Genomic DNA, 70,600 nt, shown 5'->3' on the forward strand with positions numbered 1-70,600 from the left:
TAAACTGCCAGCCACGGAGCTGGGGTCCGGGTCCCAGTGCATGGGACTCTAGGCCTCCTGCCGTCACCACGGGCTCTGGCTCAACCAACAGACCTTTACCACTTGGGACACCACCCACCAGGGCATTGCTTGGTCCTGGGAGTAGAGAGAAGCCAGATGCCCTTCCTTTCTCCTCCCTGACCCCAAGCAGGGATCATCTGGCTCAGGACCCGGATAAGACATTTGCCCAAATGGCCAGAACCCCAGGTTTCCATGCACAGGGGACCGTGAGAGGTGAACACACAGCTGTGGCTCCCACCTGGCCATGACCCCCTTGAGGCCCAAGGCCTCTCCCATGGGGCTCAGTGTCCCTAACGGGAGCACATGATATCTAGTCAATAAATCAGAAGGCTGGGTGGAACACAAAGCCAGCTGAAGCAGGAAGGGCTGCCTGACACCTCAGGGGGGCTTAAAGACACAATTTCAGGGCACGTCGACAGGAGGGGGCAAGCGGGACACTGCAGTCTGAGGCAACAGTGGCTGGGGCGGAGGGTAATTAGGGAAGGGGGGGATGGTTGGATCCGGCTCACCTGCCCCGCCACCTGGAAGTTAGTATCTGGGCCTCGGAGTGTCCCAGGGGACGCTTGCTTCTGATGGGCAATACTACCATAATTGCCCCCTCACCCCCCCCCCCCCGTGTCCCTTCCTTCACAGACTCATTCATATCCTCAACTCGGCCAGCAGGTTCACCTTTCAACAGGAAGCCCCCACCCCCACCCCAGTCTGGCTGGAACCCTCCTTATTACATCAGACTCTGATCCAATGGAAGGCAGGATCATAGAAGGTCCCCTGGGATCTGTCAGGTGCCCTTACCCCAGGCCCTCCACTCACCACCCTAAACACACCAACCCAGTCTCCTCCCCTTGCCCTCAAGCCCTTTTAGAATTGGCCTAGGAGCCACCTTGCTCTCCCTGGAAAGCCTCATTATGTAAGCTATAGATCTTTTTCATAGCCTCGTGGTTGGTGGGGGGGCCTCAGTCTGCACCTCTAAAACAAATTTGGACAACGAGTTTGGGGAAGGAAGCAGGGCAAGGTGGCTCCATCTCAAAGGCTCTCAACAGATTCTGGGGTATGGGTCCAAAGGCCTCCCGACCGGACTGGGTGGTCTCCTGCATCAAGACCGGGGAATCCCTCATTTCCTCATCGGTAATGAGTTTCCTGAGTGCCTAGGGTGTGCCGAACACAAAGCCAGTCCCGGGACTGTGGGGTAGGGACCTGTGCCTGGAGCCCGTCCAACACTGTCATGGTCACAGGGAATGCCTGGTTCAGAAGCTGACTCAGGGGCATCTTCCCAGATGCTCCCAGGAGTGCTTCCAGCCCATGGCCTTGGAGGTCCACCAGCCTCCGCCCCGGCCCCAGAGACTGGAATTCCATTGCCCTATAGCGGTCCTGGGGCATGCGTCTGATTGAAACGAGAAACCCCAGAGATTCTGGGGGACCGCCAGAATGGATAAACAGCGGCCACAGATCTGGAAGAACAAATTTTCCTTCCCTCCCGGGGAAGCCCTTTGTACCCACAACCTCAGTGGCCTGTTCTTTGTTCCGGAAGGTTAAGGGGGCGCGCAGAGCCAGTGGAGAGCTTCCTGAAGGAGCCAGATTGGAGTCCTCTAGATTGGAGGTCAGGTCACACGTGCAAGGACGTTACCTAGGTCTACCAAAAACTGCTCCTCCGAACCCTTGGCCCGAGCCCACCTCAAGGGCAGAAGGGGCCCAGGAGGACCTCGTGGTGCAACGGAAGCGGGTCCGAGTCCAGAAGGGGACCAGGAGAAAGCAGGGAAAGCACTTGGAGAAGAGGCAGCAAACACGTGGAGAAACCGATCCTGATGGCCACCAGCACACAGATCAACCAAGGGCGGTACCACAGGGCAGGAAGGTCAGGCTCTGCACACTCGGGCCACAGTAGCTACACGTCGCTGCCCCAAATCTGTGCTACAGAAAACACCCCCGCGCCAGGACCCTAGGTGGGAAATGAAACGTCACTGAGATGAACAAACTCAAAAAACTCAAAAAGAGGGGTGCCTGGGTGGCTCAGTGGGTTAAGCCGCTGCCTTCGGCTCAGGTCCTGATCCCAGGATCCTGGGATGGAGTCCCGCATCGGGCTCTCTGCTCCGGGACGGAGCCTGCTTCCCCCATCCCTCTCTGCCTGCCTCTCTGCCTACTTGTGCTCTCTATCACTAAAAAAAAAAAAAAATAATAATAATTAAAAAAATAAACTGATAAGAACAGATACCACACTTAGCCAAGAGGTCCAGAAGTGATGCCGGCCGCCCTGTCCTCGCCGCCACCGTGGCGCCGCCATCCGTACTGCACTCCCCGGGAGCCGAGTCACCCTCTGTCGGCACTCCTGGCTCACTCTCCCCGGGCGGGACGCTCCACACGCGGTTTCGGTTGCAGTGATCCCCCGCATCCCTGGTGAGTTTTCACATCCCCTGCCGCTCCCTCGCCCTCTTCCCTAGACGCTGACCTGCTGTTTGCAGGCCCCGCCCCACCCCCGACCCAAGCGAAAGGGCGGGGAACCTGTGCCGGTGCCTGTGCCCGGGAGCCGGACTCCGCCCTAAGCACCTCCTCTCCAGCCTTCCGTGACCGAGACACCTACCCCGCCTACCGCTCCCCGGCCCCCGTCTGGTTTTGTGCTCGGTGGGTGCCCCGCAAAGCCTGCACTTAGCCGGAAGGACCGTGAGACCAGCACCGCAACCTCATGGACTCCTCAGGGGCCGTAGCCCTGCGGGGAAAGAACCCTGATGGCACCACCCTCGCGCGCGCTGGACGCACCTGCCCTGCACGCTTCGCTCTCCGCGCTGGGCCCTGGGTACCCCGGAGCGAGCTGAAGTTCTTCTCACCCTCACTTCCCAGCTGGGATCCCCGAGACCCGAGAGGTTAAGAAACGGGTCCGGTGACCCGCTGCCCTCCGCCTGTCCCCAGAAACGGGCCGCGTCTGGAGCGCAGGCCCCGCCCGCTGCAGGAGTCTGTGGGAGGGAACCCTGAGAACCCGACCTGCACCTGGGAGGGCAACGAGGGCGGCAGGTTCCGACGCATCTGCGTGGGCAGAGGGGACGCGGGTAACACGATGGCGATATCTGTGCTCACGGCCCAGCGCGGCCCTAGCTCTGGGTTCTGTGACTCTCACCCGGCCTGGGGTTGCCCCCCTCTCCCTTGGCGGAGAGGACGATCTCTCTTGCACTCGTCCTCAGGAAGTGCTCTGGTGAGCCTCGGACGCCCTCTGTGGAAATGCCCAGCAGGAGTAGCCAACCCTCCGGGAGAGACAGTAATTGGGCCAGTCACTTTTCCCAACCCGCATCTCCTCTCTGAATGCCTGGTCCTAATAACACCTAATGTGGGGCCTGTTTCGTGCTTCCTGTTTTCCCGCGCCCACCAGAGAGGGGCCCCTCTCTGCCCCCAGCCTGGTTTTAACTTTCTCCTGGTTTTAACCAGCACGAAGAAGATAGGTCCCCCAGGCACTTGGTCCCCGGATGGCCTCCTATCCCACACCTGCCCCTGGCCCTCCACCCCAGCACTCTCCAGGCCCTGGAAATCCAACCTGGACTGCGTTTTATGCCTTTCTGGAGCTAGAGCCATGCCCAGCTCCTAAGCATCCCTAGAAGGGACGAGTGAAGGGATGAGGCTCAAACCAGGTCAGCCATCAACCCCGCTTACCCAGCCCCTGGTGCAGGCTTCTGGTGAGGGCTCTTGCCGCCTCACCCACACAAGACCCCTCTGCTTGGTTCCGGGGTCTTCAGGACTCACCGGATGGGTTCCCATGTATTTTGACCTGAAGGCGCTTGCACTGCCTCTCCTGGGAAAGACGCTTTCTTCCCCTTCTAGTGCACGCGTTGGCCTCTTGCGCGTTCACGGACTCCAGGGCATCCGGAGAACCCAGAGCCGTGGGCCGTGCCCCAGAGCCCATACAGGTCCACACCCACAGAACGGGGTGTCACCCTCACCAAGAGCCATGTGCCTCCGCCAAGGTGTCGCACCCTCGTGGTGGTCCCTGCTATCCTCACCGGAGCCAAAGATCTGCGGCGGGGACTGAGCGGTCTCCAGCAACATGTTTTTGGAGCCTGGCGTACCTAGTAGCTCAGCAGACTCTTGGATTTTTGCCGAACTCACAGGTGATCAATTCTATCTCGGGACTGTTGTCCTACACATTTCTCTCTTTGTCCGTCTTCGCTCATGTGTATGTGTATGTGAAAAGCCACACTGATGATCCTTCCCCTGAACTGCATGACCTTTACTCATGTTTTATCCAGTCGGTTTTCCTCTTTCCTTTTTCTTTCTGATCCCATTCCGGGATCTCCTGTGTAATTCGGAGATGAACCCCGCCTCTGGTGGACTGGCAAATATTTGTTCCCAGTTTTGTTCGTCCTTTTCTTCCTCCCTTCTTCCCGCCCTCCCTTCCTTTCCTTCTGTTTCTCTCCTTTTCTCTTCCTTCCTTCTTTCCATTGGACAGACACGAGCATTACATAGTCCAATGTTTGGTAAAGTTGCCCACTGGGGTGTGAGTCCTAGGTGGCAGTTGGGTCCTCTGGGAAGACGTGGCTGGACAGAGTGAGGAGCACAGGAGGTTCTTTGCGGGGGAGGGATGCGGGGGTGGCTAATGCTTTGAAAGACAGAGGGAGGAGGCAGGTGTGGGCTGGGAGAGCCTCAAGCCCCATAGCTACTGACAAAGGCAGAGCCCTTAAGGACAGGTTTCTGGAAACAAAGCCGGCCGACTAGAAGAGCCCCACATCCCCTCGGTAGAAATGGCCCGGCTCCAGTACCTCCACTGAGCTCAGGACCGAGGGCCCCCGAAGGATGCTGGCCGGTATGGGACCTCCACGGCCACCCTTATGGGCTTCCCCCATTCCCACGCCCACCGTGCCGGGTCTGCGGTAGCCAACAAAGGCGGGTGGGGTCATTGGGTCTGTCGGCTGCCCAGTGTCTCCTCCATCCTGATACCCCACGTTTATCTCAGGATGGCCTGCCGCTGCTGGGAGCCTGCCCTGCCCAGTATCCGTGGTCCCCAGGGAAACAGCCGTCTCCCCAAATGCCCAGCAGTGTTCCAGGAGCTGCTTTTCAGAAGGCAAGGTCTCTGGCATCGGTGGCCTGGCGGCCTGCTCCAGAACCCGCAGGTAGAGCCCGCAGGTAGAGCCCGCGCTGTGATCCTTCCCTGCCGGGGCTCCCATCAACTCCAACAACATGTCTTTCCTTCAAGGACATGTCACTGTCATCAGCACAATGGGGTCTGCCAGATCCCGTGGCCCAAACCACAGAGCTGCCCCCAGTCTCCTGCTCCCCTCTGAGAGCCTCTTCGGCTACAGGCCAGCCTGAGCTGAGGGTCTTCCCAGTCACCCAGTGTGTGAGCCCAGATGGGGTGTCTAGCTGTGTGGAATGTGTCCCTTCCAGAACGCGAGCTGGGCCCTGGGCTTCCTTCTCTCTCAGTAGACGCCGGTATAAAGAGGAAGCAGTTTTCTGGGCTTTGGAGGGGATGTCCCTGCGCTGGACGACAACAGGAACTCCTGAACATGGTGCTGTTTTACTGTAGGGTTTACCTCCCTCTGTAGTCAGGGGTGGGGTGGGGTGGGGTGGCCAGGGGAGTGTGCGGGTCTCTTGATGGCCTCTGAGACACCTGCCCCCTCCACCCCCCCAGCTTATCCTGCCTGATCAGGTGGATGCAGCAGGGGAATGGATCCACCCTAGGGCCCGTGCCAGGACCAGGTAGCCCAGGCCACGGGTGGTGGTGGGGTTGGATGTGCCCCGGGGGCCAGATGTCTGCCTATATCTGTGTTTCTCTCTCCCCACTCCCCCGACCCGGAGACTATCCTTTGTCCATTTTCTGTTGCCTGTTCAACTGTTTGGTATCAGCTCCTAGGATATCTCATTAAATCAGTGGATAGGAGAGTCAAAGCAGATGCCTTGCATCAGTCAGTTGAGGGAACCCTCTGGTGGCAAAGGAGTGTGCACAACTCATGAGAAGAAATCCATTGCAAGGTTTGTAGAAATCTCAGGTCAGGAAACCATCCCGGACCCACGCCCGTTTCTTGCTTCATTTTCTCTACTGGAGACTGTAAGTTTTCTCGGGGCTGGAGGCCTTTCTGTCTGGGGGTAGGAGACACTCCTGTCATCGGGTCTTGGCACATAGAAGGCATTCAATAAATATGTCTTTTCCTTCTTTCTTTCTTTCTTTCTTTCTTTTTTTAAGATTTCATTTATTTATCTGAGAGACATACACATAGCTAGAAAGGGAATACAAGTGAGTAGAGTGGGAGAGGGAGATAAGATTCGCACCTAGCAGGGAGCCTGATGCAGGGCTTGATCCCAGGGCCCCAGGATCATGACCTGAGTGGAATGCAGACGCTTAAGGACTGTGCCACCCAAGTGCCCCTCATCAAGTATTTCTTGAACTGTGGACAAACCTTAAGCTGTAACACTGGTGCCACCCTCGTCATTGTCATCACCCCCCCCACCGGTGGTACCTAATTTAGTGTTCCAATCCCAAACTAGCTCAAACCAGTCAGCACCTGGGGAGAAGGAAAAGAAATGAGTAGGATCTCCAGAAGAAACTTTTTGCCTCGTACAAAAGAAAGTAAGGACACTTAAGACAAGGACAGATAACTCCCCAAGGACAGATCACTCCCCGCCACTCTTGTTTATACATCACACTCAGAAAAGAAGATCGACTTACCAAAGTCACCCCGATGAACAATTAACAGGAGAAGAAATTCCTGTAAGAAAACCCTTTTCTGTAAAGCCTTTTCTCGGGGAAAATAAAATCTTCATAGAAATGAGAAGAAAAACAGTTAAATCTGCCATTAGTTACCAGAATATTTACCCCGAAGGGGGTGCACCGTTCCTGGAAGTACTGCAATACCAGGTCGATGCGTGGAGTGGACGGAGCAAGCTCCTATTCCAACTCCCTGCTCCAAAAATCCATTTAATATATTGTCCTCGGATAGAGGACGTATCAGATATTAAACTGATAAGAACAGATACTACACTTGATCTTAGCCAAAAGGCCGAGAAGCGATACCAAGCACCCGTCCCTCGCTGTCACCGCCAAGTCGCCATCCATATTGCACTCACGGCGAGCCGCGGCGCGCACGGCCCACGCCTCGCTTCCCTCCCCTCGCCGACAGGCGCTATGGAGGCCATCGCTCAGGACGCCGGGCCGCACACATGTCCATTCTCTACACCTGAACACAGAAATGGTGCTTCTGTCGTCGCTTTGTCGCTCGCGCCGTTCGCCATTTCTAATTTGAATGCCCCGCCCCTTCCGCGCACGGAGGCGTGGCCCCGCCGGAGAGGAACCCGGGTGGAAGCAGAGCTCCTGTTTGCTGGGAAGCGCTTGCTGGCCTGAGGGGAAGACCCAGAGAAATGGGGATGTCCCCGGGGAGGACGGGGACTGGCGCAGAGTGGTCCGAGTTTCCGGGAAACTCGTCGGGGCATTACCTTAGGACCCTGCTGCGGGCTGGCTGGGTCCCCGTGGCTGGGGACCAGCAGAGAAGCGCGGGGCTGTGGCCACCTGGGAAGGGCTCCAGAGACAAGGCGGGGCCCCGAGACTGGGCCCTGATACGGTGGCCACCCTGCCCCATCCGCAGAGCCCTTGGGCACACTCCCTAACTTCCTGAGCCTCAGTTTCCCCAGTGGAGAAGTGGTCGCCTGCAGACCTCCTTGATGGGATTTAGGGAAAGCAGATGTGGTTAATGAGGTGACCTTGGTGTCAGTCGCTGAGAATACGCGTTCTGGGTTAGGGTTAGAGTTAGATTGAGCAAGGGACACGATAAAAGACAAACGTTCCTTGATAGGGCTCACACCTGGGCTCAGTGCTTTCTTCATCTCAGACTTGGCAAGTTTGCCTACGCATGGGGCAGTTGAGGCAGACAGGTGAAGCAACGTGCCCGAGACCATGGGCTTCGTGGAAGAGGCTGGCTGGGCCTGGGAAGCCGAGAGTGCAGGGCCTAGAAAGGGCACCAAAGAGACGTGACGCTTGTGTGTCCAGCCCATGAGGAGATGGAAGTGTTGCCCAGAGTGACACAGGAGTCCTTCCCGCAAACAGGCTGGAAGCCGCCACCCGTGCAGGCCCTGAGAGCGTTGGCTCCGAAACCCAGTGGGACCTACTGTATACCTTGGCCTCCTCGATTCACCCTCCCCCTTCCGTCCCTTATCTCTAAACGGGGAGCTGGCGAGATGAGAAATTACTGCACATCATTACTGGGGATAAGGAGACAGGTTTGCTGTAGACTGTATCCGGGAGAACCAAAGGCAGGGAAACTAGCTCCGGCGAGTCACTTCTCTGTAGCCTCCTCATCTCCAAAGGGAGACTATGATCCTGGCCTATAATCCTGACCTTCACCTTCCCTCCTCCACCCAGTGCCCTGGGTTCTCCCTTACCTCCCCTCCTTTCTTTCTTTCTTTCTTTTTTTTTTTTTAAAGATTTTATTTATTTATTTGACAGACAGAGATCACAAGTAGGCAGAGAGAGAGAGGAGGAAGCAGGCTCCCCGCTGAGCAGAGAACCCGATGCGGGGCTTGATCCCAGGACCCTGGGATCATGACCTGAGCCGAAGGCAGAGGCTTTAACCCACTGAGCCACCCAGGCAACCCCCTGCCTTTCTTTTTATTCAGTAGTAGCATATCCCTGGACACCTAAACGTGAGTTTATAATAGTCTTTTAACTCAACAGCGCAGAAACCCTAGAGAGGGGATCTGGGTGTGTTTTGTTTCCATTTATATCTCCAGTGCTTGAACAGCACCTGGCATATACCGGACGCCCGGCGTACTTAGTTGAGTAAATGAATGAGTCAATATTATATCATGGGATACCTGCCTACAGAAAGAGATTAGCAAAGCTCTTGGGCCTTGTGGTCCTTAGGACCCTCCGTGTGTTCTACTACAGCTCTGAGCGCTTCCACGCTTAGGAACCCCTCGTGTGCTCACTACATTTGCTTTGTGGGCTTTCTGATATTTAGAAGGAGAAGTTTTATGTTGCAGAATGACACATTCCCTCATGGGGAAGGTGCATTTCCCATTGGAAATTAGTGATTTCCCTTTCTAGGTGGCGCCTGGTTGGCTCAGTGGGTGGACCACGGGATTGTTGCTGTTAGGGTCTGAGTTCAGGCCCCTGTTGGGTGTAGTACCTACTTAAAGATGAAGAAACAAAGTATCTTTAAAAATGATTTCCTGGTGGGGTGCTTGGGTGGCTCAGTAGTTAAAGCCTCTGCCTTCGGCTCAGGTCATGATCTCAGGGTTCTGGATCAAGCCCCACATTGGACTCTCTGCTTGTTCGGCTCAGGTCATGATCTCAGGGTTCTGGATCAAGCCCCACATTGGACTCTCTGCTTGGTGGGGAGCCTGCCCCCCCCCCCCCCGCCGCCCACCCCGTCTCTCAGCCTACTTGTGATCTCTGTCAAATGAAAAATAAAAAAACCTTAAAAAAAATGATTTCCTGGGACACCTGAGTGACTCAGTAGGTTAAGCCATTGCCCTCGGTCAGGCCATGATCCCAGGGTCCTGGGATCCAGTCCGGTACTGGGCTCCTTGCTCCGCAGGGACCCTGCTTCTCTCTAGGCCTCTGCCTGCCACTCTGCCTGCTCGTGTGTGCTCGCTCTCTGACAAATAAATAAAATCTTTAAAAAAAATTTTTTTTAAAGATTTATTTATTTCTTTGACAGACAGAGTTCACAAGTGGGCAGAGAAGCAGAGAGAGAGAGAGGAGGAAGCAGGCCTCCCGTGAAGCCGACAGCCCGATGTGGGGCTCAATCCCAGGACCCCGGGATCATGACCTGAGCCGAAGGCAGAGGCTTTAACCCACTGAGCCACCCAGGCGCCCCATCTTTTTTAAAATAAAAATAAATGACTAAAAATGATTTTCGGGGCGCCTGGGTGGCTCAGTGGGTTAAGTCTCTCCCTCGGCTCAGATCATGATCTCAGGGTTCTGGGAAGGAGCCCCTCATCAGACTCTCTGCTCAGCGGGGAGCCTGCTTCCCCCACCACTGCCGGCCTCTCTGCCCACTTGTGATCTGTCAAATAAATAAAATCTTTAAAAAGAAATACAGAGTTTAAAAAAAATGATTTCCGGGCGCCTGGGTGGCTCAGTGGGTTAGGCCGCTGCCTTCGGCTCAGGTCATGATCTCAGGGTCCTGGGATCGAGTCCCGCATCCGGCTCTCTGCTCAGCAGGGAGCCTGCTTCCTCCTCTCTCTGTCTCTGCCTGCCTCTCTGCCTACTTGTGATGTCTCTCTGTCAAATAAATAAAAAAAAAGTTTAAAATAAAATGATTTCCTGGGACGCCTGGGTGGCTCAGTTGGTTAAGCAGCTGCCTTCAGCTCAGGTCATGATCCCAGCGTCCTGGGATCGAGTCCCGCATCGGGCTCCTTGCTTGGCAGGGAGCCTGCTTCTCCCTCTGCCTCTGTCTGCCTGTGCTCGCTCTCTCTCTCTCTCTGATAAGTAAATAAAATCTTTAAAAAAAAAAATGATTTCCTGTTCTAGTTCACGCACCAGCTTCTTAGGAGTTTGGGTAATATGGGTCTCCTTTAGCCAGCTCGCATCGATGGGCACAGACCGAAGTGCCTCCACAGTGCAGGCCAGAGAGGGGACGGTCACGCCCTGTCAAAGCATCCTCCAATCTCACCCCGGTTCCCTTGACTGTCGCTTCAGAGGAGGTGGGAATGATAAGCTGGGGACAGAGACTCTTTTCCCACAGCCTTGCCCAACTGTCTTGCTATCAGACTCTTGCGTAACAGAGTAGCCAGTGGTATCTTTAGGAGCAAGGATGGTCATGTGTCCTCGTGCTTAAGATCCACTATCATTTTCTCTTCATAGTCTCTGCCTACTGTCCTTTGAGTTACCTTTTTGCATTTCCATCTCTAGCATGCTTTGTATGTATCCTAGCGTGTGAGTAGTATTTTTTTTCCCTAAGATTTTATTTGACAGAGATCCCAAGTAGGGAGAGCGGCAGGCAGAGAGAGAGGGGGAAGCAGACTCCCTGCTGAGCAGAGAGCTCGATGTTGGGGCCTCCATCCCAGGACCCTGAGATCATGACCTGAGCCAAAGGCAGAAGCTTAACCCACTGAACCACCCAGGCGCCCCCTAGTGAGTCCTGGTATAAATCTGACTTTATTTCTTCTGGATGGCTACCCACTTGTCCCAGCATCATATAACGGCCCATCTAGTATCGGTTTCAGATGCCACCTGTATCATATAAGAAAGTCCTCATATATATTTGGATCTGCTTCTGGATCTTTTTTTTTTTTTTTTTTAAGATTTTTGAAGTGGGACACAGGGGGAGAAGAAAATCATTAAAATTCCTCACCTACTGACAAGCCCTTGAAGCAGACAGAGTGGCTCTCCCCCGGGGACTCAACCACCCTCACCTCGAGGTTTTGCCAAGGACAATCCTAGCCTGACCAACGCCCTACCCCGCCAGGTCCGACCAGGATCCTGTAAGTCTACTTTAACAATTCCTTTAGGAAACTATCTCTAAACCTCCAAGATAGTGTCTAGTGTCGAGATAATTCCCAAGTGTAGGGTCCGCTGATATACATCTAAAGGGTCTCACAAGAAGATTTTTACTACTAGTAATAAATAACCTTTCTCCCAACAAGAGCTAGCCCCTCAAGGTCCTGGAGACCTTGCTTTCCAAATTCCAGTGAGACTAACATCATCCCCTTTGTCCTCACCCACCGCCAAGTTCACCCCTACTCTGCCTTTAAAAACTCTAACTGTAATCTGGTTCGGGGTCCAAGTCCCTACTCGGCTGTGTTGAGTATACTTGGGCCCAAGCTTAAGCTTGTCAAATAAACCCTTGTGTGATTACATCGGTGTTGGCTCCCTGATGGTCTCTTGAATGCGAAAAAGTTATTTGACACATCAAGAGAGGGAACACAAGAAGGGGGAGTAGGGGAGGAAGCAGCAGATTCCTGCTGAGCAGAGAGCTGGAAGCAGAGCTCCATCTGAGGAAAAGGCACCCAGGCATCCCCCCCCCCTTTTTTAGAGGATCTTTTTGTTTTGTTTTGTTTTGAAAGATCTTGTGCTTAAGTAACCTCTATATCCTCCAACTCAGATCCAAAGTTGCATGCTCTACTGACTGAGCCAGCCAGGCGCCCCTGGATTTTTGTTTTGAAAAAATCTTCTGATAACCTGTTTTTAAAAAATTGTGATTCAGGGAGCGCTTGGGTGGCTCAGTGGGTTAATGCCCCTACCCTCGGCTCAGGTCATGATCTCGGGGTCCTGGAATCGAGCCCCGAGCCCCAAAGCGGGCTCTCTGCTCAGCAAGGAGCCTGCTTCCTCCTCCCTCTCTGCCTGTCTCTCTATTTGTGATCTCTGCCTGTCGAATAAATAAAGAATTTTAAAAAATTGTGATTCAGGGGTGCCTGGGTGGCTCAGTCGTTAAGCATCTGCCTTCGGCTCAGATCCTGATCCCAGAATCCTGGGATTGAGCCCAAATTGGGCTCTCTGCTCAGCAGGAAGCCTGCTTCTCCCTCTCCCACTCCCTCTGGTATTGTTGCCTTTCCCGCTGTGTCTCTGTCAAATCAATCAATAAAATCTTAAAAAAAAGTAATTGTGATTCAGGGGCTCCTGGTGGGTGCAGTCCTGAAGTATCTTTCTCTTGGTTTCAGCTCAGTTCAGGATCTCAGGGTCCTGGGATCCGATCCGTGCTCGGCTCGGAGTCGGAGATGCTCTCCCTCTGTCCCTCTCAGTTGTGCGCTCTCTTCTCAAATAAATCAATTTTTAAATAAAATCATAAAATGAAGTAACATTTAAAAAATTTTTTTCTTTTAAAGATTTTATTTATTTATTTGACAGAGAGAGATCACAAGTAGGCAGGGAGGCAGACAGAGAGGGAGGGGGAAGCAGGCTCCCCGCTGAGCAAAGAGCCCGATATGGGACTGGATCCCAGGACCCTGAGATCATGACCTGAGCCGAAGGTAGAGGCTTAACCCACTGAGCCACCCAGGCGCCCTGAAATAGCATTTTTGAGTCAACTGATTCTTCGGTGTCACACCTGCTCTGGATCACACAGGTGAACACGACCTTGTCCCTGTGGTCAGGGCCATCTGCCAGGTTCTTCCCTTCCTCTTCGGCTCCCATTCAACCCCAGCCACTCCTCACAGAGCCATTGGGGACGTCAAGCGCAACCAGAGAACGTCTTCCCCGGGCCAAGGCTGCCAACTGCAGGGCCTCCCAAGTGTTCTGTCCCCGGGGCTCCAGAGGACTGTTGGGTCCCTGCCGGCGTCCTCAAGTCTGGGCCTCACCGTATCCCTTCTGCCTGGTCCTGCAGTGACCCTGCCTTCACCTCAAGGTCTACACTGTACTCTTCCACGGCTCTGTGAGGTCCTTTCCAGCACCTCAGCTCTCATAACAAGTTGAAGAGACCCGGTTGGAGAGACTGACCGGTTTTGTTTCCTCGGACTTCCTCTCCCTTCTGACCCCTCCCTCTCCCTCTCAAGCCTTCTCCCCTTTTCCTTTTCCCAGTTACGAACACAAGCTTTTACTTCTAGGACGAGCATCAGAACTGGGTCAGTCGGTCTGACTTGTCAGTGGGGAAAGGAGGTTGCTTTTTTCTAGCAACAGCCAGCTAAGCTGGGGTCACACATACCCCGTTTTAAAAGTGACTCAAGGGGGGACAGTTTGCCACAGTCTTGCCGCTCAAAGTGTGGTCCCCAGACCAGCAGCGTTGGAGTCCTGCGAGCATATTGGAAATGCAGAACCATAGGCTTTTTAACAAGACTCTCATGTGTACACAGCAGCCTGAAAGAAAAGTGTTCTGCAACGGGACTTGATGGCTGAGGGAGAGAGGCAGAGAGAAGCAGCGAACACAGTTTTGAGGATCTCAACTTTCACTACCAACACAGGCAACCCAATTCCTCACCATTCTTCTCACACTCTCACCTTCTACAACCCTGAGGAGAGTTTCAAGTTTCTAGATCTTCTGGCGGTAAGACAGAAAAGGAGAGCGCCCCTTGGTGGGATTTTGGAATTACCTGGGATGTTTGACGGGGTGGAATCCGCGGCGGACCTGACGACCAAGAAAGATTTCTTGAGACGTCTTGGGTGCAAAATGGTGGTTTATCCACAGCAGTGAGGGGCTGTGACGTGGCCCATTATATACCTACAAGTTGGGAGGTGGCGGTAAGGAAAAATGGAAGTTTCAAAAGAACTTTCATATGCTAAAGAGGACCTACAAGATCAGCTGAGGCCTGGCCATTTTTACGTTAAGGTTGTTTTTCCGCTCAAGCAAGGCATTAACATTAAGAGCGTTGGGAGCTTCCTGGAAGGAGGTCGCGCCTGTCACACCCAGGAGTGGGGGTGGGGGGAGGGTGCCCGGTGTCCCCTTCTGCTTTGTCTGCAGCCAGCCTTCTGCTCCCTCCTCACCCATAATGTAGGAGCTCTATGTTTGTTTTTTTTCTTTTCAGGTCGTTAGTGACTGAGGAGCTTGCGAGAACTGGGGATGAGATGGGGAAAAGCATAGAAGAATCTGATTAATTAGGTGCCCTTGAACGTTCCCTGAGAGACGTGAACAAAGAAGTGGGGAGCTGTTACGCTGTCTTTCTCTGACATAGCCGGGTGTTACTCCAAGCCTGAAAACCTTGGACGTAGGAGTTACAGATGATCGAGGCAGTGAGAGGGCCAGCAGAGTGCCTTCCCCCAACCTCCCGCCTCAAACGTGTTCTCAGGATCCTGGGGCTAAAACACAAGTGTTCGTGTGTTGGAGAGCAAGTTGTGTGCCCAGCTCCGTAAAACTAGATCCGTAAAACTAGGTTGTCTCAACCAAGAATGGGGCTTCAAAACTTGCCTGCCATTATTTAGCACCCACTGTGTGCTTGCTAATCCCCACATTTTCCCCTTGCTTTTTATTTTTTTATTTTTTAAAGATTTTGTTTATTTATTTGACAGAGATCACAAGTAGGCAGAGAGAGAGGAGGAAACAGGCTCCCCGCCCAGCCGAGCAGAGAGTCCGATGCGGGGCTCGATCCCAGGACCCCGGGATCATGACCTGAGCCAAAGGCAGAAGCTTTAACCCACCGAGGCACCCAGGCGCCCCCCACCTTGCTTTTTAAGCATTTAAATTCAATTAACGACTACAGAATGTATTACTCCTCTCAGAGGTAGAGGTCAGTGATTCAACAGTATTTTATAATACCTAGTGCCTTTATTTTATTTTATTTTATTTATTTATTTGACAGAGAATACAAGCTGGGGTAGTGGGAGAGAGAGAAGCAGGCTTCCCGCTGAGCAGGGAGCCCGATGTGGGTCTTGATCCCAGGACCTGGGACCATGACCCGAGCCAAAGGCAGATGCTCAACGACTGAGCCACCAGGCACCACCCCCCCCAGTGCCTTTTTTAAAAAAAAGGTTTCATTTATTTGACAGAGAGAGACACAGTAAGAGAGGCAACACAAGTAGGGGGAGTGTGAGGGAAAAGCAGGGGGAGTGGGAGAGGGAAAAGCAGGTTTCCCCACTGAGCAGGGAGCCCAGTGTGGGGATACATCCAAGGACCCTGGAATCATGACCTGAGCCAAGGGCAGATGCTAAAGGACTGAGCCACCTAGGCGCCCCCCTCAGTGCTCATTCTGAAGCCGGAGAGCTAGGTTCTTGTCTCATGGAGCCAAAGAATGAATCTTGAGGACACGCGAGAGTAAAGGGATAGAGGTTTATTAAGTGAAGATACAGAAGAAGCCCTCAAGAGTGAGAAGGGTCAGGGTGCCTGGGTGGCTCAGTGGGTTAAGCCTCTGCTTTCAGCTCAGGTCAGGATCTCAGGGTCCTGGGATCAGGCCCCACATCAGCAGGGAGCCTACCCCCCCCCCCACGCCTGCCTCTCTCTACCTGTGATCTGTCAAATAAATAAGTAAAATCTTTAAAAAAAAAAAAAAAAAAAAAAGACGTGCTAAGTGTCCCAACAGGATTGCCAACAGGGGCTGTTAGGTTTAGTCTAGTATAGAAAAGGGAACCCAAATCCTTTTAACATCTGATTAGTAATAACATGTTCAATGGCTTACTTCCTTTTTATGGTCGGGTTAATGTTCGTTGGTTGTAGGTGATTAGTGTAAAAAAGACTACCCAACCCGCACACACTGGACAGGCCGGGTGGGGTCTGTTCCCTTATCTCTGGTTTCCCCGGGCCTCCACATTTTTGAGATTTCTGTGAGCCAATCACACGGCCCCTATCCCTGTCTCCCTGCCTAGTCCCACTTTTCCTTAATTAATTCCATTATGTGTCCTCTTTAATGTCCATCACCCAGTTTCCCCATCCTCCCAACCCCCCAGCCCCTATTCTTTTCCTCATTTCAAGGATCCCAAAGTGAAAGTGTTCTTTTTTGATATTTTACATCTTTGGAAACTGAGGCTGCCAAGGCCCAGCTCCCAACTTCTTCAGCTTCCTTCCTCTTCCCCTTCCCACAGAATTAAAGGGACCTTTAGTCTGGGCTAGTGGTTTTACATCATGGTGGTTGGTGGCTCCTTACTCCCATCCACAGTGATAAAAGTAGGTCAAACAAATCCTTGTTCAACAGATGAAAAGAGGGAGCTTCAGAGAGCCCAACACACTTGACTTAGAGATATACTCACATTTAGCAGAGAGTAAGAAAGGGGATCCTGCCAGCTTCCCAGCTTCCCCCCACCGTCAGTCACTAGGAAAGGGTAACTAGAAAAGAATAGAACTTCCTCCAGGTTTAATAACCTGGGAACAGAAGAGAGTTACTGAAATAAAGGGACGACCCCTCAGGAAGTATCCCAAAAAGCTAGGGATATGAGCAACAAAAGCTGTAACAAACGTCAGCAACTATAGGAAAGGCAAAACCCCAAAATACTTCAGATCAGTGCATTCTAAAACAAGTTCTGTCATTTGTAACTCTGTTTGTTAACCCCGGAGGGGGTGCACCGTTCCTGGAAGTACTGCAATACCAGGTCGATGCGTGGAGTGGACGAAGCAAGCTCCTATTCCAACTCCCTGCTCCAAAAATCCATTTAATATATTGTCCTCGGATAGAGGACGTATCAGATATTAAACTGATAAGAACAGATACTACACTTGATCTTAGCCAAAAGGCCGAGAAGCGATACCAAGCACCCCTCCCTCGCTGTCACCGCCAAGTCGCCATCCATATTGCACTCACGGCGAGCCGCGGCGCGCCCAGCCCACGCCTCGCTTCCCTCCCCTCGCCGACAGCGCTATGGCGGCCATCGCTCAGGATGCCGGGCCGCACACATGTCCATTCTCTACACCTGAACACAGAAATGGTGCTTCTGTCGTTGCTTCGTCTCCTCTCTCTGTAGAGCCACATCTAATTTGAATGCCCCTCCTCTTCCCGCCCAGGAGGCGTGGTCACACACAGCGGGCCGACAGTCACCCGGCAACGCACCTGCGTTGAATCCCGGACCGGGCGGGCGTGGGGGGGTTGGTCTCCACTTTTGTACAGACGGAGAGAAAAGACAGGATCCAAGAGGGCTCTGGGTGACGGCAATCGGGGCCTCTGGAAGGGAGCCGTTGGCGGAGTTGGTCCTGAAGAAGACAATGTCGCAAGACATCCTCACTAGAAATGCTTGGACCGTGTGGTGTATTACGTCGGCGGAAAGACGATCTTTTCGTACTTGGCCAGCTGAGGGGCTCATTCTGAGTTAGGGGAGCGGAAGGTCTGGAGCAGGGGCTTCCCGAAGCGAGGAGGGTTGCCTTCCTGCGAGACGCAAGGCAAATCTTAAGAAAGTGCGGAGGAGAGAGGAGGCGTGTCAGATCGGGAAGCGGGGGGGTGGGGGGTGGGGGTGGGCCGCTGGATGGATTTTCTCCAACTCCAGTACCTGGGTCTGTCCGTGCTTCTGAGAGTGAATCATGTCTTGGGTTTCATACGTAAAGCTCCCTGCGCCTGGGACATCGTTTCCTTCACGTCTTCCTAACTTGGCTGTTTATGCAGATACTCTGGATTCCCCTTGGGTGTCACCTTCTCCTGAAGCCTTCTTTAAAGGCCCTTCTATACCCTACCTAAATTCTGATTAGCGGCTGTCATATGCATTTTGTCCCACCTGCTAATTCGTTTCAGGTACACCACTCTCCACCTTTTCTGGCAACCATTGACCGCCCCCGCTTGGAATCCGAGATCTTTGAGGGGTGACCCTCATCAGTATTTATCTGTGTACCCCATCACTAGCTTAGTGTTTGGCAGGTAGTAGGTGGTCAGTAAACGTTTGTTAAGTGAAGAAGCGATCCCCAGATTGGACTGAATCAGAGAAGCAATTAGGAGGCTACTGGCCTGGTCCAGGGGTGATGGGGGTGGAAGATCTGGTCAGGGGTGGTGGCACACGACAGAGGAGAGATGACTGTCAGGGATGTTCTGGGTATCAAGGCCAATCAATTCCTAAACTCCCTCCCCTGACCTTTCCTTGTGGCAAAGACTGCTGCTGGCTGGCTGCTTAGTCAGCATTTACCTTTCATATTCTCCTTCCTAGAGAACTTCAGTTTACTTGGGGGGTTAATATTTCTTTCATTTGATCTCAGAAAAACTAGAAGGTATTGCGGTTATAAGACTGAAACGCAGTCACTTCACCCCGTGGGATGGAGAGCCTGTACTCAGGTGTTGCCTCAACCCTTTCCAACGCCAGCCCCTGGGCTGAGTGCTATTGTATTACCTAACTTAATTACCTAACTTAATTCACTCAACAGTCCCGCAAGGTGGATATTATATTTATCCAGGGCCAGGACTATGGTGAGGCCAATGAGGACCCCTCCTTGGGGGGGAATTTGGGAGACTGCCCCCCCCAACTCTTCAGTGATCAAAATTAATAATATTTTAAGACAGGGGATGCCCAGGTGTGTCAGTGGGTTGAGCATCTGCCTTCTGCTCAGGTCATGATCTCAGGGTCCTAGGTCTGAGCCCTGCATGGGGCTCCTAAAATATTTTATTTATTTATTTGACAGAGAGAGACACCAAGAGAGGGAACACAAGCAGGGGGAGTGGGAGAGGGAAAAGCAGGCTTCCCACTGAGCAGGGAGCCCGACACGGGGCTCGATCCTAGGACCCTGGGATCAGGACCTGAGCTGAAGGCAGCTGCTGAACGACTGAGCCACCCAGGCACCCCTAAATAAAATCTTTAAAAAATATTTTAAGACACTTAATTTAGATATATTCATAAATATACACATATATTGGTTTATGTGCTTCTCACCTTGATAGGGGTTTTGTGGCTGTTCTATCCCCAGCACTTGAGGCAGTGCTCAGTATGTATTCGGCGCTTGATAAATATTTGTTGAACGAATGCACGAGAGTCACATGAAATAATACATAAGGTGCTTAGCTTGCACCCAACGTGACTCTTTGGGCCTTCTAATCCCATGATCTCTGTTCAGATCTGTGTGTCTCAGACCATCTAATTTACTCACTAATTTGGTTTGGCTGAGAGGGGGTTGCTGTGGTTTGAACACCCCAAGCATTTATTTATCTCTCATTGGCCTTCTTGTCCTGTCTGGTGTTCTGGCCATTTGGGCAGGTATCTTAGTCCCTATCCCAAGTTGGATAAGGCCCAACAGCAGGAGAAGGGTCTGTCCCCTCTCTATTTCCAGCACCTGCCCAGGTAGTCCATCTCTCGACCCCCTCTCCCTCTGTCCTCTCTTCCCCATGCTGGGCTTGCTGCAGACCCTACTGGCTACCTGGAATCTTCAGGTGCAGGAGGCCAACATGAGCTTTGGAGCAAAGAGTTCCAATTCAGAGGCCAAGAAACTTGTTTCATGGGGCTCAACTCTAATTATTATTATTTTTTTTAGTGTCCTTGTGTGTGAGCCAGGTGCAGTTTATGGCACATGCATGGTCACAATCTTATTTAATCTTCAAACAAACAAACAAACCACCTTTTTTAAAAAAAGTAAGCTCTACCCCCAAGGTAGGGCTCAAACATGGGCCAACCGGGTACCCCTCATTTAACCTCTACAACACCTTTGAGAAGTGTTAACGTCCCCAGTTTGCAAATTCAGCTTGCAGAAGCTGCCTGACTCACCCTGGGTACTTCCAAAAGTCTTCCAAGTCCAAAGGTCTTCACAGTAGGCAAGGTGACCAGCTGTCAGACAAAACTCTTAGCTCATTCATTCTTTTATCTAATAATGATTGCTGAGGCTCGGGATAATAAGCCTCTAGACTCATCAGAGGCTTGGGATTATAGCAGATCTCTGTTGTAGATCTGCAGGAGAACATTTAAAGTACTCATCGTCAGGGGGCCCCTGGGTGACTCAGTGGGTTAAGCCTCTGTCTTCTGCTCAGGGTCCTGGGATAGAGCCCCGCTGGGCTCTCTGCTCAGCGGGGAGCCTGCTTCCCCCCTCTCTGTCTCTGCCTACTTTTGATCTCTGACTGTCAAGTAAATAAATAAAATTAAAAAAAAAAAAGAAAGAAAATAAAAAATTTTTTAAAAAGACACCAAAAAAGTACTTACCGTCAGGGAAAATGCACAGCCTTTAGGGTAACTTTCTATTAATCTGTTCTAGATCCTTGCTGCTCAAAGCGCTGTCTGTGAACATATGCATCTGTATCACCTGGGAGCCGGTTAGAAATGCAGAAAGTTGGGCACCGCATCAGACCTACTGTCTTAGTTTGCTCTGGTTGCCATAACAAAATACTGTAGACCGGGGCGCCTGGGTGGCTCAGTGGATTAAGCTGCTGCCTTCGGCTCAGGTCATGATCTTAGGGTCCTGGGATGGAGTCCCGCATCGGGCTCTCTGCTCGGCAGGGAGCCTGCTTCCCTCTCTCTCTCTCTCTCTCTGGCTGCCTCTCTGTCTACTTGTGATTTCTCTCTGTCAAATAAATAAATAAATAAATCTTTAAAAAAAAAAAATACTGTAGACCAGGAGCTTAAAGAACAGAAATTTCTTTTCTCACTGTGGAGGACACTGGAAGTCCCAGTTCAGCGTACCAGCTGAAGCAGGTAGCGCTCTGGTGAGGTCCCTCCTTGCTCACAGATGGCCACCTTCTCCGTCTGGTAGAGGATGGCTCTCTGGCAGCTCTTTTAAGGGAACGAATCCTATCCTGAGGGCCCCACTCTCATAATCTCCTCTTTCCAAATTACCTTCCAAAAGGCCTCCCCTCTAAATACCATCACGCTGGGGGGTGGGGCATCAATATATAAATATTGAATTTTTACTTGAATAAAATATTGAATATTCAATATATCACCTGAGGGGGTGGGGCACAATTCAGTCTGTAACACTTACTGAAACACAATCTGCATTTTATTTTATTTTTTAAAGATTTTATTTATTTGACAGAGAGAGATAAGGAGAGAGAGGGAGCACAACCGCGGAGGAGCTGGAGAGGGAAAAGCAGACTCCCCATGGAGCAGGGAGCCCGACATGGGACTAGATCCCAGGGCTCTGGAATCATGACCTGAAGTGAAGGTAGATGCTTCATGACTGAGCCACCCAGGAGCCCATGATCTGCATTTTAATAGGGTCCACAGGAGGTTAATATGAAATTCTGAAAAGCAATGCTTTTAGTCATATACATTGGAAAAGAAATGGCAGCCAAGGATCAATTTGTATATGTCACTTTGTGTGTTATCTGAGGAAGATATTCCATATTAAACTGGTTTCCTGGGTCCTTTTTTCTGTAGTTGTTATTGGTTGAGATAAACTCATTTGTTGTTTTTTTTTTAATTTTTAAAAGATTTTATTTATTTATTTGACAGAGAGAGACACAGCAAGAGGGAACATAGGCAAGGGGAGCAGGAGAGGGAGAAGCAGGCTTCCCGCCGAGCAGAACCTTGGATTGATGACCTGTGCAGAAGGGCGACTCAGCCACCTAGGAGCCCTGAGATAAACTAATTTAATATCATTATCATAACAGCTACCAGGCATAGAGGACTTTATATAGGCCAACTCCTTTGTGGACCGCTTCACACATTGAACTTTATTCAGTTCTCATGACAACCATGTGAGGTAAGTATTATCCCATTTTACAGATGAAGAGGTTGAGGCTGGGAAGATAAATAATGTGCCCAAGGGCTCACTGGAAACGTGAAAGTCAGGACTGAAACTCCTCTTTTAAGCCAATAGTCCTCGTAGCGTGGCCCCCAGACCAGCATCATCAGTATTACCTGAGAAATTGCTGTAAATGCACATTTTTGGGTCTGTGAGCCCGAGACTGACCGAATCAAAAACTCTAGAGGTGGGGCTCAGCAATCTGTGTTTTTAGTAAGTCCTCTAGATGATTCTGACGTACACTCAAATTTGAGATCGATGGGTTGAAGCCTACACTAACCTCTCAGTGTGTGCCAGACCACATGGAGGGCTGGACTGAGAAGCCTCCCCACCCCAATCTGAGGAGAAAGACTGAATCGAACGGATGAGGTCACTGGGGACCGGCCCTGTTGTGAATGCTCCAAGGAGCCCACCCAGCTTGGATACCTGGGCGGTCAACCTGTTCCCTCCAGAGCATGGGCCTGCCTTTCTCCCTTCTCTGCCTCTCAGTTCAGCTGTTCCTTGTTTCTGAGGTATTCTCTTTCTCCTGGGGGCTCTCGTGCCTGGTTCTTGCTGACTACCCAAATCCCTTCCTCCGGCCCTCCCCTGAGTGCTAGGCATGGACGCTGGACATCCCTCCTCACAGACACCCAAACATGGCTGCCACCGAGCTCTTCATAACCGTCCCTGCCCTGGAGCTTCCTCCTGCCTTAGCCTTCTCTGCCCCTGTCATTAGGCCCTCAGTAACAGTATGGGAAATGTCACCGAAATGAAATTTTCTGCTCAAATCATGGTTTTCTGTTTTGGTTTTGTTTTTGAAGTAGCCTCCATGCCGAGCACGGAGCCCACAGTGGGGCTCGACCTCACGACCCTGAGGTCATGCCCGGAGCTGAGATCAAAGAGTTGGATTCATAACTGACTGGACCACCCAAGTACCCCACAAATAATGTTTATTTAAATCTGATCTCAGTTCCACAGAAAAACTTGAAGAGGGTATATTTTTCATTTCCAACCTCAAACTGTAAAAAAGGCCCTGAATGGAAGACTCCAGAAGGAGGCAAAGGAACCTGCATATAACTTATATACATAACTTAAAACTTAACCTCCCTCCACTTTTCTTTGGGGATCAGTCAGTGACAAACATATCCACCAGGGGGCAGTATCTGCTCCTTTCTAGACCTAAGCCCCAGGCCCTGGGACTGGGTCTTGGGATCTTTGCTTCTGAAAGGGCGGCCTGCAGGGGAGAAGGGTGCCTATGGGGTCCTTCCATACATGGTTTTTTCCTCTTCACACTCATTCTAAGAGGTAGCTTGTAATTTCTCCATTTTGTTCCTGAGGAAATAAAGCTGGGATTTGAAAAATGGGTCTTCGTGGGGGTGCCTGAGTGGCTCCATCAGTGGAGTGGCTGACTTTTGGTTTACGCTCAAGTTGTGGACTCCTGGTGGTGGTCTCAGGGTCGTGGGATGGAGCCCCGTGCCAGTTCTGCGTTGTTCAGGGAGTCTGCTTGAGGATGCACTCTCCTCTCCCTCTGTTCCTACCCCTGCTCTCTCTCTCAAAGAAATAAATAAACCTTAAAAAAAAAAAAAAAAAAGAAAAGAAAAAGAAAGGAAAAAAGAGTCTTTGTGATTCCCAAGCTGCCAGCTGCTTCTTTGGCTTCCCTCCTTCACGGCTCACTCCTCCCTTGGAGACAAGGATGTTCTCAGCCCCTTCCTTGGTGAGCTCCTTCATCTCTTATCCTCAGCTATTTCTGCGTATGGACTATTGGTAGCTGAAGGGACCTGGAATGGCCTAAACCCGGAGGGCAGGGGGGAGAGTGACTTTTCCAAGCTAGTCTATTGGTGAGGGACAGGACTCACCCTGACTCTCAGCCCAGGGTTTCAGCCTGCCAGGCTTTGAGGGGGGGCTTCTCTCTCCAGCGTCATCTCCACCCCTGGCCTCTGTTTTTCCTCCTCTAAGAAAGTCCCTTGTCCTCAATAAAGTCCCCAGAGTCCAATACTACCTAGAACTTGCCCAGAAACACAGGGTTTTATAGGCATCCCTGGCTAACCCAGTATCAGCAGAACCCTCAAAGGCTGAGGAACCCCAGACCAGGAATCTCCCAGGCTAAGCGTAGATGTTTGGTTCTCCTAGTCAGGGACATGAATTCATGCAAGATTTCCTGACTGTCCACTGGCACAGTGCTGGGCAGCTTGGAGCTGTAGATGACAGGAACCAGCCCTGGGTTAAGGGCTTCATCGGGCAGGGAGACAGCTCTGAGGATGAAGAAGGATGGAATCCCATCCATGTGGGGGAGCCCTTGGAAGGAAGTGGGTAGGTCCCAGCTAGTCTGTCATTCTGTCTTGAATGCTGACCTGATTCCTTGTGGCTTTATCCTTGGCTCTAATGTCACCTATGGGAGAGGACTTCCTGAGAAGCCTCCTCTCTCCCCAGTTTGAAATAGTTCCCTTCCTCAGTCTCTCTCTGGCACATCTCCCTTTCTTATTTCCCTCGATTGCAAGTATCACCATCTGAAACCATCTTCTTTATTTCACTGCCTGCCTCTCCCCTCTAGAATGTACATTCCAAGAGGGCAGGTCCTTCACTATCTCACTCAGGGCTGTGTGCTCAGAACCTAGCAGGCACCCCATATATGATTGTTCAATGTACGGATGTTCAAATGTTCTCTGCCATGAATCCCCCAATACAGAAGGTCCTGGGCTGTGATCTTGTGGAGAGAAAGGGCTGCAGACATGAGGCTGCCAGGAAGGAAAATGGTCATTAATGGAGGAAGGCTCCCTGGGGACAGGGTGTGTATGTGGGGGAGGGGGGCAGGGAACCGGAGTTCCCGGAGTTCCCTGCTAGACAGGGACAAATTTCGGTAAGCCCACAGTATAAAGGGGACAAATTTCGGTAAGCCCACAGTCTAGCGCTGCCCTGACAAGCTGGGCCCCTTCCTTTACCTCTCCCTGCCCCTCCCCCTCCTACCCATTTGTTCATCAACACCTCTGGCAAACCAGAAAGATGAAGGGTGGAGTAGGATTGTCAGTTTTATCACTTTCATCAGATAATCAAGTGACAATTTCCCTCTCAGTTGTGAAGCCCAGGAAGTTTCAGAGGTTGCAGAAGAAAAACGAGACAATCTGTGTTTCTCATTACTGTGTGTTTTCAGTTTCACAGCTATTGTAACATTTGCCATTTGCTCAATGCCAAGTTTGGCCAATTTCTAGCAGCCTGACCTTGGACAAATTACCTAACTTTTCAGTGCTTCTTTCTTCTTTTTGGAATAACCATACTGACTTCTTGGGTTGAGCTGTATATTAAAAAGGAAAAGTATGGGGTACCTGGCTGGCTCGGTGGGTGAGACACATGGCTCATGATCTCAGAGTCGTGAGTTCAGGCCCCACGTTGGGTGTAGAGCTTACTTTATTTTATTTTTTTATTTTTATTTATTTTTTTTTTTTTTGAGAGAATCTTTTTTTTTTTTTTTTTTTTAAGATTTTATTTATTTATTTGACAGAGAGAAATCACAAGTAGATGGAGAGGCAGGCAGAGAGAGAGAGAGAGGGAAGCAGGCTCCCTGCTGAGCAGAGAGCCCGATGCGGGACTCGATCCCAGGACCCTGAGATCATGACCTGAGCCGAAGGCAGCGGCTTAACCCACTGAGCCACCCAGGCGCCCAGAGCTTACTTTATTTTAATAAAAGATTTTATTTAGGGGCGACTAGGTGGCTAAGTGGGTTAAAACCTCTGCCTTCAGCTCAGGTCATGATCTTAGGGACCTGGGCTCAGGTCGTGATCCCAGGATCCTGGGATCGAGTCCGGCATCAGGCTCTCTGCTCAGCAGGGAGCCTGCTCCCCTCTCCTCTCTCTGCCTGCCTCTCTGCCTACTTGTGATCTCGGTCTGTCAAATAAACAAACAAACAAATAAAATAAAAAGATTTTATTTATTTATTTGACAGAGAGAGACAGCAAGAGAGGGAACATGAGCAGGGGGAGTGAAAGAGGGAGAAGCAGGCTTTCTGCTGAGCAAGGAGCCCAACATGGGGCTTGATCCCAGAACCCTGAGATCATGACCCGAGCTGAAGGCAGATGCCTAACAACTGAGCCACCCAGGTACCCCTAGAGCTTATTTTTAAAAAAACAAGTTAAAAAAAAATAAAAAAATAAAAAGGAAAAGTATACAAAGTTCTCAGAAGAAGAGCCTGGCATGCAGTGGCCACTCAGCATGGTAGTGGTTTCCGACTTCCTGGCCTGCCGTCTTCCTCTCTCCTAACACAGGCCATTTCTGTGTCTTAGCTCTTGTGGTAATCTGCTACCCCCCAACATGGACTATAACACTAATTTCCTAAGGTCTTGATGTCTCCAGGGATTCAAGGAGGCTCCCTGCATTGCTGGGGAAACCGGGTGGCTGGTTTTATAGGAGGGAGGGAAAGAGGGAGGTGGCAAGGCGGGCTGGTGCTAAACGGATGGGAGGCCAGTGGACGGGAAAGGGCTAGGCCCTCCCTGTCTAGCAGTGACTTCCCCTACTCTTTTTCCGATCCCCCTCAAATATAACCTTTAAAAAGGGTTAATACTGAATTACACGGGAAATGTAAAAATCCAGCCTCCTTTTAAATTGGAAATAATAGGGGTGCCTGGGTGGCTCAGTGGGTTAAAGCCTCTGCCTTCGTCTCAGGTCCTGATCCCAGGATCCTGGGATCAAGCCCCGCCTTGAGCCCCGTATCAAGCCCCATATCGAGCCCTGCATCGAGCTCCGCATCAGGCTCTCTGCTCCACAGGGAGCCTGCTTCCCCCCACCCCCGTCCACTCTCTCTCTGCCTGCCTCTCTGCCTACTTGTGATTTCTGTCAGATAAATAAAATCTTTAAAAAAAATGGAAATAATAGGGTTATGATCTTATTCTTTGATCTGCCTCCCCTCCTTCAATTTCACTTACCTCCCCCGCAGGTAATCACTGATATCCTTTTGCTCATTTGTCCTTTTGTGACGTCTCCTCCCCTTCTGGGCTGCCCAAACTGTATCAGGGTGCAATGGCTGGGGAGATGCCATTCCGTCCTATCCCCCTCCTAACCAATCCTACACAGTACTCATTAACTTACAGAAACCTTTCCAGAAGCTTCCAGTTCACACCTCTCCTTTCTCTGAAGCCCTATGCGGACTTTTTTTTTTTTTTTTTTTTAAGATTTTATTTATTTGACAGAGAGATCATAAGTAGGCAGAAGCAGCTGGGGGTTGGGGGGAGAGAGGGCTCCTGCTGAGCAGAGAACCTTGATTCCAGGACCCTGAGATCATGACCTGAGCTGAAGGCAGAGGCTTAACCCACTGAGCCACCCAGGCGCCCTGTCCTACAAGGTCCTACTTACCTGAGATTTACAAAGGTCTAGTGTTCCCTGTCAATGGTGGGTCTTGGAGTTTAAGCCCTCTGAGGTCCGGCCCTGTGACCTAGGCCTCCTCTCTATCTGAGGTCTCTCCGGCAGAGCACACAGTACGAATGAGGACAATCAAAGTCCTGTGCAGTGAAGAAGTCTCTCTATCTCTTTGAACAAGGGAGGCCCTTGGGGTGTCTGCTTCCGGTCAGCACTAGAACCAGCAACTGAGGGATTTCTGCTGAGGATGCCTAACCCTATGTCCTCTCGGATGAGAGAGGAGGGACAGCTAGGACGTCAGGTCTCACACTTGGGATTCAGACAGATCCCTTGCTCAGCCGCGTCCTGCCTAGGTGACCTTATTCAAGTCATTGAACCCTTCGGAGTTTTCCTCCCCTGTAGAATGCAGACTGCACCAGTCTGTGCCTCAGGCTGTTTCATGAGGTTCCAGGGTTTACACAGGTTTGAACACTGACTTAGTAGAGATGAAGGAGTAAGATTTGTGAGCATCACTCCGGGAGACCCTGGCGGAGACGGTGTACGCGTGGGGTGGCTCTCTGTGTGGGCGGGGAGGATGCCACGGCGTAGAGTACGAAGCTGCTCAGCTCTCCTTCCTAGTCAAACGCCGCCACGTCTGTCCCTCCCACTTTCCATCCCGAGTTACCTCCAAATATTAGACTATGGGAGAAAAGAGCAAATAAAACGTTCACGTGTTGAGCAGAGACGTCCACCTCGGGGTTGTCGGGGTCGCAGGTCACGCATCTCCAGGCCCCGCCCCGCCTCGCCCCGCCCCGCCTCGCCGCTGAGGGACTGCTGATTGGCTCGCGCTGCGTGACGTTTCGCGCGGCTTTTTAAGGCGGAGACCCCGGGACTGTTCCGCAGTGGCAGCGGTGGCGGCGGTGGTGGCGCCTCGCCGGAGGTGGGAGTGGAGTTCGTGTGGCGGCTCGGGTGGCTGGTCCGGGGAGAGTGCGGCTGCCGGAAGGTAAAGGGGCTGTTTCAGGGGGAGCTGAGGTGGCCCCGGTGCGGGGACCTGGGGAGCAGGACAAGGCGATCCGTGCAAGGCGAAGTGTCGCGGGACCGTGGGAAGGGGGTTACGGTGTTAAGGAGGGGCGTGCCAACCGCTTGGAGATGCGGTGGGCAGGCGGGAGCGGGCTTTACTGCCCCGACTCAGCGCCCGTACCCTAACCCTTAACTGGGGGGCGCTGCCCGACCTGCCTTTTCCTGTAAGGATTCTCGCGTGGGGAATAAGGGTCTCTGCGTCTGCTACCGCGCCACGAGCTCGGAGAAGGGGCGCGGGAAGCCGACCATATCCATATCAAGGCTTCACCCCGCAACCTGTGTCCAGGACCGGGGGTCTCTGTATATCATGTCGCCCCTGACAGCGGGGAGTGCCTCTTTTACACATGGAGCTGTTTAAAAAACGAAACAAAAGCCGGAATTTTAAAAAGGAAGGATGGGCGACTGATTGAGGAAAGGATCTAGAAGTTGCACATTTCATGTTTATTGTTAAAGCGTCTCCTTTTTTTTCTCTCGTGACTTTTCCCTGTCCAGATAACCCAGCACCTGTCCCAAGAGCCTGCCATTCACGGCCACCTCCCTGCCTCTACTGTGTGCCTCAAGACCTGCACCTTAGCTGGAGCTCACCATGGGGAACCACTTGACTGAGATGGCGCCCACTGCCGCCTCTTTCTTGCCCCACTTCCAGGCCTTGCATGTTGTGGTCATTGGACTGGACTCTGCTGGAAAGACCTCACTCCTCTACCGGCTCAAGTTCAAGGAGTTTGTCCAGAGCGTCCCCACCAAAGGCTTCAACACAGAGAAGATCCGGGTGCCCCTGGGAGGGTCCCGTGGCATCACCTTCCAAGTGTGGGATGTGGGGGGCCAAGAGAAGCTGCGACCCCTGTGGCGCTCCTACACACGGCGGACAGACGGATTGGTGTTTGTGGTGGATGCTGCCGAGGCTGAGCGCCTGGAGGAGGCCAAGGTGGAGCTCCACCGAATCAGTCGGTCTTCGGACAACCAGGGTGTGCCTGTGCTGGTGCTGGCCAATAAGCAGGATCAGCCTGGGGCACTGAGCGCCGCAGAGGTTGAGAAGAGGCTGGCCGTCAGAGAGCTTGCAGCGGCCACACTCACCCATGTGCAGGGCTGCAGTGCTGTGGATGGGCTGGGCTTGCAGCCAGGCCTGGAGCGCCTGTACGAGATGATCCTCAAGAGGAAGAAGGCAGCCCGGGTAGGCAAGAAGAGACGGTGACCCGAGGCTGTCCCCTCCTCACCAGTAGGGGTCTGCACACCTGGAGAGCCATCTGGAGCCTCTGGCCCCTCACTCAGCTCTGGGGTGCAGGACCCGTCCGCCTCAATGAAGGACTGAGGAGCACACTGGGGGTCCTGTTCTGGTGCAGCACTGGGGACCGCACGGGAGGGGAGATGGGATGACTTCTCCTCTCCCTCCCTTATCCTCCTCTCTGGAGAAATGGAGGCTGCAGGACTGGGGAGGCTTAAATGTAAGCTGTGACTCTACCTCGACCCTGTTTCTTCTTTTTCTTCTCTGGCTTGTTGATGAGATGTGTTTTGGGGGCAAAAGAAGGTTGTTTGGAGAATGCATTTCGAATGAACGAGAACTGTCTCCCCACCTCCACCCCACCAAATGGGGTGTCCCCTAAGGCTGCTTTTCTAAGGATGCTAGTCACAATAGTCTTTATTTTTGTGTCTGTGTGAAAGTGCCAAGAACCCTACCCCACGTTTGTAGATCCACAACTGTTTTTATAAGCCATGTGTGCCCTCTGTATTATTATTAACTATTTTTTAGCATTTGCCTATAAGTTATTAAAGACTGATGATACTGTAGCTCTGACCTTGGTCTGGTATTTTCTTACCCAGCCCCAGGAGTAGCCCCAGATTTTTATACGGGTGGCAGGAATGAGGAGGAGGGTGTTTATCTCAAAGCTGAATTTGCAAGGGAAACACTCTTTTTAGGATGGCTGGTGGAAATTACAGATGGAGTTGAAATTGCCCTCTCCCAAGCTATTCCCTGATTTCTGCCATTTTTTGGGGTGTCCCTTTCCCCTGCTGCCCGCCCCTCCCCTCATCTCCTGGCTCTTACGTTGCCCCTCATAGGGCTGGTCCTTGAGAGGACTTTCCTAAGTCTCTATACATAAGTCCTCAAGGAGCCATTCTGTTTTCATCCTCCCCCACTCCTCAGCACTCAGGCTGATCCTTTTTTTTTTTTTTTTTCCACCTTGGGGGATCCTGTGAGAATGGAAAGTAATTCCTTCCTGGCTTTCAGCCAGCTCCGTGTGCTCAATCCTGCTGACTGCAGCTCCCCGGCGGCAGCAGGGGCTCTTGCTGGGGAGGTCTGGGCTGGATTGAGCCAGCCCGGCCCTGGTGACTAAGCTGTGAGTTGCCCCGCTCTAGGAATGGTGGCTGTTCCCAGGAGAGGGGCTATTGTGGTAGTCTGGGTTTGTGCCTGGTGGGAGTGTGGACTGCTGGACATCTACTCCTCCTCTAGGGGAGGAGGGGGAAGGTATAGGTCACCCATAGCGAGGATAAGAATAAAATGATACGTCGCCTGGGTGGGTCAGTGGGTTAAAGCCTCTGCCTTCTGCTCAGGTCATGATCTCAGGGTCCTAGGATAGAGCCCCATAGGCTGTCTGCTCAGCCGGGAGCCTACTTCCCGTGCCCCCCTTTTCTCTCTGTCTGCTCCTCTGCCTACTTGTGATCTCTGTCAAATAAATAAGTAAAATCTTAACAAAAAGAAAAGGAAAAGAAAATGCTAGGGGTGCCTGGGTGGCTCAGTTGGTGAAGGTCTACCTTTAGCTGGTTCAGACCTTTAGCTCAGGTCACGATCTCAGGGTCCTGGGATCCAGCTCTGTGGGGGCTCCCCGATCAGCAGGGAGTCTGCCTCTTCCTCTGCCCCTCCCCCTGCTCATGCTCTCTCTAAAATAAATAAAATCTTAAAAAGCGAATAAAGGCTATTGTTGTTAGGTCCAGAGGGCCTCTGCCCAGATTTTCAAGTCTGCCCCCTCCACCAACACCCAGGGCCCACTGAGTCAGAGATGACCAACAATCAGATCCTCCTAGCCTGGGTGGGAGTAGAGGGTTAAAGACGCACAATTCTTTCCAGCCCTCAGCCCCCTGGTCCCACCCCTACCCTTCGTGCAAAAGTGGGATCCAGAGCAGGTTCAGAGTCCCCACTCCAGAATCAAATAAAGGAGCTGGGGAGGGAGAGAAGGTGCTGACTGGCCTGTCCGGGGGGACTTCCTAAGGAACTTGCTCCTTCCTAGCCTGGACCAGCAGAAGCTGAGTTTTGCTGTGGAGTCTGGGCTGGTTCAGATTTGTTCCCCTTCCTGGCTGGCAGGGTACGAGTGGGTATGCATGGATCCAGAAGGGTGCCCAGGTGTGCGTCAGCGAGGGGCCTGCTTAACAGAGCTGCTGGGCTGGTTCTGCTGGAGACACGTGCTACCTGGCTCCCCTCTACACACGCCTGTGACTCATCTCACTCAGTCCTCAGGGCAGAGTCCTCTTCTGCCCAGGAACAGGCTGGGGAAGACTTGGCTAGAAGGTCCTCTGTCCTGCTGGGAGCTCTTTCCTCCTCATTCCACCACAATAATGTCCTTTTGTCTCAGAATCTCCAAGGACATGTTTTCTCCATTTCTGGTCACCTGGGGGACTGGGGTCTCCAGATCTGGAAGAAGAGCACCCTCCCACACCCCTGCAGAGGGGCCTCCAGGGGCCCAGTTCCTGGTTCTGGCCCTGCCAAACACCTGGCCTCCCTCTCTGGTTAGAAGCATCTTCTGCTCCCCCGGACTCCAGCCCTGGGCAGGGACCATGTCTGCAGGAGATTGCCAGGGTCCCAGCTCTTCCCCACATCCTTCTGGCCTGGTGAGGGTGGAGGAAGCTGTATTGGCAGCAAGAGAGTGAGATGGAGAAGCCAGCTGCATTGAAGGGGTTGTGGGGAGAGGGGAGCGGTGGAAGATTTTGGTAAGAAAGCTCCCTTCTGGTTGGGTGGGGATCAGGAGCTTTGGAATAATCCTCCTGTCTCAGGGATTCTTTTTTTTTTTTTTTAAATATTTTATTTATTTATTTGACAGACAGAGATCACAAGTAGGCAGAGAGGCAGGCAGAGAGAGAGAGAGAGGGGGGAAGAAGCAGGCTCCCCGACAAGCAGAGAGCCCAATGTGGGGCTTGATCCCAGGACCCCGGGATCATGACCCGAGCCGAGGGCAGAGGCTTTAACCCACCAAGCCACCCAGGCGCCCCTTTTTTCTTTCTTTCTTTCTTTCTTTCTTTCTTTCTTTCTTTCTTTCTTTCTTTCTTTCTTTCTTTCTTTTTTTTTTTTAAGAGATTTATTTATTTATTTGGGTGGGGAGGGGCAGAGGGAGAGGATCTTTCAAGCCAACTTCCCCCTGAGCATGGAGCCCCAGGCAGGGCTCGATCCCACGACCCTAAGATCATGACCTGAGCCAAAACCAAGATTCTGACACTTAACCACCTGAGTCCCTGGGCGCCCCTGCCCCAGGGATTCTGCATGCTGAGCTCTGGACCACAGGCTTGGAATGGGGGTGGGATCAGGGTTGGAGATGGGCTGTCGTTTTCTTGTCCCAGCTTCTTCATGAAGTAGAACGTCTTCTTTTTTTTTTAAATAAAGATTTTTATTCATTTATTTGACGGAGATCACAAGTAGGAAGAGAGGCAGGGAGAGAGAGGGGGGAAGGAGGCTCCCGGCTGGGCAGAGAGCCCGATGCGATGTGGGGCTTGATCTCAGGACCCTGAGATCATGACCTGAGCCCAAGGCAGAGGCTTTAACCCACTGAGCCACCCAGGCGCCCTGCAAGTAGAACTTCTTTGAGGTCCTGAGATGGATCTTGAGGAGATCCTGAGAGCAGAGGGTCTCGGGGTGCCAGGAGTGGTAGATAGGGGCTGTGGTAGAGTGGAAGGATACCAATGGGCCCAGAATTTGGGCTCCCCCTGAGCCGCCCTTCCCCCACCAGTCACCTCCTCTCCTTGCACAAGCTGGATGGTAAAATCCAGGTGGACTGCACTTGCCCCAGGTGCCTTGCCCAACCCCCAGCAAGGATGGCAGTGGAGCCTCACCTCCTCTGCCCTCTCCAGTCCTGTGCTGCATGTGTTCCAGGAAGAGAGAGAACAAAGAGGAAGGAAAAAAGTCTCAAGGCCCAGAGGAGGCAGCAACTTGCTCAAGAGCTCATAGCTACTTAGTGGCACATACAGATCCTTCCTCCCAGGCTGGCTTTTTGTACTCCCAGGGTCAGAGAGATAGGAGATGGGCAGCAAGTCTAGGAACTCAGAGCTCCCCCCTCCCCTTCCCTCCCTCCCACCCTCCCTGCATCCCCTCCCTGATTACTTCAAAGGCCAGCTTTCCACTCCCCTTCTCCCCTTCCTGAGGAGTCAGGACTTTATCTCTGAAGTCCAGAACTCTGGCCTCAAATCTGGCCAGAAGTCCCCACCCTCCTTCCCCACTGACCACATGTCATCCCAAGTCTTGCTTGAGATGGATTCCTCCACGGGGGCCTGGGAAGCACAGACTTCCACTGAGGCGCCGGGGGTGCAAGGGACAGTGTGTTCTCCAAAACAGGCCTTTTGTGAATCGAGCCAGTGGGAGCGGAGTGAGTGAAGGCAGTAACGGAGGCCCAAGCCAGCACTAGGATGTAAAGGGAGGGCGGACTGTAGCCACACGTCACTTCCAAGGCCATCGGCTGGGGAGTCTGTGGGTGGGTGTCATGGGACCTCCTCCCCTGGCTAAACCAGAGGAAAGGATTTGTTCTTCCTTCCTTAAAAAAAAAAAAAAATATATATATATATATATATATATATATATAAATTTTTATATATAAATTTTTATATAAAAAATATAATATTGTTTTTTTCACTGTCTCCCCCACCCCACTTGCTTACAAAAGTAACAGATCTTTCTGTAAAGGAACTTAGAAAATGGAGAACCCCATAATCTAAATTTCAGAGCTAGCTAAATATTAGGGGCAGGTTTTTATATATAATCTTTCTGATTTTTTTTTTCCTCTTTCCTTCATATCCAACATACAGGGAATTACAGGAGGTTTTTGCTTTTCTCATTTATATTTTGGGCATTACTCAACGTTGGGACATTGGGGTTTTCCCCATTCTTTTTGATGACCATGTGAGATTTCACTGTTCACTGTCTGAATATGCCATTATTTCTTTTCCTTTTTTTTTTTTTTTTAAAGATTTTATTTATTTATTTGACAGAGAGAAATCACAAGTAGATGAAGAGGCAGGCAGATAGAGAGGAAGGGAAGCAGGCTCCCTGCTGAGCAGAGAGCCCGATGCGGGACTCGATTCCAGGACCCTGAGATCATGACCTGAGCCGAAGGCAGCGGCTTAACCCACTGAGCCACCCAGGCGCCCCTCCTTTTTTTTTTTTTTTAAAGATTTTATTTACTTATTTGACAGAGAGACAGCGAGAGAAGGAACACAAGCAGGGGGAGTAAGAGAGGGAGAAGCATGAGAGAGGGAGAAGCAGGCTCTCCTATGAGTGTCTTGATCCCAGGACCCTGGGGATCATGACCTGAGCCTAAGGAAGACGCTTAATGACCGAGCCACCCAGGTGCTCCTATGCCATCATTTCTTATTTAAATCCCCTATTAAATCCATAGCGTGTCCACAGAGATGGACCTCCTTGCATATATGTCATGTAATCGTTGTGTCAAAGGGTATATGTATTTCAAATTTTTATAGACATTGCGAAAATGTATGTGCAGAGAGCGTTTGCAGGGAAAGAACTCTAATCCAGCCTCTTCTTCCTCCATCCCCAGATTTCAAGTCCTCAGCAAGATGAGAAGTGTGTGTGGGGGCAACAGACATTATATAGTGCCCTTGCTTTGGGGGAGGTAAGAAAATCTCCAGCCACTTGGCAGAGGATTTGCGAGCATGGGAAGGAGCTTGGGCTGACTTTCCTGGTCTGGGAATTGAACTGCTTGGGGGCTGCCTGGCTGACGGTGGACGTGGGCAGATGGTGAGGACTCCCTAAGCACCCAGCTTCTCACAGACGTCAGGCAGAGTGGGCGAAACATCTCCGGAAATAAATCCCAGCAACTCAGGGAGGGAGCCAGGCTGAGACACGGAATGCATGTTCCAAAAGGAACATGGAGAGGACCTCTTCAGTCTGAGGAAGGGCAACTGAGACTCTGGACTTCCTCCAGGGTGCCCCCCACTCTTCTAGCGAGGTCCCCCTCCCCCTCCAGCTGTTCTGGAGCATGGACTCCTGGAACAGGAGATGGGGAGCAAGTCCTGAAGTCTTAGATACCTCGGCCACTCTGGGCTGTGTGAGGTAACATGCCTCTCTGTTCATTCAGGCCCCTGTGCTAATCTTGGGTCCCTGCCCCTGCAGAATGGGGTGGGGAAGGCAGGAGGGCTTATCTCTCCAACCTCCTACCCCCTCCTTATGAAATCTGGTGAGTAGTTTGGTGGAGTTGTGCTGGGATGACAGCTGGGTTTTAAAGATTGCTGAGAGTGAGGTTTTATGCTTTCAACTGTGTTTGTTTTTGCAAGATTATCCATTGCCTTCCATTCCAGATGCTGACTCTTATCCTTAGGGAGTGAGAAGGCAGAACTGCTTACTCACTTTCTGGAACTCTCCCAGGCTAACAGGGGAGGGACAGAGCCACCGGTCTGACCAGGCAGCACCTCAGAAACAACCCCACAATCAGCCTCAGTTTACCCATCTGTAAAGTGAGGGGGGTGAGTAGACAATATTGGATCTTCTCTGGTTCACTTTCTATGGTCCTCAGTACAAGGTGGGCCTGGGGAACTCCTTCATGATCTTTCTGCCTTCATTTTATCGCCCTCTGAGATTGCCTTGTTTGTTTTGCTTTTAAGTTTGTTTGCTGTCCGCCTTCATCCCCAGGTTATCTGTTCTGGGAGGACAGCCCTCATTCTTTTTGTTCAACACTGTATCCCTAGGACAGTGGTGGGTGCCAAGTAGGAGCTCATCTTGGATCTGTGGAATGTGGGGTATCCACACAAGGGTTGGAGGGCTGGGGTATTACCTCAGTGAAGAAGTGTTTTTGGTCTGAATAGCGACAGCAACCAGAAAAGAAGCTATCAGGCAAGGTTGGAGAGTTTATCTGGGAAGGCCTCCTGGAGGAGGTGAGGCAGATTTGGAACCCAAGTTAAATATTCTGATTAACAAAGAACTTGGGAAAAACAAACAAACAAACAAACAAACAAGGGACTTGGAGGACCACAGGCTTCAGAGCATTTTCTTGGCTCTCTCTACTCCTCAGGAAAAAAGAACTGAGCGTGAGGTTTAATAGACATAGTTTCGTTTCCTCCCTTCCCAGTAATTAATTACCTGACTTAGGACTCTCCCTAGAGTCTGTTTACCACTCCCCTACCCCAGCTCCTCCCAAGGTCACCCCAGGATAGTCAATCTAGATAACCATTTTCTGCCCCCCAGAAGAGCTGAATGTGGGGCTGGTGTCAGGGAAGGGACCCTCAGGGAACTCTAGACCCATGCTGTCCAATATGACAGCCACCAGCCACACGCGGTGAGAACAGAACTCAGGTATGTTGTAAGTGTGGCTGAACAGAACTCAGGTATGTTGTAAGTGTGAAATACAGCAGATGTTGAAGACTTAGAAAGAGAAAAGAATGTAAACTATCTCATTAATATATTTTTAATTATTTATTTTATTTTTAAAAAGTTGTTATTTAAAAAAAAAAAAAGTTGTTATTTATTTGAGAGAGTGAGTAAACACGAGCAAGGGAAGGGGCAGAGGGAGAGGAAGAAGTAGACTTCCTGCTAAGCGCAGAGCCCAAACTACATGGGGACTTGATCCCCGCACCCTGAGATCACGACCTGAGCTAAAGGCAGATGCTTAACTGACTGAGCCACCCAGGCGCCCCTAGTTTTTATTTTTATTTTTTAAGTAGGCTCCATGCTCAGTATAGAGCCCTATGAGGGACTTGAACTCACAACCCCAAGATCAAGACTGAAGCTGAGATCAAGAGTCAGATGCTCAACCACCTGGGCCTCCCAGGCACCCCTCATTAAGAGGGGTGAGAGCCACAGCTCTCACCCTGCTTGGAGAGAAGACTGCTTCTCCCTCTCCCACTCCCCCTGCTTGTGTTCCCTTTCTCTCTGTCAAATAAATAAAATAAAAAAAAATGGCTACCAGAAATTCTATAATTAGAGATGTGGTTCACATTCTACTTCTTCTTCTCCTTCTTTTTTTTTTTTTTTTTTTTTTTAAGATTTTATTCAATGTATTTGACACAAAGAGAGAGTACAAGCAGGGAGGGCAGCAGGCAGAGGGAGAGGGAGAAGCAGGGAGCCTAATGTGGGGCTCTATCTCAGGACCCTGGGATCATGACCTGAGCTGAAGGCAGATGATTAACCGACTGATCCACCCAGGTGCCCCCACATTCTGCTTCTACTGACAAGGCAGGTCCAGATCTTTGGGAGAAGGAGCATCATGGGGAAACAAATGGGAGACCCATAGTTCTTCCTTTCTTCTGAAATCAGAAGAGAAACAGACCAAATTGCAGCAGTCTGGCAGGAGGGTAGACTCTAGGAAGTCCTTCTTGATGGGGAGAACTGAAAAATCTGCTTACTCTCCTTCCTGGAAAGCTTTCAGAATAGGTAAAGTCTTGGTGTATCTTGAATTATCTTAAAACATCTTATCAGGGGCGCCTGGGTGGCTCAGTGGGTTAAGCCGCTGCCTTCGGCTTGGGTCATGATCTCAGGGTCCTGGGATCGAGTCCCGCATCGGGCACATCTTCAGAAGAAAGAAAGGGAGTGGGCAGGGAAGGAGCTAAACAAGGATGCGCTCTCACATTTGGAGTCTAATGTTGGTTTGGTCCTGTGGGGAAGATCTGGTTGGAGAATTGCTCCTGGAAAATATCCCCCAGAGGCAGAGAGCCTGGCCTTTCATACCCCTCAGTCAGCAAACTGACTGCTAGTCACTCAAGTCTCCAGAGAAGGAGCAGTCAAGAGTCATTGGAGCCAACACTCCCAGCCAGTGGAGAGGGTCTGGATGGGGTGTCAGGGGCATCCGTTCAGGGCGGAGCCCCAGAAGAGAAGAGCAAGTGGCCCTGTCGCCCTGGGCAGGGCCAGAGTCCTGACAGCTGTCTTTGTTTGGCAATCCAGTCCTCCTTCTACTCTCACTCTCTGCCTCAGCCTCAGCCTTTATCTGCCCTCGTCCCGCCTTGTCCCCAGCTCCTACTACCCGCCCTTGGTCCCCCCCCCCCCCCCCCGATGCTGCCCTCTCTCTTCTGGAGATTTATCTGAAACTCAAAATGGAATGCTGAGTTTCTTCAAGAGCCTTCAGGAAGCTGGGGCTCCTGAGTCATCCCTGTGGACTTCTTCCCTTGCCAGTGGGTCAGGGGAGCCCTGCCGCTCTCCCCTAGGCAGAAAGCTTTGGTGTGCCGGGGAAATCTGAAACACACCCCTTCTCCTGGGTCCTCCCTTTCCTGGGTGTGCCCCTCCTCACCTTTCCCACAGAAAGGACAGTTCAGGAGAATTCTTCTCCAGGCTTGACTCCTCCTTAGACAGCACAGGATACGTTCTCTGGAAGGGAAGGGTGGGGTCTGGGTTGGCTTCCTTAGAAACTTCAGGCAGAAAAGAAGCCTCCTTTCTCTGTTCCCTCCCAAAGTCAAACAGGGGCTGTTAGAGAGGAAGAGTGATTGTGTCTGCCTAAGTGTTGGGAGATGGATAGTCTGATCTCTGAAACTTATTTTTTCTCCTGGTTTGTAGAGGTGCCAGAATTCTGAGGCAAAAAGCAAGAGAGAGAAAAAGAACATTCTTTCGGGACATTTGGTTGCAATTTTACACCCAAAAGGACAAAGAGAGGGTCTAGTGTTAGGTCCTTCCATCCTCCTGTGGTATGTCACACACACAGACACACACACACGCACGCACCCTCACACTGTTGAAACCAGAGCTGCTGGCTCCAGGGAGGGGAGTGAGGAAGCAGCTGTGGACAGGTGTGGGTGGCCACATACTTCTCCTTTGGGAGGTGACACTTCCACTACACCTCCACAGGTTTCATCTGAACCTCACCCTAGCCTTGGCCCTGTGTGGTCAGGGTGGGCACGAGGAATGGAGGAACAGAGCTGGCTCAAATGCCAAGCAGGAGGTCATCGTTAACACGCCCCTGAAATGCCAGTAGATCCGTTCTCCCAAGAATCAAATCTGGAGGGAACTCAGCTTAAAGATCAGCAACAGGAACGAGGCCTAGATCGCTGAGTGGACTTCAGTGATCCTGGAGAAGTTTGGGGGAGCCCCTATCCTCCAGCATATTGTCTGAAGGTGGGGTGTGGGAACAGGACAAAGGTCAGGGTCTGGACTGGGGAACTTGACCTTGGCAGCCCCAAAGCATTTGGGATCTCAGAATCAGGGCAAGGGATTGCCTGGCTGGACGTGTCACCCCCATTAGGAAGGGGTTGGGGCTATAATTGCTGTAATTCGTTGATGAATGCAATTTGCAGCTGGCTTCTCTCCCTGTGACAGGCCTCAATTAGAGGTGCCAGAAGGATCTGGGATGGGAGGGGGAGCTGGGTGGTTTCCAGTGGCTTCTTCTGGTCCCCTCTCAGCTCTCTGCTTCACCCTGAAACAAAAGAGGGTTCTTTAGGGTGATATATTGTTACTCTCCCCTCACTCCTGAATTTGCCCCCTGAAAATCTGAAATTTGATAATTTCAGAATGAGTGGCATAGAAGTTGAGAGGGAGAAAGGTATAAAGGCAAGGATGCCTTCTTGCAGGTTGGTCTGGGAAGCTTTGGGTTTAAAAACCCAACCATGTTTAATTAAGTTTAGTATTTTCTCATTTATTTTAGAGCTTCTAAAAGTCCTAAAGGAAGGAAGGCTTTTGAGCCATAATACTTATTTCTGTCTCGTGGTCCCTGCTCCATCTCACGAGACAAAGGGAAAAAGTCCAAGTCAGAATGATGGTAAGGAGAGAGAGTTAAACAACAACAACACCACAACCAGGTCCACGCAAATATATAATTTTAATTTTAAAAGACTGCAGAGACATTAGAGATCATTTAGTTCCGTGGTTTTCAGACTTTTTAAAAGATTTTTAAAGCTGTGAGCAAAGAAAATCTAACATAGAAGCTCAGTATGTAGAACACATCATGACTGATCCAGTTAAAGTGTAAATGGGGCTCTGAGCCCCCCCGACTGTCCTTCTTCCTGAGACCTGCCCCCTATTTCTCACTGCCTCTATGACCTCCTTATGATATCTGACTTTAGAAAGTCCTGTGTCCTGAGAAATCCCTCAAACATTGGCACACTGGGGCAGTTGGTTGCCCATTTTTGGGTTGGAACACAGTCAAAAAACCACTGATACAATCTTTTTCATCTTTTTTTAAATTTTATTTTTATTTTTTTTTTAAGATTTTATTTATTTATTTGACAGACAGAGATCACAAGTAGGCAGAGAGGCAGGCAGATAGAGAGGAGGAAGCAGGCTCCCTGCTGAACAGAGATGCCGATGTGGAGCTCGATCCCAGGTCCCTGGAATCATGACCTGAGCCGAAGGCAGAGGTTTTAACCCTTTGAGCCACCCAGGCGCCCCCAATCTTTTTCATCTATTGAAGACACAGGCCAGGAGAGGTGAGGTGGTTTGAAGTCTGGGTCATGGATAGATTCCCCATGCCTAGGAGTAGTCTATAACCTTGGTGGGGGTGGGGGGTATAAATCCTGCTTCTCTGCCCTGTGTTTCTGTGGGAGTTAAGATTGCCCACCTTCGGGGCGCCTGGGTGGCTCAGTGGGTTAAGCCGCTGCCTTCGGCTCAGGTCATGATCTCAGGGTCCTGGGATCGAGTCCCACATCGGGCTCTCTGCTCAGCAGGGAGCCTGCTTCCTCCTCTCTCTCTGCCTGCCTCTCTGCCTACTTGTGATCTCTGTCTGTCAAATAAATAAATAAAATCTTTAAAAAAAAAAAAAAAAGATTGCCCACCTTCAAATTTCTCTTCTCTTCCAAGACCCTTCCTTATGAAACCTTCCCTGATTCCCCTGGAAATAGTTATGTCCACTCTTCTAAGTTTTCTTCTTCTTCTTCTTTTTTTAAGATTTTATTTATTTACTTGACAGACAGAGATCACAAGTAGGCAGAGAGGCAGGCAGAGAGAGAGGGGGAAGTAGGCTCCCCACTGAGCAGAGAGCCCGATGTGGGGCTCGATCCCAGGACCTTGGGACCATGACCTGAGCCAAAGGCAGAGGCTTTAACCCACTGAGCTACCCAGGCACCCCTCTTCTAAGTCTTCTTATAAAGCACTTACAGGGTAGTCATTTTTACTTTGGCTCTGTCTTCTCATTTAGACTTGAAGATTCTTGATTCCACATCTTATTTATTTCATATCCCTCAGTGTCTAGTGTAGTAGCAGGCATTCAAAAGATGTTTTTAGGGGCGCCTGAGTGGCTCAGTGGGTTAAAGCCTCTGCCTTCGGCTCAGGTCATGGTCTCAGGGTCTTGGGATCGAGCCCCGCATTAGGCTCTCTGCTCGGCAGGGAGTCTACTTCCCTTCCTCTCTCTCTGCCTACTTGTGATCTCTGTCTGTCAAATAAATAAACAAAATCTTTAAAAAAAAGATGTTTTTAGATAGTAAGAAAGAAAGAAAGATAGGTGTTGAGGGATAGATAGATGAATGGGTGGGTGAATGGAGTAATTGGGAGATGGATAGTTGAAACAAATGAGTGGATAGAAAGATGGATGCATAGAAGGCTGTGCGCTTTGTTGAAGTCCTAAGATTGGAAAAATGAGACAATTTTCAGGCAAGTTCCTCTTGCATCAGTTCCCCTAAGACAGTCATTTTTGCTTGAATTTGATTTTCGGGTTATCTAACACACCTATATTCAGACGCAAGGACCAAAGCTGTTTCCCAATTGGAAGTCACTTAAATTGATCATTTTTGGATTATTTTTTTTGTGCCATTGCTTTCCTCTACAGAAAGTTATGGTTTAACTACACAAATACAATATTTGATGAAAATACCTCAAATAGGCAGCTGATGGCAGTGACGAATACCATCTGAAAATAAAACAGTTTAAAAATATCAGACAAGGGAGAGTGTAGGAGGCAGGGAGAGAGGAAGAGCAGTTGGTGAGTACAGTGAACAAGGCAATCAGGACTCAGGACTGCAAAGGCTGGAAGGTTGGTAGGAGGGATTCGACGCAGGGCTTCGAAGGTCTTCCCAAGGAGCAGGAACAAGAGACAATAGGACAGAAAGTTTTGAAAGAAAGAGGGGAATGTTGCTGATCATGTTTGGGAGCAAAACATTAGGCTAAACAATTATCCGTGACTCTTTTTGGATCTACTGTTCATTCAACTACAATTTATCGAGCATCCGTGCTGACCCAAGCGTCAGACTTGCGGTATCTCAACCCATTATACCTGTGAGTAGGAAGATGGCGTCTATGTATTCTCGGACATGCGTGTTGTCTGTGAGCCTCATCCACACCCATGGTTTTAATCACAGCAGCTTCGCTGGCTCCCAAGTGTTTAACTGTAGTCCAGACCCCTTCTTGAGTCCCATCCCTTACCTCTACTGCTCTGCAGAATATCTCTCCCCAGATGTTGGCGGCTGCCTTCCACTTGAGAGCCCCCATGCTGAACTCATCTACCTCCTCTCTAAACTTGCTCTGTGTCCCAGATTCCTCATCCCCATTCATCTGACCCACTCAACACCCAAGTCAGAACCTGGGTGTCATCCTCTTCTCCCTGTTCCCCACTTTGTCCCTCCACGCAGGTCACACTGTCCAATAACTCTACTTCCACATGCTTCCGGATCTGCGTCTTCCTCTACTTCTCACGGGAATGGCCCTAAGATCAGATCACCATTTGTCCCCGGGTTACCACCGTACCCTCCTCAGTGATCTCCCACTCTCCCATCTTGTACCCTCAGGAATCCCCACTTGGTTGCCAGACTCATTTTCCCAAAATTCCAATCTGATCAGTCACCACTTCCTAAAGCCTTATGATGAAAGCCCAACTGCCTCTATTTTTTTAAAAAAATTTTAATTATTAAAAAAAATTTTAAATCAAGTAATCTCTACCCCCAATGTGGGGCTAGAACTCATGACCCTGAGATGAAGAGTCTCATGTTCTTCTCACTGAGCCACCCACGTGCCCCTAAAGCCCAGCTGTCTTTAAAATAACATCCCAACTCCTTCGCATGTGTGACCAGAGCTCTCATCCTCTGACCACTCCTCTTCCTCGCCCTTCACCAAATCATGGTGCCTATTCCTGCTGCCTCGGAATGCCTCTCTTCCCGTTTTCACTGATCTCATTCCTCCTCCTCTTCACGACTCAGCGTGTTGAATGTCACCTTCTCCAGGCAGACTCTCTGCCTCCCCTTCACTCTGGAATCTGGGTGAGGTGTCCCTCCTCCAACCTCTTCATGCGTCCAGGGCTCCTCTCTCCCTGACCACTGCTTACACTACGGCCACCGGCTGACTCGCCTGTGGCTCCCACTCCAACGTGAGGTCTCCCAGGAGCAGGTATGCTGTCTGTCACATCTGCCTTCCTTGTGCTGCATGTGTTGCTCAGCACGTAGTGTGCCCAGGAGATGTTCGTGGCATGAACCTGTGACCTCCTGTAGTTCTCGGTCATCTCTAGGCTTTTGATCTCGTCCTCCCTCTTGCAAAGGCCAATTCAGTCCATTTGGAGATAAGACTTGAAGATACGACTCAGGATGTGCCGTGGTGATCAGGACATTTTCTTTCTCTCCCTGCCATCTCTCTCAGATTTTGCTGGTGACCACGCCCTTGGCACAGACACAGGCAGCCAGTCTGCAGAATGTCAGCTGGCAGCAAACAGCCCTTCCCTTCCTCCCCGGCTCTGTCTTCACTCAGCACAATCGTTTTTCCTTTTTGGGTGTTCAGAGCTCTGATAGCAGAGGGCTGGGTGGGAGGGTGGCGGCATCGGCTGTCTGCAGGGAGGCGGAAAAGGGGGTGTGGGAGAGCCAAGACGTGGGTGGAAGCCTGCTATTGGACCCTTTTGAGGGAGAAAGAAAATCTAGCTCTTTGGGGCTGTCCTGGTTGGAACAGCTGGGATGCGCTTGTCCCCTTTTGCTCCCTGGGAGGTGAAATTGCCCTGTGGATATTTAGCTTTCTAAATATTAGAGGGTTTTCTAAGGGAGGGGGAGAGGGAGTAGGAGAGAGAGAGAGAAAGAGAGAGAGAGAGAAATTATGAATTTTCAGAACTAGCCCTGCACATTCCCTTGCTGCCAAAGCACTGGTAAGAGTCTTGGGGGGTCAGCCTATGGCTGTTTCCTTGTTTTGAAGAACATAGGGAAAGAAGATCTGCCGCACATCTCATCCATTTTTTCACTCATCTCCTGGTTGATGCCTGGTGCCAGTCCACAGGGGTGAATAAAGCTCTGTGCTCCCAGGTGAAGGGGAATGGGCCAGTAAGGAGGTATGTTACAACCCAGCAGCCTGGTGTGGTCTGGGAGGGCTGTGAGAGCAAGGACTTGGTGGGATTGGAGGACAGGCCACTGTCCACAGAAACCCATCAGCCGAGAAGGTGACATCAGCCCTCTAGGAGACATTTCTGTACAGTCTTGTTCTCACAACGCTTTCAACTTCAACTCCTCAGAGGAGAATGTTGAACTCTGGCTGAGGACAATAGTATGACATATGGTAGAAACAGTGCCGGATTCAGGGAAGACCTGATTCAGGGAAGACCTTCAGGTCCTGACTCAATCATTCATTCATTCATTCATTCCCTCCCTTCCTCCTTCACTCATTCATTCAGTAAATGCCCTTGATCAGCTGTGAGACCTTGAAAATTGACAGTAATTCTCTGAGCTTCAGTCTTCTCATTAATATAATTAGGATACTCTGACACCCACCTTGTCATTCGCCCTGATGTAAGTGACAACGCTTTGTCAGCTGTAATGTGCTTTGCAAATGTGATCTGTTATTTATCCTTCCACTTAGGCACATTCAGTCAGCCAAGAAGTATGGCGTGCCCTCTTGTAAGGTCTGACAAGCCCCTCTCTGAGGCAGGAGCCTGTTCTGCGCACGTGGGGGTGTGTGTGTGAGGGTCGGTGGGGGACAGTGGCGTGCCTTCATCAAGCAGCGAACGTCTGTGCCCTGTGCCGTCTACAGGGAAGTCCTAGCTCCCCCAGCCCCCAGCCCTCACCCCCAGGGGCAGCCGGGGAGGGACACGTTCTCCCGCCTCTCCCTGGGCTATGGATGCTGGTGCCTGGAGGAGGCTGGCCCGGCGTGTGATTCATCAGCTTTAGTCAGGTTGCCAATGGGACTTCCCTTCCTACAAGATGAGGATCCCAAATACAATACTCCCAAACACGAGGTAGTGTTCCGGGCTGTGTCTTTGCGGGGGCATCTGAGGCACCGGAAAGGGAACAGAATTCATCATTTTGCTTGTCCCCCAGCTTCCCCACCACTCACATCAGAGACATCCAGGGGAACCCCAGGGCAAAGGGTGACCGAGGAAAAGGCACTGGCCTCGTGACACCTGGTGGGAGACTGGAGGGCACTCTCCCACCGCCTGTTGTGGTCTCCGCAGACCTTGGCCAACCAACATCATCAGCTCCAATGTTTATAAAGCAGTTTCACACACTTTCTCTCATTGGATTCCTGCAAGAGGCTGTTATTGGAGAAACTAGAATAGCATAGAGGTACAGTGTGGGGCCTCTGGAGCCTTACTCTGCTGCGTTCAGTCGTTAAGCATCTGCCTTCGGCTCAGGTCATAATCCCGGGGTCCTGGGATCCAGCCCCTCATCGGGCTCCCTGCCCGGTGGGAAGCTTGCTTCTCCCCTCTCCTACTCCCCCTGCTTGTGTTCCCTCTCTCACTGTGTTTCTCTGTCTAATAAATAAATACAATCTTTTAAAAATAAACAAACAAATAAATATTCATTTATTTATTTTAGAAAGAGAGAGCGTGTATGAGTGATCAGCTGAGTGCAGAGGGAGAAGGAGAAACCTCAAGCAGACTCCCCACTGAGGGCAGAGCCCCTCCCAGGGCTTGACCCAAAGACCCCGAGACCATGATCTGAGCTGAAACCAAGAGTCAGATGCTCAACTGATGGAGACACTCAGGCTCCCTTCAGATTCCTCATTTTATTTTATTTTATTTTAATTTATTTTTAACTAGGCTCCATGCCCTGCATGGAACCCCGTGTGGGACTTGAACTCACCAACCTAAGATCAAGACCTGAGCAGAGGCTGAGTGGGACACTCACTGACTGAGTCACCCAGGTGCCCCCAGATTCCGCATTTTTAAAAATGGGGATCACGGGGCGCATGGATGGCTCAGTAGGTTAAGCCTCAGCCTTCAGCTCAGGTCATGGTCTCAGGATCCTGGGATCAAGCCCCGCATCAGGCTCTCTGCTCAGCAAGGAGCCTGCTCCCCCCTCCCCCCTGCTCTCTGCCTGCTTCTCTGCCTGCTCGTGATCTCTCTCTCTCTCTCTCTGTGTCAAATAAATAAATGAAATCTTAAAAAAAAATGGGGATCACTGGGGCACGTCACTAGTTCAGTCAGTGGAATATGAGACTCTTGCTTTCAGGGTTGTGGGTTCAAGCTGTGAGTTGGAGGTAGAGATTATTATTATTATTTTTTTTTTTTAAAGATTTTATTTATTTCTTTGACAGAGAGAAATCACAAGTAGATGGAGAGGCAGGCAGAGAGAGAGAGAGGGAAGCAGGCTCCCTGCTGAGCAGAGAGCCCGACGTGGGACTCGATCCCAGGACACTGAGATCATGACCTGAGCCGAAGGCAGCAGCTTAACCCACTGAGCCACCCAGGCGCCCCTATTATTATTATTTTTAAAGATTTTATTTATTTATTTTATAGAGATCACAAGTAGTCAGAGAGGCAGGCAGAGAGAGAGAGGAAGGGACGCAGGTTCCCTGCTGAGCAGAGAGTCCGATGCTGGGCTCGATCCCAGGACCCTGAGATCAAGACCTGAGCTGAAGGCAGAGGCTTTAACCCACTGAGCCACCCAGGTGCCCCATGTAGAGATTATTCTTAAAAAATTAAGAATTGGGATCATGCCAGCACTTACTCTATGTGGTTTTTGTAGAGACTAACAGTTTACTTGTTTATTGTCTCTGTCTCTTCAAATTAGACCACAAATTTTAAAGATTTTATTTATTTGAGAGAGAGAGAGCAAGAGAGAGCACAAGTGGAGAGAAGAGGGAGAAGTAGGCTCCCTGAAAGCAGGGAGCTGGATGTGGGGCTTGATCCCAGGATCCTAGGAACATGATCTGAGCCCAAGGTGGATGTTTAACTGACTGAGCCACCCAGGTGCCCCTAGACCACAAATTTTAGAAAGAAAGGATCTTTGTTTTGTTAGCTGAGTGTCTAGAGTGTTTAGGACAGTGCTAGACACAGAGGTTTTTTTGGGTTTTGTTTGTTTTAGTTTTTTAAAAAGGTTTTATTTATTTATTTGAGAGGAGAGAGAACACAGTGAGAGAGGGAGAAGCAGACCCCCTGCTGAGCAGAAAGCCCGACAGAGGGCTCCATCTCAGGACCCTGAGATCATGACCTGAGCCCAAGGCAGATGTTTAACCGGCTGAGCCACCCAGGCGCCTGGGAACACAGAGAGGTCTGCAAAAGATATTTATGGAATGAAGAACAAGCCAGATGCATAGTATGTCCTGTATGCAGTCAGCTTGGAATGTATAGCAAAATATCATAGACTTGGTGGCTTAAATACAGAAACTGATCCTTCACAGTTCTGAGGGCTGGCAAGTCCAAGATCAAGGTGCCAACTCATTCAGTTCTTGGTGAGATCCTTCTATCTAGTTTGCAGAGGGGGGCCTTCTTGCTGTAGGATCAGGTGGCAAAAGAGCTCCTGTGTTTTTCCTTTTCAAAGGGTCCTTAATCCCATCATGGGAGGCTCTACCCTTATGACCTCATCCAACCTTAATTACCTCCAAATATCCTCCTGCTGGGGATTAAATTAGGTTTGGACACGTGAATTTGGCCTGGGGACATGAACATTGAGTCCATAGCAGTTACTATTATGGGTTTTTTCCTATTTGGAAGCTGTAGAAACTGATATTTAGAGCATTTAAGTGAATTGCCTGAAATCACAAAGCTCAAATTGGGAATGTCTACTCCGAATCCAGGGCCCTTTCTCCTCCACCAGGACTACTCCGATTCCTCCTCCTGTTACCTCCCTCTTCTCTCTCCACTCCCACCTCCCCAGGCAAATGCTCTGGGGAGCATTTGCTCCCCAAATGCAAATCAGGTTGGGTCAATTGAGTTCACCCAGTTTCTTTCTACTTCTTTATTTCTAAGTAATCTCAACACACTTACCCAGTTTTTTTCTTTTTCTTTCTTTCTTTCTTTTTTTTTTTTTTAAGATTTTATTTATTTATTTGAGAGAGAGGCAGTGAGAGAGAGCATGAGCAAGGAGAAGGTCAGAGGGAGAAGCAGACTCCCCGTGGAGCTGGGAGCCCGACGGGGACTCGATCCCGGGACTGCGGGATCATGACCTGAGCAGAAATCAGTCGTCCAACCAACTGAGCCACCCAGGCGTCCCTGACATAGTTTCTTTTCTGCTGCACAGAGAGCCGTAGGACTTGCAGACAGGGACTTCTAACATCTGTGAGAACAGTTTCTTCATTTCTTCAAAGGACATTCCAACAGGACTTACTGTTGGTTTCTCAAGTGCATAACAGAACCTACGAGGTTCCTGGTAAATGCAGCTCTGTGAGGATTAAATGACAGGCAGTGTACAGAAGGTGATAGGCACATAGTCATAGCTTGTACATGTCAACTGTTTATCATAGTCTTTATTATCTTTTGGGGACGGCTAGGCAAGATTTAAAATATATCTGGGATGCCTGGGTGGCTCAGACGGTTAAGCCTTTCCCTTCCGCTCGGGTCATGATCCCAGAGTTTCTGGGATGGAGTCCCACAGCAGGCTCCTTGCTCAGCGGGGAGCCTGCTTCTCTCTCTGCCTCTGCCTGCCACTCTGCCTGCTTGTGCTCTCTCTCTCTCTCTGACAAATAAATAAATACAATCTTTAAAAAAAAGATTTAAAATATATATGAGGTTTAGACTCATAGAATGTTGGAGCTTCAAGGGATCTTAGGGAGAATAGTCCAATCTTTTTATTTTATATGTGAAAAAATAAAAACCTAGAATTGTTCCACTTGCCCAAGGATACAATGCTTGTTTAAAAAAAAAAAAAACAAAAACTCCCTGAGGGGCACCTGGGTGGCTCAGTCAGTTGAGCATCAGACTCTTGATTTCGGCTCAAGGGTCATGACCTCAACAGTCATGAGATTGAGCCCCAGCTGGGGCTCCACGCTCAGCAGGGAGTCTGCCTGTCCCTCTCCCTCTGCTCCTCCCTTCTCCCTCACCCTTTCACGTAGGTTCTGTCTCTCCCTCTATCTATCTTTAAATAAGTAAATAAAATCCTAGGAAAAAAAAAATTCTCCCCTTAGAGGAAACGGGGTGAAGCTTTTCAGGGACTCTTTTTTTTTTTTTTTTAAGATTTTATTTATTTATTTGACAGAGATCACAAGTAGGCAGAGAGGCAGGCAGTGAGAGAGGAGGAAGCAGCTCCCCGCTGAGCAGAGAGCCCAATTCGGGGCTCGATCCCAGGACCCTGAGGTTATGACCCGAGCTGAAGGCAGAGGCTTAACCCACTGAGCCACCCAGGTGCCCCCATGTGTGCATCTTTTCCTCTACTTTCTGAATGGGGGGGGGGGAATATATATATATATATATATATATATAGAGAGAGAGAGAGAGAGAGGCAGGGAGGGGCAGAAAGAGAGAGAGAATCGAGAATCTTAAGCAGGCTCCATGCCCATGGAGGAGCCCAACTTGGGCTCAGTCTAACAAGCCTGAGATCATGACCTGAACCAAATTCAAGAGTCAGATGTTTAAATGACTGAGCCACCTAGGTGCCCTTATTTTCTGAACATATTAATAATAATTATTTAAAAGTCCTTGTTGGGGCCCATGGGTGACTCAGTCGTTAAGCGTCTGCCTTTGGCTCTGGTCATGGTCCCAGGGTCCTGGGATTGAGCCCCGCATCGGGCTCTCTGCTCAGCAGGAAGCCTGCTTCTCCCTCTCCCTCTGCTGCTCCCTCTGCTCATGGTCTCTCAGTCTCTCTGTCTCTCTGTCAAATAAATAAATAAAATCTTTTAAAAAATGAAGTTCCAATAAGTTAAACAGTATACTTACTTTTGCCAGTGTATGGAGGGATAGAGGAAATAATTAAAAAACCCCATGCATAATAAAAGCCAATGTTGCATGGTTTAAAAAGTAAATAAATAAATATATACAGTAAGTCCTTGTCTTTTAATTCCAAGGTCTATATCATCTATGTACCTATTTCTTGTGTATATTCTTTTTCATTGGATTATTAGTCATACATTCCTGTCTCTCACATATTTATTCATTTGGAAGAGAGTGAGAGTGACAGTGTGGGGGGATGGAGGTCAGAGGGAGAGTGAGAAGCAGATCCCCTGCTGAGCAGGGAGTCCAATCCCAGGACCCCAGGATCATGACCTGAGTTGAAGGTAGACATTTAATCGACTGAGCCATCCAGGTGTCCCCCACCTTTTTTTTTCTTTTTTTTTTGAGATTAGCTTTATGCCCAACATGGGGCTTGAACTCACAACCCTGACATCAAGAGTCACATGCTCTACCAACTGAACCAGCCAGGCATCACCATACTTAGTAATTTTTGATTGAATGTTAGAAATTATACATGAAAGCCCACAAGAGGCTCTACAAGATGGCTATTCCCTACCAGAGACGGTTTGGGCTGCCTTCCCAGAGACAGTGTGGCTGATCCCATTAATCTAATGAAGACCTCAGCTGGGTCCAGGTTGTCTCACAGACTTGGTAACCCTCAGCACAGAAGAAACTTCTCAGATAGAATCTTCACCGGAAAGACTCATGGACTGAATGGCATTAAATAAGGATTACAGTTTCCTTTTTCTTTTTCTTTCTTTCTTTTTTTTTTTTAAGATTTTATTTATTTATTTGACAGAGAGAAATCACAAGTAGATAGAGAAGCAGGCAGAGAGAGAGAGAGGGAAGCAGGCTCCCTGCTGAGCAGAGAGCCCGATGCGGGACTTGATCCCAGGACCCTGAGATCATGACCTGAGCCGAAGGCAGCGGCTTAACCCACTGAGCCACCCAGGTGCCCTCCTTTTTCTTTTTCTTTTTCAAGATTTTATTTTCTAAGTAATCTCTTCCCACAGTGTGGGGCCAAGCCCACAATCCTGAGATCAGGAATTGTGTGCTCTACCAGTTGAGTCAGCCAGGTAGCCTAGGATTACAGTTTTCTTTTCTTTTTTTTTTTAAGATTTTATTTATTTGTCAGAGAGAGTGAGCACAGGCAGACAGAGTGGCAGGCAGAGGCAGAGGGAGAAGCAGGCTACCCGCTGAGCAAGGAGTCCGATGCGGGACTTGATTCCAGAACGCTGGGATCACGGTCTGAACTGAAGGCAGCCACTCAACCAACTGAGCCACCCAGGCGTCCCGGATTACAGTTTTCAAAGTTTATTTTGCTTATGGTTATAGAAGCTAGTTCAGCAAACAATTCTACAAAGACTAGATTGATGATAAAATAACTATCATTTTGCCTTATATTATCATTTAAAAATTTTATTTATTTATTTATTTGACAGAGAGAGAGAGATGGCGAGAGAGGGAACACAAGCAGGGCAAGTGGGAGAGGGAGAAGCAGGCTCCCTGCTTTGGGAGCCGTATGTGGGGCTGGATCCCAGGACCCTGGGATCATGACCTGAGCCGAAGGTAGATACGTAAGGCTGAGCCACCCAGTTGCCCTGCCTTATATTATAATTTAAATTTTCATAAATGTTTTATGACTCAGAAAGGCTATATATTTTTCTGTCAAGTTTTTTAGCTCAGTGTTCCTCAGTGTGGTTCGCTCAGACCAACAGGAGTTATTACCACCTTGGAACTGTAAGAAAGGCCAATTCTTGTGCCAGTCCAGAGACCTATCAGATAAGAACGTTAGGGGGCACATGGGTGACTCAGTTGGTTAAGTGTCTGCCTTGGCTCAGGTCATTATCTCAGTGTCCTGGGATTGAGTCCCGCATTGGGCTCCCTGCTTGGTGGGGAGACTGCTTTTCCCTCTACCTGCCACTCCCCCTGTTTATGCTCTCTTTCTTTGTCTGACAAATAAATAAATAAAATCTTAAAAAAAAAAAAAAAGAATGTTAGAAGATAAGTCTCCTAGAATCTGTATTTTATTTTCTTTTTTAAAAGATTTTTATTGGGGCGCCTGGGTGGCTCAGTGGGTTAAGCCTCTGCCTTCGGCTCAGGTCATGATCCCAGGGTCCTGGGATCCAGCCCCACATCGGGCTCTCTGCTCAGCAGGGAGCCTGCTTCCCTCTCTCTCTCTGTGCCTGCCTCTCTGCCTACTTGTGATCTCTGTCTGTCAAATAAATAAATAAAAAATCTTAAAAAAAAAAAGATTTTTATTTATTTATTTGAGAGAGAGAGAGAGATAGTGAGAGAGAGAACACAAGCAAGGCTCAACCTACTGAGCCACCCAGGCACTCCTAGAATCTGTTTTTTATTTTTTTAAGGATTTTATTTATTTATTTGACAGACAGAGATCACAAGTAGGCGAGAGGCAGGCAGAGAGAGAGAGAAGAAGAAGTAGGCTCCCTGCAGAGCAAACAGCCCGACATGGGGCTTGATCCCAGGACCCCAGGATCATGACCTGAGCCAAAGGCAGAGGCTTTAACCCACTTAGCCACCCAGGCGCCCTAGAATATGTATTTTAATTAGCTCTCCAGTTGATTCTAATTGTCCATAAGTTTAGGAAGCGCTGATCTAGGGGTGCCTATCTGGCTCAGGTGGTAGAGCATGTGACTCTTAATCTTGGGGTCATGAGTTTGAGCCCCACATTGGGTGTAGAGATTACTTAAAATATTAGGGTTCCTGGGTGGCTCAGTTGGTTGGGCAACTGCCTTCAGCTGAGGTCATGATCCCGGAGTCCCGGGATTGAGTCCCATACTGGGATCCCAGCTCCATGGGGAGTCTGCTTCCCCCTCTCCTTCTGCCCTTCCCCCTGCTCATGCTCTCTCACTCTCAAATAAATAAATAAAATCTTTAAAACAATCTTTAGGGGCACCTGGGTGGCTCCGCTGGTTAAACAACTGACTCTTGATCTCAGCTCAGGTTTTGATCTCAGGGCTGTGAGTTCAAGCCCTGCCCTGGGCTTCACATTGACCATGGAGCCTTCTCAAAATCAAAACAAAACAAAACTTCAAAAACAAAAATTTTTTAAAGATTTTATTTATTTATTTGACAGAGATCACAAGTAGGCAGAAAGGCAGGCAGACGGGGGTGGGAAGCAAGTTCCCTGCTGAAGCAGAGAGCCCGATGTGGGACTCGATCCCAGGACCCTGGGATCATGACCTGAGCCGAAAGCATAGGCTTTAATCCACTGAGCCACCCAGGCACCTCAAAAAATAATTTCAACACATAGGGCACACAAGGAGATTTTCACTCCACGTCACATTGGGAATGCTTGCCTGCATAGAAGTGGAATATTCACACTTATCAATAAATTGGAATGACATCCCCTGCTTGGATTATTGATGTTGTTATACTGGTGAGATATGAAGGCAAAATATGTGGCTCCATGATCACCAATCATATACAAGCTCAGAAATGCCGTTGAAGGAGGCATTTCACAGTTCTGGCTTCCAAAAGCCAAGGAAGAAGCTGAGGCAGAATAGCGCATCTTGGTCCTATATTGAGATCAAAGCAGAACTCTGAGGCATCCCTAGGAGCTATTATTAACTATCAAGGTGACATTGTGCTATTCAGGGACCTGGAGGGGGTTCAGTCTTCTCAGCACACCCCTCCACCCCCCGCCAACCCCAGCTCCCAGGGAACTCAGAGCTCTTCACCTCCAAGTGGCATTTCCATCTATTCAGATGCCCAAGCGAGAAACTTCTAATTTGACACCAAATTCTATGAACTGCATGTCTTAACTTTCTCACGGCTGCATCCATCTCTGTCCCCGAGCCCAGCCCCGGTTATTTCTTACAGCTTTCACTCTTCCCACCCTATAATCTACTTTTCACCCAGCAGCCAAAGCCAAAGTCTATATATAAACCAGATCCCGTTCTTGCCCTGCTTAAAACTCTCCACCGGCTTCCCATACTTTGAATGTGAACTTCCACCTATGTCCTCCAGCTTCTCAGACTCTCCTAACTGCTGCCTACTGTGTCCACCTCCTTTGGGACCAAATTCCCTCTGAATCCCCGGCCCAACGGTACTCTTCTGTTGTGCGAACAGCTCCAAGCATTTTCCTGCTCTGAGACCTCCGCTCCCCCTACTTGAAGGCTCCTTGCCGACTCCTTGCTGACAGGATGGGCCAACGTGACAACCTTTTATCCTTCAATTCTTTGTTAAAAGTCACACTCCCTTAGAGAGGTCTTTTCCTTTTCTGATCACCCCATGTTATATAGATCCCTCCCCCTCTTCCCTGCTTGTCTTTTAAGGCCCTTAATATGTGTGTTTATATAAGGGTGGGTTCATTTGTTTCACATTTGTGTCCCCACCAGGCAGTAAGTGCCCTGAGGAAAGACCCCACTTCTGTGTTGTGCTTTACTGTGTCTCTAGTGTCCTGCCCACAGCGGAAGCTCCATATACACTTGCTGAATGTTGGAGGAGCCCCTGTCTCCAGCCTGAGCCCCGGGACATTGTGGGTGGTACCAAGCTCTCTGTGGAGACAGTACCCAGCAGGTGTCTTCTGGATTTTGGAACAACACCCCACGCTGTTTCAGCTCAGATGCCCTTCCTTTGGGAGGCCTTCCCTGATCTCCCCAGCTACTTATCCCTGCCCCTCAGTATTCTCTGTGATAGTCTCGTTTCTAGAAAACCTTTACCATAATTGAAATTATCCTATTCATTTATTTATCTGTTTGCCATCTTTCTTCCCTGACTGGAAAGTAAAGTTTGGCTCAATTTTGGACCCCCAGAATCTAAAATATAGTAGGTACACATAAATATGGGATTGTTTCTACATCATCTGGCCTTCTCAGGTTCTTCTAGGTATATGTAGGCTTAGGGGGAACTGCTTTGATCAGAATAAAAGTCAACAAAGCTGCTCCACTTTGCAAAAGACGAAGGATACAAAAATGTACATAATAACACACTGTCAACATGTAACAAGTGCATAAAAAAAAAGACTGGAAGGAAATATGCTGAAATGTTAATAGGGGTTTTTTCTCCGGGGGATAGGTTATGGGTGATTGCAGCCTTAAAAAAAAAATTATTTCCTGTGTTTATCCAAATGGTTAAGGATTATTTTTTAAGAAAAAAAAAAAATCTGATGGGGCGCCTGGGTGGCTCAGTGGGTTAAGCCGCTGCCTTCGGCTCAGGTCATGATCTCAGGGTCCTGGGATCGAGTCCCGCATCGGGCTCTCTGCTCAGCAGGGAGCCTGCTTCCTTCTCTCTCTCTCTCTCTCTCTGCCTGCCTCTCAGTGTACTTGTGATTTCTCTCTGTCAAATAAATAAATAAAATCTTAAAAAAAAAAAAAAAGAAAAAAAAGAAAAAAAATCTGAGGACGTCTGGGTGGCTCAGTGGGTTAAGCCTCATGGTCCCAGGGTCCTGGGATCAAGTTCCGCATCAGGCTCTCTCCTCAGCGGGGAGCCTGCTTCCTCCTCTCTCTCTGCCTACTTGTGATCTCTCTGTGTCAAATAAAGAAATAAAATCTTAAAAAAAAAGAAAGAAAGAAAAAATCTGAACTGAAATTGAAATGGGTAAATAAAATTAAAAAGAAAAGTGGGCCCGCCAAGTGCTGAGACCTCTCCAAAGGACTGGCTACTCCTGCAGCTCTCTCTGCCCTGAGAGGCTTGGCTCTTAACAGTCTATTTCGGGGCACCTGGTTGGCTCCGTCGTTAAGCATCTGCATTCTGCTGGGGTCATGATCGCGGGGTCCACATGACATTGGGAAGCTTGTAGCCCGATACAGGCTCTATTCTGAATGCCTGGCCACTTGGGGCTGGGAATATTCCAGGCTGGGAAATAAAAAAAACCTAGGCAAATCATTTTGTTGGCCTAAGGATAGGTTCAACCCTCTACCTAACAGCTTTGCTCCTCTTAGAATGTGCCGTGTTTTCAGAGAAGATGGATTTGCTAGTTGGAAATATGGCCAGCCGTGAAGGGAGGCAGGGGCTGTGCGAAGAGGCAAGGGAGTCAAGTGGAAAGAGGGTTGGGCTTGGCTCAGGTTCCAGTCCTGGCTTTTGTATTTACTTGTTGGGCAAACACAAATAGGCATTTTGTTCCTTTGACCTGGTTTTTGTTTGTTTGTTTTTTGTTTTTGTTTTTTAAATCTGTAAAATGGGGGTGCCTGGGTGGCTCATTTGTTAAGCATCTGCCTTCAGCTCAGGTCATGACCCCAGGATCCTGGGATCAAACCCCACATCGGGGCTCCTTGCTCAGTGGGAAGCCTGTTTCTCCCTCTCCCACTCCTCCTGCTTGTGTTCCCTTTCTCGCTATGTCTCTCTCTGTCAAATAAATACATCTTTTAAAAAAATAAATAAATCTGTAAAATGGAGAATGTAATCCCTGTCATAGAATTAATTCATCACAGATGGGAAGGGGATACTCTGTCCTGACTGCATTCCCAACAGAGGTAAGAAGTTTCTTACTGAATCTGTTTAGGATTTTATCAGTTTATTTCTTCTCTTTCCCCAACCTATCAGGGTGATTGGGAATATTGCATATGATGACACCAGGTCTGAAGGTACTCTAATCCAAAGGGGACCAGGAGAGGGTCCCCATGAGATGCTTTCCTATCAGAAGGTATGAGCCCAGTGACACACCATCTCCTGCCTCTCCTCCACCCACCCACCCCCACCCCGTCGCCCACCGCCATGCCAACCTGGCCCCATGGACACATGGTGGTTTCTGAAGAAATGCCCTTTGCGGAGTGTTTAGTGGCCAGAATATATTCTCTAAACTTTTTTTTTTTTTTAAGATTTTATTTATTTATTTGACAGACAGAGATCACAAGTAGGCAGAGAGGCAGGAAGAGAGAGGGGGGGAAGCAGGCTTCCTGCTGAGCAGAGAGACTGATGCAGGGCTAGATCCCAGGACACTGAGATCATGACCTGAGCCTAAGGCAGCGGCTTAATCCACTGAGCCACCCAGGTGCCCCCTCATTCTTTCATTCATTCGTTTGTTTGCTCACATGGTCAATACCTCTTGAGTATAACTCTATGTTAGTCCCTATTCTGGGCACTGAGCAGAGAGTAGTGTGAAAAAGGCAGATCAGCTCTTTGCCCTCAGGTAGCAGACAGTCTATGGGGACAGAGAGAGTCCCTGGGGATTCCAATGCTGTATAATCGGTGCCAGCATAGAGGGACACATCCAGGCTTGAGGATCACAGAATCCTCCTATCAACCTTTCCCAAGTTATGGGTGGGCGTCTGCCCAGCATGGCATCCCCTAGACAACCCAAGATATCCCTTGCTCGAGGTCATGGGTCCAGGGTGAACAGCAGATGGGGGAAGCTCCAGGAAGTCCCCAGGGGAGGAACCGAGGCTGGGCACATGCCAGCTACAACCCTCCTGCCCAGACGCCTGTGTTTCCCCCAAGATGTCAGAAAGCAGAGCCGGTCACACCTTTCCTGCCTTCTGCAATGAAGCATCATGAAGGCGGGGAGACTTGGAGTGCAGCCTGGCCGCGGGTTATTTATTCCATCACTTGAATCACAATACATCTCCAAATTTCCCTTGATTTGGCTAATTCAAGAGATTAAGGCCCAGATGTGATGGGGGCAGGGTTGCCACCAAGTGTCACAAACCCTGCATTTTGTACCAGCTGATGGGAGACCCGTAATTGCCCAGATGGTGGGAGAGCGTGATTTCGTCCCTCTTTTGTGCCAAGCCCCAAGGGAAATGGGAATTAATCATGGAGCCGGGATGGAGGAGGCTCCACTGTCTCGCCCTCCCTCTCAAGCTGGCAAGAAGGCCCCTGATGAATATGCAGGAGAGGAAGCTGGTCAAGTCTTCCTGCTTAGTTAGCTCCAGTCAGGTCTGGCTATAGCTCAGGATTCTAGCAACACTGGGCTCAATATAGCTTTTCCCTCCAAGGTTTTTCCCTCTGGTTGCATAGTTTGTTTTTTCCATTTGCCTGCACACTTCACTTCTTTACCTCCTACTCACCCTTTTCAATATGTTTTTATGTTCTTGGCACCACTCTTAACCAAGGTCAAGAGTCTCACCAAGACTAACGGCCTCCAGGCTTGTCCTCATCTCTTTGACCTCCCTAATAACGTTTGAAGCTGTTGGCCACTTCCTCCTTCTGGGGACTCTCTTTTCTTGTCTCCTCCTGCTTTCCAGATCTTTTCTCCTCCGTCACTACCTCCCTCACCCTCCCTACCGCATCCCGAAAATGTCAACAAGTTCTCAGTTCTCTATCTTTGGCCTTGCCCATTCCCTTGGCTCCTTCAGGGAGTGAGGATACTGTTGGAGGCTCGTTCCACATTATCTTTTCTTCTTGTTCAGGGAGAAAGTCCCCTCCTCTTTGCTCGGGGATGAATCATGATTGGTCCAAAAAAAAAAAAAAATCACAGTAAAAAAATGTGCCTTTGCACATGGTTTGTTGAAGGGTGGACACATGACATAGCCCTGGCCAAGGGCTTGTGCATAGAAGTGAGCGTGGGAGGGATTTCAGGAGACCGATGTGTGAGGAGAAGCAGCCCTTCCTGCCTTTAATGGAGAGATGGAGAAAGGGGCGCTGGTCCGCTTACTTGGTGGAACACACAGCTCTTGATCTCAGGATTGTGAGTTTGAGCCCCACATTGGGCGTACAGATTACTTAAAAAAAAAAAAAAACTAAAGAAAAAAACAAAAGCTATGAGGATACAGTGCTAAAAGCTGCAGCATCTGTCTTGTGAACTTGGGGAGAGGGACCCACGGGCTCAGTCACAGCCATGCTGCCCGGAGTCAAGGCAATGAACGTAGGCATCCTGGGCTGGTCCTGCTAGTCACATTCTGCAGCTGCCAAAAGCATCCTTGACGGATATACTGAGAGATGCGACCATCTCCCATGACTTCAACTGCTGGCTTTTCACTGATACCTCCCAGGTTTCTATGTTTATTTCAGACCTCCTGCCTGGCACAGCATCCCACACATCTTCACCTGGATAGCACTTGAAGCTGATGTCTAAAACAAAACACTATCTATATATTCTCTTATTCTCAGACCAAGGCATTTTATTTTGCCTTCTGTCATCCCGCTGTCCTTTATTCTTACTTCTGCGTGAGCACTTGTCCCCTGGGTTTATTTGTTTTAACTGTCTGTCTTTCCCTCTAGAATTTAAGCTCCCAGAGGGCTGGAAACTAATCCATCTTTAAATTCCTGGCATCAAGCAGAAGCTCATTAGGTTCCTGTTGAACAAATCAATTTGCGCATGTTTAGAATGTTAAAATGCATTCAGCTGTGAGTGACACTGTTACCTGAAGAACAGTACCTCAAACTGTGAAGGGATTTCATTATTACACAAAACACGAGTTCTGGGGTAAGTGGTTCCAGGATTAGTTAAGCCATTCAGCAAGGTCAGAGCACTGAGTCGGAATCTTAGGGATTCTCTTGGCTCAGGATCTCTGAGAATCTGAGATTCGTCACGGTTTTAAGGTAGCCGTTACCACTCCAACACGTCCTCTTGCTGTAACCTCTGAACAGGACATAACAATGTGGATGGTCAGGTGTTGGTTGCAGGAATAGGGCTTTTGCTTCACATACGTCTCTCTTCCGGGCAAGGCAAATCCTCTTATTGTTGATAGCTCCAACAATGGTTATATGCTCTGTTGGACCAATCGCTGGCAAAGGGGACAGGAATGTCTTAGACCCATCCTAAGTTGTCCTTGGTGCTGGGCACACTGCTATATGGAAAAAGCAGGGTTCTGAGTCAAGGCTAAAGAGGGAATATCTGCTGGACAGGTGATCAATGACGCTTGCCCTTGATGTGTTCTGATCTGAGTTCCTCCGGAACCCTCGCTGCTTTCTTGGGCACTTCAAGATACGTGTAGCTCTGTGATGAACCTGCTCTAGGGTAGGAGCAGTTCCTATAGGTTCCGTGTTTGGTGACCATAGCAGGGGCCAGTGATAGGCAGTCCCACAACTCCCCCAGTAAGAGGGCTACTGCAGAGAGGGTGTCGTTCATAGGGGTCAGGGTCAAGGACAATAGGAGGACAGGGTTGAAAATCCAGCTTCAGCTCTTCTCGCTGAGTCGTGCTCTGTGGCATGGGATTGTGTCTTCGTGGAGGTAGGGACATCTTGCTCCAATTCTCACAAAAGCATACTAAAGGCTAGGGCTGCCCTGCCTTCTGGAAAAGCTATGCTAATTTATAAACCCATCAGCGGGCATGTGAGAATGCCTGTCTCTCTGCACCCTCTCCATTACTAGATCTTATCACTTTAGAAAATCTTTAATAATCTCTTATTTGATCCCGCTGGCTCCTCTCTAAACTTGCTCTCTACTCTCAGATTTATCTTCCCCCAAATCTTAAAGCAGTCACCGCCTTGCTCAAGATCTTCTATGACTGTCTCTTAGGATTAAGCTAACCCCCTCGTCTGACATTCTGGGCCCCATGAAATCAGGCCCTGCCCAACACTCCCAGCCTTATTTCTCAGGACCAGTCTTCCCTGAGCCAAATGTGTCCTTACAGACATCTCCACCCTCAAATTCCTTTCTTCTTTTCTTCTCCTTCTTGAAGCCCTGGCTCAGATCCCATCTCCTGCAGAAACATTCTTAGGTCACTCTGGCCTGTCCTCTTATCACCTCTGAATTCCTTCAGTTCAGTGAGTTGAGAACCACTGCACGTTGGCGTCATGTTGGGGTCACCCAGGGAGCTAGAGAACATGCTGGGAGCTTGGGTCCACGGACAGACCTTCTGATTTAATTGTTCTGGGTACCAGATTGGGCGCTGGGATCTTTAGACTCTGCAGGTGCTTCTAATGTGGAGTCAAGTTCCAGAACCGCCCCCTTGATATCCCATGGACTATTACCTTGCATAAGGGAGAGCTCTCTGGGGGAGCTTTCCAAATCAAATTCCTGGCCTGCACCCCACACAGGTTCTGATATCTGTCTGTTGTTTTTTTAAAGCTCTCCAGGTGATCCTGATATGCAACTTGATAGTGGACCACTGGGCTGCCATGCTTATACATGTTTTTTATACTTCTCATGGGGCCATGTACAGAGGACATGCTTGATAATGGCAAAGGGTTTCTACATCGACTAGGGAGAAACAGAAAGACATAAATGTGTAAAGGAGACTTGACCACTGTAACGTGCTGTGTGGGTTTAAGAGGCTTTTTTCTTCTTTTCTTTTTTGTGCAAGAAGAGTTTCTTATTAAGAGGGTGTTATTATTATTTTATTTTTTAAAATCTTATTTATTGATTTGACAGAGAGAGACACAGTGAGAGCCGGAACACAAGCAGGGGGAATGGGAGAGGGAGAAGCAAGCTTCCCGCTAAGCAGAGAGCCCAATGCGATGTGGGGCTTGATCCCAGGACTCTGAGATCATGACCTGAGCTGAAGGCAGAGGCTTAACCTACTAAGCCACCCAAGCGCACCTGTCCTTGAACATTTTAAAATATTACCAATATCACCACAAGTAGTGTCTGTGCACCTTTGATCCCGCTCTCCCGCAGGGGGGATAAATGCTTAGAAGCGTGATTGAGGTGACATGGGATTTGCCCAGTTTTTAGGGATTGTGACACCAACTGCCCAGGTGCCCTCCGGGAAGTACAGCAGAAGAGTGGGCTGCCCACTTCCTGCATCCTTGCCAACACTGGGTATTAGAATTCCTTTTAATCTTGGTCAATTTGAGAAATTTTTTAAAAAAGATTTTTATTAGTGCAACTGTAATTCCATCACGGTTTTTCCCTACCTCAAAACCAATGTTTGCACGTAATGATATAGAGATACATAGTGGCTTTCCCAGTCCTTGGTCTCCAAGGTTGTTGCTTCTGACACACTGTAAACCTGCAGTGAAGGCAGTTAGATAAACAAATGACCCGATCTGAGCTGAGATTCTCCAGATTCCTGCTCCCAGATAAATATTTGGTGGAGGGTATGGTAGGAAGATCGCGAGAAGTGTGAAGTTAAATATTCTCTTATCCTTCCTCCAATAAAGAGAGGCAATATTTTGGAACCTACGCCAAAACATCTTTGTGATTTTGCCTAAGCAAACAAACCTGACTCCCCGTGTTAAGTCCAGGTGCTGGGGATCCAGCCCCTGGCGTAGATGTCCTGTCCCTTTCACACAGGAAGTGGTGCCTTTGTGTGGCTTCCAGGCTCTGCTGGCTCTTTGGGAGTTTGATTGGGTTGGGGGGGAAGGAGGAACAAAAGATGACTTAAATTGCTGCCATCTATCCCCAGGATGAATGGCTACATGATGGAGCTGATGAACAATTTGCATCTAAGAGGCGGTTTGGGAGTTTTGGTGAATAGCCCATGATTGCAGATAAACACCACCTGCCATACTGGCCCCGTGGCCCCCCTTCCGCTCCGGGAGGGAGAGTTTTCTCCTGGGCAGAAAAGCTCTTCTCCTTTTCCTCCGCTCTCCAATGCTTATATGCTAATGATTTGGAGCTTTCCGAGAAAACTGGATTTACAGGAAGTCTAGCCGGTTCCTCTGCGGAGAAGGAAGAGCCGTTTTCCAGTGGAGGTTTGGATTCAGTTGCAAAAGTGGTGGTTGCGAAGCTTTCTCCCAGTCCCCAAAGGTCAACTTTGTGTGGTCTATGGACTGCATGCTTGTAGGAATGCGCATTCCAGGGCCCAGCACCCGACTCTAAAGGGGCTGGAATCTGCATTTTTAGCAAGCACCCCTGGATGATCTTATGAATCCTAAGGCCATGGCTTCTAAACTTAGGTGAGCCTCGTAAGTCCCTGGAAGGGGTTAAAAACCCTAGCTCCTCAGGCCCTAACCTCTGATGATTCTGACTCCATAGACCAGGAGTCCCTGTGTGGAAAGTGGGGAGGTTTCTCCGTAGAGATTTTTGGGAAGCAGCCACGCCTGGTGGAAATCACAATCCTAAGAAATACATCAGAGGTGATGGGGCCTGGGTGGCTCAGTCATTAAGTGTTTGCCTTCAGCTCAGGCCATGATTCTAGGAACGAGTCCCATGTCGGTCTCCCTGCTCTGCTGGGAAACCTGCTTCTCTCTCTCCCACTCCCCCTGCTTGTGTTCTCTTTCTGGCTCTTTCTCTCTCTCTCTCTGTCAAATAAATGAATAAAGTTTTAAAATAAATAAATAAATGTTAAAAAAAAAAAAAAAAAAGAAAGAAAGAAATGTATCAGAGGTGAAATACGGGGAGCTTCTCAGTCATACTCTAGTACCTGGAGCGGAAAGGCAGGGAAATAGGCTGAAGTGCAGGGATCTGCTTTTTGGCCGTCCTTGCGTATGACTGTAGACTTAAGCCGATTATTGGGAACAAGATGGTCGCTAACGACGGTCACCAACTCCAGAGCCACAGGCTCTCTGCACCAGCCCCTCATGTAGTCCTGGGTGGGAACAGCATCTTACAAGCTGATTTCAACCTTGAGCGCCTCGGAGCAGGGGGAGGCTGTGAGGTGGGCTGGGAAGAGCACTGGACTAAGCAGGTAGGAAACTTTTCTTCTGAGTTTGACCAAATCCATGAACCGGGCAACTTGACCTTACCTCTTTGGTGGGATTTTGGTGTGTGAAGTGAAGAGAATAATTACCATTCTAGACACTGTGTACAATTTATTAATATAAAGAGGAATGCAGTAATAAATGGCAGCAGGAAAATGCATGAAATCACAGATATGCAAATTTAAGTCAACTTGAAATACCGCCATTTCATTTATGTGGACATTTTTTTTTTTTTTTTTAAAGATTTCATTTGTTTCTTTGACAGACAAGATTGCAAGTAGGCAGAGAGGCAGGCAGAGAGAGGAAGAAGCAGGGTCCCTGCTGAGCAGAGAACCTGATGCAGGGCTCGGTGCAGGGCTTGATCCCAGGACCCTGGGATCATGACCTGAGCCGAAGGCAGAGGCTTTGACCCACTGAACCACCCAGGTGCCCCGACAATTCTTTTTTTTTTTTTTTTTTAAAGATTTTATTTATTTGTCAGAGAGTGAGAGTACACACAAGCAGACAGAGTGGCAGGCAGAGGCAGCGAGAGAAGCAGGCTCCCTGCCTAGCAAGGAGCCCGATGCGGGACTCGATCTCAGGACCCTGGGATCATGACTTGAGCCGAAGGCAGCGGCCTAACTAACTGAGCCACCCAGGCGTCCCCCGACAATTCTTTTTTTAAATGAAGAGTCCTTGGGGCGTCCGGGGGTCTCAGTTGGTTAAGTGTCCAACTCTTGGCTCAGGTCAGGATCTTAGGGTTGTAAGACTGAACCTCATGTTGGGCTCTATGGAGCCTGCCTGAGATTCTCTCTCCCTCTGCCCCTCCTGCTCATGGTATCTCTCTCTAATAAACAAATAAATCGTGGGGGAAAAAAAAATAAGAAGAGCCTTTAATGCTGGTGAAATTGTAGTGAAATTGGTTTGCTCATAGACTGCTGGGAAACAATGTAAATTGGTGCTTATTTCTTGGAAAGTGATAGGGAACTTTGTTCCAAGAGCCGTAAAGACGTCCACACCCATTGCCTCAATAATCCCATTTCTGGGAACTACCTGAATAATTAAAACAAGCAGAGTTACGTGCATAAAAATGTATATTGCAGCATTACTGATAAAGTGAAAAACTGAAAACCAATAAACCTGGAAATTAGCTAAAACATTTAGTGCTTGGAACTTTGCTTAAAATTAAAGTAGATCCTTTAAAAACGCTTGTAATAAAGATGTTTCTAAGGACCAATAATAATAATAAAAGTAGAACAGTGTAATGGAACACTGTGCAATAGACCATGTAGCAACGTGGAAACCATTTATAAATGTTAACCAAAACCCGCAGAAGCCCAGATGGTTGCTCTTTGACTGTACCCCATACACTGAAAGCGAGTGTAGATAGGGAATGGAGGTAACATGTGAAACAGAGTAGTTATGCAGGGAGTAGGAGTATAGGTGCTTTTCTCTTTCCCAAAATTAAAAAAAAAAAAATCTGCATTCTTTTATCATAATAGAAATGACTCATTTCTAAACTGTGAAAACTGTGGTGTGTTTGTGAAGGCCCGTCAGAGGTGAACCTACCATGTGTGACTCATTTTCATCCCTATTAATTTAGATTGGGAAGATTGGACACATCCATTCATTCAGCACTCAGCCATATCTTGGGGGTGAGGACTAGGCAGCTTCAGGCTCTAGGCAGAATGCATGCTCTGTGCTGTGGAGTGAGTGCGTGCGCAGATCCCTGTGCTGGTTGCTAGGGGAGGAGGAAAAGAAGACACCTGGATTTTAGGTCTCAAGGGGCTCACAAAATAGACAGGTAGACACCTTTTGGGGGTGTCTGTTTATCCCAGTTGTTCTCTCCTGAGGCTGGTACTCTCCCCTGGGAGCATTTTGATTGTCACAATGATTGGAATGATTAGTACTGGCATTTATTTATTTATTTATTTATTTTGAAATATTTAATTTATTTATTTGACAGGCAGAGATCACAAGTAGGCAGAGAGGCAGGCAGAGAGAGAGAGAGAGAGAGAAAGAGAGGAGGATGCAGGCTCCCCACTGAGCAGAGAGCCTGATGTGAGGCTCCATCCCAGGAACCCAGGATCATTACCTGAGCCGAAGGCAGAGGCTTTAACCCACTGAGGCACCCAGGCGCCCTAGTACTGGCATTTAGTAAATAGGACTGAGATAGCCCTGCACAGCAAGTTATCTGGCCCTCAACCCCCATTGTGCTCCTGTTGAGAAACATTGAGCTAGTCCTTATTCCATAGTCAGGGCTGCTCAGTATGGGTATACAGGTTGCCTACTGCACAATTCTTTTTTTTTTTTTAAAGACTTTATTTATTTATTTGACAGAAATCACAAGTAGTCAGAGAAGCAGGCAGAGAGAGAGAGAGGAGGAGGAAGCTGGCTCCCTGCTGAGCAGAGAGCCCAATGTGGGGCTTGATCCCAGGACCCTGGGATCATGACCTGAGCTGAAGGCAGAGGCTTTAACCCACTGAACCACCCAGGCGCCCCTACTGCACAATTCTTAAATGCATCATTCACATGGTAGTTAAATATGTGGATTCTGAAACCGAACTGCCGGAGTTCAAATGCAGGAAGTCTCCAAGGTTGGAAGACCTTGGGCATGTTGCTTTATCTTCAGTGTATCTTAGTTTCCTCATTTATGAAATGGCAATAATAATAGTAATGTACCTCATAATAAAGATGATGATGATGTAAGAATAACCTCATTGGATTAACATGAAGGATTTAGAACAGTGCCTGGCACATGGTAAATATCCAATTAATGTTAGGTGATTATTATTCTCTGAGCTCTAACTTTCCTATCCACTAGGGTGGAGCCCCAATTTCTACTCCTTGATCTTGACCTTATATTCCTGGATTCCTGCTCTCTTCAAGGTTCACCTTTTCCTCGTCTCAGCTATAATCTTATTGCAAACTCCCTTGTTGCTTAAACCTAATCTGCAACCAAAAGTCTTAGTAATTAAGACAGGGAGAGAAGACTGACCTGCATCAAACAGCAGTGGAAAATACAAAAGCACCTTCAATTAAGTGTGAGATTGCTTTCCCAATAAAGTCCATTAAGTGCCACAGACAATATCTAATCATAACTGCATGAAATTTCAATTCAAACCACAGTCATTGTGCGATTGGAAGGCTGCTAGCTACGATCTCATTCTCTGTTCTAAGAAAACAGGATCCGGGGACATCTGGGGGGCTTAGTCGGTTAAGCCCCTGCCTTCTACTCAGGTTGAAGAGACCCTCTCCTCCAAAACCAGTCCTGCTAGACTCTGAAATTTTATCCTTAGCCACTGATGCCTTTGGTCTTTGAAAACGTGAGTGTCCCTCAGAAGGGTCATCAAGTAAGCTTGCAACATCCTACAGAAAATGTGTTTAAGTGGCTCCTTCCCTCCTCCTCCATGTTCCCATCCCCAGCTACCAGTGGGGGCAGCCAGAGAGCCTAAGAAGGACGGAGTGGGCCAGGACCCGCAGAATATAGTCTCCTTGAGCTGCTGTTGGTCCCATCAACCACATGTTTGTGGAGAGAGCAGTGGCCCTTAAGGACCTGGAAGGAATGTTCTAATTTGTTTCTGTCCAGCTTGGTGAACAGCAGGAATGACTGCATTTGTTCTTTTGGCCAAGGACAAATCCGATCTGATTTCGCTGAAGTGAAGCGGGGGAGGGGCCGCCTTTTGGTTCCGGGGAATGGGTGTTCCTCGACCATTTGCTAAGCTGGTGGTTCTCAAATTGCGCTGCATGTTAGAATCACCCTGGAAGCATTCAAAACTCTCAGTTCCCAGCTTGCACCCTAGATCAATTTAATCACAATGTCTGGGGGTAGTTGCCAGACATCAGAAGTCTATGAAGATCTCCAGGTGGTTCCAGCCTGTAGCCGTTTGGGAACCACTTGTCCTAAGCATTTAGTGTGTGAGACACAAAACAGGTGAGAACTTGATTCCTGCCCTCCAGATACAATGTTTAATGAAACATTTTTTCTGTTGGCATACAGGTTTTTTTTTTTTTTTTTTTTTACAGATTTTATTTATTTATTTGATAGGGAGAGATCACAAGTAGGCAGGGAGGCAGGCAGAGGGGGGTGGGAAGCAGGCTCCCCTCTGAGCAGAGAGCCCGATGCAGGGCTTGATCCCAGGACCCTGAGATCACGACCTGGGCCAAAGGCAGAGGCTTTAACCCACTGAACCACCCAGGCCTCCCTGGCATACAGTTCTATGAATATTTTTGTCCATATAATTCCCGTACTGTAAAACTCACTCTTTTTTTGGAGGGGCACAGGGAGAGAGAGAGAGAGAATCTCAAGCAGGATCCACACCCAATGCAGGAGCCTGATTTGGGGCTCGATCTCATAACCCTGAGATCATGACCTGAGCTGAAATCAACAGTCAGACACTTAACCAACTGAGCTCCCCTCCAGGTGCTCCTCACCCTTAAAAAAAAAACAAAAAAAGATTATTTTTAAGTAATCTTTCCATTCAAAGTGGGGCTTGAACTCACAACTTTATGATCAAGGGTCCTGTGCTCCACTGACTGAGCCAGCCAGAACCCTCAATTTACCTTTTTTAAAGTACATAATTAAGGGGCACCTGGGTGGCTCAGTGGGTTAAGCCTCTGCCTTTGGCTCAGGTCCTGATCTCAAGGTCCTGGGATTGGCCCCTCATGGGGTTCTCTGCTCAGCAGGGAGCCTGTTTCCTTTCCCCCTCTGCCTGCTTCTCTGCCTGCTTGTGATCTCTCTCTCTGTCAAATAAATAAATAAAATCTTTTTAAAAAAGGTACAAAATTCAGTAACTTTTAGTATATTCCCAAAGTTGTGCAACCATTGCCACTAATTCCAGAACATTTTCATCATTCCCCAAAGAAACTTTGTACCCTGTAGTAGTTACTTCCCATTTATCCCTGGCAAACACGAGTCTACTCTCCCTCTCTGTGGATTTGCCTGTTCTCGACATTTCATATGAATGGAATTGCGCAATCTGTGGCCTTTTTTGTTGGGTTTATTTCACCAGGCATGTGTTTGTTCAGGATTCGCCCATGCTGTAGCATATATCAGTATTTCATCCCTTCTTATTGGCAATAATATTTTGTTGTATTTGTTGTATGGGTGTACCACATTTTGTGTATCCATTCATTGGTTGATGGATGCTTGGGTGGTTTCCACTTTTTGGCTATTGTAAATAATACCGCTGTGAACATTTGTGTGATGCAGGGCTCAATCCCAGGACCCGGCGATCCATGACCTGAGCAGAAGGCAGACACTTAACCCACTGACCACCCAGTGTCCCTGGTTATAGCCATTCTAATGGGTAGTTCTCTCTCTCTCTCTCTTTTTTAAGTTTTATTTTTTTTAAAGATTTTATTTATTTATTTATTTGAGAGAGAGAGAGAGAGAGAGAGAGAGAGCATGAGAGGAGAGAGAGGTCAGTGGGAGACGCAGACTCCCTGCCAAGCAGGGAGCCCGATGTAGGACTCGATCCCCAGACTCTAGGATCATGTCCTGAGCCAAAGGCAGTGGCTTAACCAACTGAGCCACCCAGGCGCCCCTGAAATTTTATTTATTTAAGTAAGCTCTATATCCAACGTGGGGCTCAAACTCACAACCCTGAGATCAAGAGTTGAATGCTCTTCTGACTGAGCCAGGCAGGTGCACCCCCCACCCCCAGTGGGTAGGTCTGTAAGTTTTGACACATATATAGGTTTATATAACCACCACCATAATCAGGATACAGGGTTGTTCTATTACCCAGACAAGCTGGTATCCCTTTATTGCTGCCCCTCCCCCACCCCATCCCTTGGCAGCCACGGATCTTTTCTGGATCCCTCTAATTCTATCTTTGAGAATGGTGCGTGAATGGCATCATACAGCATGTAACCTTTTGAGGCTTGATTCTTTCCCTCAGCATAAATGCCTTTGAGATTCATCCAAGTTGTGTGTGCTGAAAGTTTGTTCCTTTTTATTACTGAGTAGGACTCCATCATACGGACGTTTTTCGGTATTTTTTAAATCCATTCAACCATGAAGAGACATTTGAGCTAATACCAGTTTTTGCCGATTATACATATAAATGCTATAAATATATGTTTATAGGTTTTTATGTGGACATAAATATTCATTTCTCTAGGATAAATGCCCAGGAGTGGGAACATTGGGTTGCAGGGTAAATATATGTATGTTTAACTTTATAAGGAACTGCCAAACAATTTTCCATTTTGCATTCTCACTAGCAATGGAGGAGAGCTCTGTATTATTGCCCGAACTTGATATTACCTGTAGTTTTTTTTTTTTTCCCTTGCTTCATCTATTTAATTACCTGTAGTTTTTATTTTAGTAATTCTAATAGTTGTATAGTGATATCTCATCATGGTTTTAATTTGCATTTCCCTAATGACTAATGATTTTGAACATATTTTCATGTGCTTATTTGCCATCCCTGAAATATCCTCTTTGATAAAGAATTCATGTCTTTTGCTCATTTAAAAAAAAAGATTTATTTACTTCTTTTAGAGAGGGAATGTGTGTGAGTAGGAGGAGGGACAGAGGGGGAGTGAGGGAGAGAAAGAATCCTCCAGCAGGTTCCCCGCTGAGCGTGGAGCCTGACAAGGGGCTCTATCCCCCACCCTGAGATCATGACCTGAGCTGAAATCAGGAGCTGGCTGCTTAACCAACTGAGCCACCCACATGCCCCTATCTTCCGCTAATATTTTAATTGAGTTGTC

The 70,600-nt window shown here is 49.2% G+C and overlaps 1 protein-coding gene and 1 long non-coding RNA gene across 4 annotated transcripts; one reads left to right on the forward strand and one right to left on the reverse strand.

Annotated features, from left to right (window-relative positions):
• Positions 1–5,044: 5,044 nt before the first annotated feature.
• On the reverse strand, positions 5,045–7,264 carry LOC309851282. 3 transcript variants are annotated; one of them, XR_014304707.1, is made up of 3 exons: positions 7,046–7,264; positions 6,492–6,536; positions 5,045–5,223 (listed from the first exon to the last, which is right to left on the reverse strand). It is a non-coding gene; the product is annotated as an uncharacterized lncRNA (long non-coding RNA). The 3 variants fall into 3 exon arrangements; XR_014304708.1 differs by lacking the exon at positions 5,045–5,223 and adding an exon at positions 5,328–6,251; XR_014304709.1 differs by lacking the exon at positions 5,045–5,223 and adding an exon at positions 6,104–6,145.
• Positions 7,265–28,154: 20,890 nt separating this feature from the next.
• ARL4D (ARF like GTPase 4D) lies at positions 28,155–30,128 on the forward strand. Its single transcript, XM_082706295.1, has 2 exons — positions 28,155–28,266; positions 28,836–30,128. The coding sequence occupies exon 2, from the start codon at positions 28,930–28,932 to the stop codon at positions 29,533–29,535; it is 606 nt and encodes a 201-aa protein (XP_082562421.1). The 5' UTR covers positions 28,155–28,266; positions 28,836–28,929; the 3' UTR covers positions 29,536–30,128.
• Positions 30,129–70,600: the final 40,472 nt, after the last annotated feature.

Source organism: Mustela nivalis (genome assembly GCF_964662115.1).
Source record: "Mustela nivalis genome assembly, chromosome: 17".
Taxonomy (NCBI): Eukaryota; Metazoa; Chordata; class Mammalia; order Carnivora; family Mustelidae; genus Mustela; species Mustela nivalis.

What these genes read in the sequence shown, in the direction of transcription:
- ARL4D (XM_082706295.1), top strand. Translation starts at nt 28,930, where the DNA reads ATGGGGAACCACTTGACTGAGATGGCGCCCACTGCCGCCTCTTTCTTG.